We start from the raw sequence: 67661 nt of genomic DNA, 5'->3' as shown, positions 1-67661 counted from the left end.
GTATGTGCATATAAGAAGCCAGTCTGGAGACATATCAATCATCAGGTGGTCGATCGCCTATTATTGCAATTCAAACGGCCTTAACCCCTGAGTTGGAGAGAGTTTTCAAAGGTCAATGATGATGGAAGCCAGCTTCCGATTAGCCACATCGATTTTTTCAGGGCTTAAAATCAACCAGCCTGTTTTCTTTCTCATCTTGATCTTTTCTTTGTAATCATCACTGTTTTCTTCATGTTATAATACTAGAAGTTCTAATAGTTCTACGCAGTCAAAATTGTATCGTTTTATCGTCTTCGTCGACAACTGCTAGTAGTGAGGTCACATCCATACTCTTAATATTCCTTAATTAGGCGCATACAGCGCACAGACCACAACCCGGGGAGAACCATACCATCTAGGCCTTCTAGGGCAATTCGGTAATTTAGGCCCCAATTAGTGGTTGAACTAAAAACGCAGGCTAATTTATTTAACCGAGATCCCTGCCTGTGAATGCAGCTTTCCCCGGACTTTCTGATCCGAGAGACCTCAGAGATTGGAGATGGAGATTTTGTTGTCTGTCACATGCACATGCGCATGCACATGTATGCAACATGAGTGGCAGGCCATGTAATGTTGACGCCATGCGATGATGAAGCATGCTGCATGCCACGAGGGAGTGGCGGGACCTGAAATGAAGGTCACCTTTCGGAGGAGTAAGTAGCTAGGGAACTAGCTGCATTAAAAAAAAATGAGAGGGCTATGACGCTGCCTGAGCTCCATCACATGCAAACGCCTTCATACATGATCCTATCCGTGTACATATGTGCATAAATACATAGCGTAAAGTAGATATAGACATATTTGTTCTCTCCTTTCGCCGAAGAGCTCACTCATATAACCAGGGAGATAGACAGGCAAATCTAGATAAATATATCGCCCGGCTCCACCGGTAACCAGTTCACTGTATATCGGATCGATCCATCAGGCATTTCTAATGGGGTGAGGATGTCATCATCCGAGGAAGAAGTGGTGGAAGGGGTAGAGGTTGGAGTTGACGTGGAAGAACTCTTGCTACTACTCTCTCCATCGTAATCGAAGGTTATGGATGGTATCTGCCCGAGATCAGACGCTGCGAGGAGTCGGTATTCAATCCCGCTTTCTCTTGATGATGGGGTATCTGACGACGATGACGATGACGGGGAGAAGGACGACGAGGAGGAAGAGGGAGAAGAGAGAGGCGATGATAATCCGATGCTGAATCGTCGATGATCCTGTGGAGAGGGACAGGGAGAGGGAGAGGGAGAGGGATAGTCGAATTCGAGACTGGTATTGCTCTTACTAGGGCTTTGCGCTGGCTGTAGCGTGGTTGTCGTGCGGTGGATTGAATCGATATTTGCGGGAGGAAGGTTTTCTGACTGGCGAGAAGGACCCGATTTCAAACGCTTAGATGGTCTTATCTCGCAGACATCAATATCATTGTAGGAGAGTTGTTCGTCGGTTGTCGGATCGGTACAGATGTCGTCTTGATTAATGGACATGGACATGGACTCCATCGCGTGGATTGACCGACTGCTGCGTCGAGATCGTTTTGGAACCTGCTTCAGACTGGTAGATTGTCGAGGACGAGAAGAACGGGATCTTTCTGACGAACGATTCTGTGAATCGAGCGGACTTTCTCACTGTTAGTCTTGTCTGTCCTCAGTAATGCGACCACGTTAGTAAATACAGACCTTGTCAGAATCCCATAGTCCAATTCTGAATCCTGTAGTCCCAGACCATACTCTGAGATCGACCCCGTTTCTGCAGTCGGCGACCAGACACCTCCCAACTCGAAAGGATTCCATAATGCGTTGGAATCAACCTCTCTGCTTGCATCGTTTGTCAATTGCCAGCTGTAACCATCGCTGGAAGGCAGACCCGGTGAAAGGAGGAACGACTGATCCCAGTCCAGCAGTCCCTTGTCGCTGCTGACGCCGAATTCGTAGCCCGTCAAGCTGTCTGGCCAGTCCAGTGGCAATGGGTAGCTGTCCCAGTCAGATTGGCGAGTCGACAGGGCCATGACCAGCAGAATCAAACAACACAAAAAGTTGCGTCGGTTGGTTGACAATTGGCCCGTTCCAAGTCTCCGTCGAGCAGCTCGAGCTTCCCTGAGAAGAGTGAAAAGAAGTCGTTGCAATGTCGCTATGCTCCGTCGACGAGACTGAAGTAGTCAATGCTGCAATTTGCAATGAAGACAGCTGCAGTAAACAGACAGCTGTACGAAAGATGCGGCGAGCTGCCTCGAGAAGCTCCCAGCTACACGCGTAGGGATGATATTGAGATGACGCGACCAAAAAAATCCTGGGGAAGCCCAATATATAAAAATAAAAACCCCACATTATCAGCTACTAAATTGTCCAGTAGGATGGATGCATGGGGAATAAATTCAGTAAATATTACTCCGTACCTAGGTACCTAGCTAATAGCAGTTATGTCATAGCTCCTTTTTATTTAAACGAGACAGAGAGCTTGGGCGTCGTTGAAACATGACTGGTCGGTCGGGCATACTATTAGATCCATGTGGATGGACGTTATAATTCTAAAGAATGCCAAGCAAGAATCGGTAAATTTCCCCGTCTACGAATGAAGACCAGAGCTATTATGAACAGTACGGAGTATGGCTCAATGCGAATTAGAAAATAAGGCGTGATTAGTACTTGAGCAGTCAGTCATGACTCGGGAACGGCTAAGTTCAGTCCCGACAGCGACCCGATGTAACTAAGTATAACCAACGTATTAATTAATTAACCGAACTGAAGCTGTTCGGTGGTCGACCGGTCGCGTCGGTTCATACTGCTGCCAATTTCTCCCTTTTTTTTTCCCCCCAGAAGCATCTCAAGCGAAGAAACGAAGGAAATACTCTTCTTCTTCAAAGACTGTAACCACTAAACAAAATAAAATCGACCAAAAATGATAATAACGACAATAAGTTGCCAACGTATGTACTGTGCCGATCGGTAAGGGGGAAAATCACCGTGGAAATACTCTTAATTAACCGAACGATCCGGACCGATCGAGATGGATCGCTTGGTTCCCCGCAACGGGACCAAAAACGTATGGCGCGTGACCTGCCTAGGTTAGGAACCACAACAAACTTCGTTAGTTATTACTTGGTATTATTTAGGCAGTTATATTGACGAGCATCAGAGTCAGCTTTTTTTTTTCTCTTTCTCTCTTGTTGGTTCTTTCTAGGTGATGTGCTCTATCTGTAACTGTGACTACATGGGTATGCAGTTATCTACATTACCTAAGTGTACTTGTACGGAGTAATTGCACTGGTCATGCTTGACCGATTCGATAATCGCCTAGAAAAAGAAGTCTTATTGCCACGATACTCATGTTGACTGTTGCATTAAGTGCATGGTATTTATAAGCTGCGAAAAGGGAGGGTCGTCATTAGACACTGATTACTGGAGAAAATGAAATAAATAATTCCACTGTCTCTTTATTAATCAAGGTGATTCGAGATCAGTTCTCCTAAACTTGGTTGTCATTCCACTTAAAGTTGGGTATAATATTCTCGAGATCATCATACTATATGTGCGTATCAGAGGTACATACAAGTCATCAGATATACAGGCATCGGATGCGATATATAGGTAACTTGACTTCTCGGCTAGAGAATCCACAATCAGTGCCAGTCATGAATAGGTCATCTAGGATATAGATATACATAGCTGAGTCGAAGTTCATTACAAAGCCAACCCCGTCCCGTTCCTCGTCCACCGATACAACGCCAGTACCGCCTTCCTGCGATGCCGGATCTCGCTGTGATTGACAGGACGCCCTCTCGCCTGGGCCACCGCACTGCGCATAACCTGTCGGAAATTGCGTTGATATTCGGTATTCAGCGTCACCACGCAACTTTCAGTCGCCCTGATGACCACCTCGCAGGCCTTTAATATCCCCTCGCCCGCCTCCTTTTGCAGCCGCTCTACGATCAGCAGCAGCAGGAAGCTGCCCTGCAGCAACTGGATGCCGAAGAAGTACGGCATGAAGCTGACGTCCGGGTCGTAGTGCAGGATCTGCTCGAGTGCGTTCGCCGCCTCGAGCGCGTGTGAGATGGTCGACGCGAACGTCGGCGACGACGTCCAGAAGTCCTTGTCCTCGAGCAACGATATCGGGTCCCATTTGCCCATCAGCAGGATGTGCAACACGTGCACCACGTACGACGCGTATGCGACCACCGTCTGCGTGTGCCAGGAGTGATAGGAGGCAAAATTGGGGTCAACAGATGGCTGCTCCGGGACCATCCCGACCGGAAGAGACGGAGGTGGTTGCGGTTGGATGGACTCAGGAGCGCTCGCCGCGGCGAATGTCCGCAGACTCGACTTGTACACCTCGAGTTGGCGGAGGACCTCGCTGACTTGGACGTCCCACGCTTCTTTGCCCTGAAGCCGGATGCCCAGCATCGGATGGTTCTTCGCCTGGTTGAGGTTGATCAACTCTCCCGTGATGGTCATCAGAGGCAAGAAAAACCCAAAGATGGAGTGGTCGTTGCAGGCGAAATTCGGGAATACGCGGCGTTTGGACTTCTCGCCAGAGATCAGACACTGCGGTCCGTCCGGCTTGGGAGAATTACTATGGACATCGCCAGCTTGCCACGGCCCCTCTTCCAGGGGCAGCAGCAGATCCTCACATTCGGCGTCCAGCAACGCTAGCGGCCGGTTATAGCACAGCGCCAGATGCCGGTCCATGATGTACAGTAGCCACCAGGTGCGCCGCCGCTCCTCGCGATGCTCTTCCGTCATCATGTTCGGACGATGGCGAGTCCGATCACACACGCAGTTCAGACTCGGCCGAGTAGGATGAGAGTACTCGCCGCGATCGTCGAATCCGGCACTATCGAATGGACGGCCAGTACTTTCCATATGGCTGTCGAAATTCGGAGTGACCTCGACTTCCTGGTTCAGTCGCAGTTCTCGCGCCAGCGTGAACGCGGCATGCCACCTTTCATTCAGTCAGATTCATTCAGTCAGAATTGAACCCCAGTTACGAATTTCTTCTAACTCACCATCTCATGCTGGCCGCTTTTTGTTCGCTGGCGGACACAATCGAAGCCACATGGATGTAGGTAATGATGTCGTCCAGGGAACCTGCCGGACCGACTAACCCTCGGTCATCGCCGCCTTCTTCGAACGAATGCGTCCTGGGAGCTGCACCGTCATGAGCGGCGTTGGGAGAGGTGTACTCGTTTTCACCCGCCGTGACGTCTTCCCCTTTAAACGAAACGTGGATCAAGGGCCTCAGCAGACGGACAGTCAGTGCACACAGAAACTGACAGATCTTCCTCCGCTTCATTGGCGAGATCGACAATGCAAACGCACGATCATCCAGAGCCGCGACCCAGAGCATGCTTGCGAGGAGCGCCGGACTGCTGGATCGCGGGTTGTCTCGGCTGAGAAAGGAAGCCTTCCGTACGACATAGCAGTGGATATGATGACAGACAGGATGCATGAGGGTGGAGAAGGCGCTGGTGAAGTAGAGTTCGAGCAAATCGTAGGCAAGATTTCGAGACAGATATGGCTCCAGAAAAGGCATTAAGGGCTGCAACACGGGGTATTTCAGCGGTGGCTCTGCGGTGCCTGATCCCAGGGCAGGATTGATTCTCTGTCGAGATACTGATCGGGGAAGCTGATACCCGCCGATTTCGGCCGTCCCCATCATCTCTAACGGGACGCTGAACGGTCCGTCCGACAAGCCCATATTTCCAAATAGATCGTAAGAGTACGGTGCCTGGAACCCATTCGAGGCCGACATCCAGTCGTCAGAGATATTTCCTCCAACCACCGTCTCTTTCGGTGACGGCTGTAGATCTGCGACCGACCGCTGTTCTCCAATGCTCGGTGCCGAGGGGCGAAGGACGGCATCGGTCGTGCCAGGAGAGCGATGGAAATGCGACGTCGGAGAATCATTCTGCAAGGGCGAAGTGACTGTGATGACTGCATCTGGGGGGTTGTCGGGCGCCGTCTTGTTTCGACCAGGATTGGAGGGAGGGTCTCCAGTCGACGCTCCTGCCGCGCGGGAGGAATCTTTGCGAGGAATTCGCCCACGCTTCCTGCGCTCTCGCGTGAGTTCACATCGTATGCGACTTCCAACACAACGGGTGCAGGGGAATGCGCGATCGCATCTCACCCGCCGGGCATGGCAGGCGTCACAGGCGACGCGGTTGCGACGCCATCGCTTTTTGATGCCATTGGCACTCTCCTCCTGCTCCGGCGAAGCTGGCGACTGTTCATTCTCTGGCCGGGCAGTCGCCATTTCCAAGCCTCATCGAGAGGCAAGAACCCAGTCAGGAAACACGAGTGTGAGATCCAGACGAAAGCTGCGACAATCGCGATCGTGGTTGAGGAGCGATCTCTCATGTGGCTCTCACTGCATCGGGACGTGATCAAGGGTAAGACTCGGCTGAGTCAGGTGTCCGCCAGCAACATGGTCGAGTGCCACACAATCGCCATGAACAGGGTGTCTCGAACGGAGGTGAAGTGTGCGAGAGGAATGATTGAGACCAGAGAGGATTGAGAGGGTTCTGGATGGTGCGATGGAATGAAACAAGCCGAATGGATGCGGTGCGGAGTTCCTCCGGGCCAGGCCCGGCCTGGGCACGTGGCCAGCGCTTTGCGGGGTTTGCCCCAGAATTGTCGTGGCCAATCATAAGCACTCGTGCATCTCAAGAACCATGGCTTACTCCGGAGTAGACCTTTGTCGAAATTGAAATGTTTAATCGGAGTTGTAAAAATGTCCCATGTCAAACATCTCAATCCGATGGACTGCCAGTGTCTCCAGGAACAGGTCGCCAACCACGGGCATTATGCTTCCCTGAGATAACCGTCGAGGGCGGCCTGTTGTCAGGTGACGACCTCCCTAGGGCTTAGGGCTCGGGGCAAGGGTTCCCCCAGCTGACCTGCGTTTACCCGGCCATGTCGCCTATACAATACCCAATTGGTCAATACGAGGGATCCGACGGATAGAGACGAAGATTCTTATGTCCGGAAGAGCCCCTACACGAGAGATTCTGATTGATTGGATTAATAAAGTAAGTCAGTTACGATCCGATGTGCCCTACCTTGTTGGATGATCGTAATCTCCTCNCACGCTGAAGTATTGTTCGATGAAGGGCCCGGTTAAGTCTCTTTAGTTCGATGCTCTAGAGATCCAGGTCGACCTGGCTTAACAGCCATTCTTGGGGGATCTTGGCAGGCACGCTTGCTCTCTTGGTTGCGGCCTTGGCCTGCCAGGGCACGTTCTTGACGAACATGCGTATTATCCTATACGAAGACGGAGTCTTGCTCCTGGACGGCGTCAAGAAGGAGAGACAAGCAAGGTCAAAACGTGACTGCTCGTAAGTGACGATGAAGATCCTCCATTTGATGGATAGTTGAACCTCTGCCGTTAGTCCATTTGTTGCCTGAAGGTTCCAATCACTGCATGGGAAAGTGTCTTAGGGGACTCGAGATTGAGTCTTGAACCCGGTCAAAAGGAGACTTGTGTACCACTGACTAATATTATTAATGCCTCGGGTAAGAAATGCTAACTCAACTTCAAGCACAGATAGATTCAACGGGGAATATTAAATATAAATATAAATATAAATATAACAAATATCGGAAGAGTTGGTGGAAACGTCCTCTACTTGTAGCCAGATATCTATAGGGAACATTCAGGGAACAAAAGAAAAGAACCTTGGTACTTAGATACGTTAGGATGAAATTGCTCAATAATATTCCATTCAGTATATAGTCTATGCCTATCAACCCATTCCCTCTCCCCTTTACTCCGAGACACGGGATAAGTGAAAAAGCCAAAAAGAAAACAAGAGACTTCTAGGCAATCCATCCACCCGTTCATTCCATTTGAGATCTTTTCAAAAGCTCATCCTGTGAACAATATTCCGTCCCGTTCCGCACTGGGTAGCTTAGAAGCAGCCGCCGCAGACATCCTGTTTGTGATATCAATTATTAGCGTATATCCCAGACAGCCCTTGGTTGCTATTTTTTGACTGAGGACATTCACTTACGCCAGCAATGTTGCTTCCGACAGAGGCAAAGCAGCCGAGGTCTGCAGGGGGTCTGCAGAATTAGATTAGTCGAGCTGATTGACTTTATTTACTGGGAGTTTTGAATTTCTTACCGGCACCAAGCTGAGCAGCTGCGGCGCCACAGGCAGCGGTGGAACCAGCCAGCGCAGCAATGCACTCTGTATTAATCAGTCAGCAGGAAAAGAAGCAATAGGCTATTTAATAAGTTGGTGATCAACTTACTCAGCTCGTTGCAGCCAGCGGCCTGGAGCTGCTTCAGGGCAGCGGCTGCGCTGTCCTGGACGCTCTGGATCGCCGTGGCGGCGGTGGTTGCTGGAGCCGCGGAGACGGCAGCAGCAGAGATGAGGAGGGCAGAGACGACGGTGGAGAACTGCATTTTGATTGACTGACTTGAAGGTTGGTTATTGTGGAAGTGGGAGAGAGGGTTTGGGCTTTGGGAGAGTTGGTTTTTGAAGGCTGTTTTGTTGTTGGAATGTGTTGTCGATGCTGATGATGAATGATCGATCTGATCGAGGGAAATGTCCACGCCTTTATACATTTTCCCCAGGGCAAAGCCACTATGTCGTGACGTTACAGCTCATACACATCTGAAGGAGGAGAAAGTGAAAAACAGTATACGATTTCCTAATCCAGAAGCAGCCCTGACGATCAGTGAGTTATATCGGTGCCTGCAGACGGTCGAACCTAATTACTCTAGATCTTAAGAACACATGGCCCAATCCTTATCTCGGGGCCGACTATTAGGAGTCATGTTTAGCCGTTATTCACCACAGAAGCTGCTATACTTTGTCTTAACCCCCATTTTGATCTCTGAATACGGATAGGGGGGTTGCATCAGTTTCAGGATTTGGGGGAACTTTCTTGATTAATGAAACTCACTGGATACGAGAGGAACGCTCTATAGAGGAAATCAATAGCACATGCTTGATGCCCTTCGAATAGCTCATATACTCTACATTTACATAGGAACATACATTACCCTCTGCATTCAACCCTCTGCATTCAATTTTGTCTGTATCTCAACCAGCCACGGCATGATCTGTACAGAACTCATGTCTCGAAGAGGCCGTTACGATCCATCATTGCTACCTAACCTATGGCTAAATCTAGCAAAAGTCTATTTTTGCTTATTAAAGTTCATGCAGCAAGGCTTGGCCGCCGTACAGAGTACGGAGTACGGAGTACACCGTGCCGACCCCTGTACAGGATCCATTGCGCAAAGCTGGTTGGTTGGGTTGGACCTCCACAGATATATCATACTCGTAACAAGGTTGGCGTGCATGATAACCCTGTTTGAAGTTCTACCGGCTGTCTCCATACAGAAGTGATCGACGCTCAGATCTAAGTATGGCGGATTTCTGAAACGAGCCAGGATTCTGCCGATGCTTGAGTCCAGGCCTAACGGATTAACGATTCTTGCGAGGTAATCTTAGGATAAGGAGGGTGCTTCATGCATACTGCAGATTACGATACTACCTTATTATGACTATAGAGTGCGAGCAACCAGTGGATCTGTTCTGATTTTAGACACACATCATCTGTATAGTAGACAAAAACGCGTCTTATAGAACACTCATTCAAGATTAAACTGTTACCTTAGGACCTTTCATAAGAGTAATGTGCACTATTAATGTCAGTGACCAAGTCTGAAGTCTATCAATCGAAACTGGGCGAAGAGTGGGGACTAGTAACAGGGTTAGGTACTCCGATCCTACCTAGCTAGTCCAGTCCTAGTCCAGCAAATTTCGAGAAACCTGAAGAAAATTGGAGTGCGACCTCGATTTTAGCTTAGCCTAGGATAGGTAAAGTTCAGCCAGAGGAGAGCCCCGGGGTTGGTGGTAACTATTACAGAGTAATTTCATACCTACCATCCTGAACCTAGGTACCTATTATTAGTAATTTTTAATATTTCAGCCTCAAGGTACGGAGTACTCTGTACTTGATTCAAAGTGGGAAAACCTGTTGCCTAATTAGATCCTACCTAGGTAAAGCTATAGTGAAAATACTCTTCCAAATAGCAAGGCTGTTGCAAAGTTACACTCCAACCCTCTGCGAGAAATTCCAACAAAGACAAGGCCTGTTATTAATTGTCAGGAATGAAATTCAGCTAATTACCACACCCTCTACCCCGTACTCCGCTGATGAAACATGAAAGAAATACTCTGTCCTCCGTACTCCGCACAGTACGAGGGTTACCCCAAATTTAACTGACAACCGCCAAGAAACGCGGGGGCGCGACCCGTTCAGCCACCACCTGGCAGCCATGGATGTTGATCACTTTTCCCCGTTTAGGAAATTCATATAGGTTGTCCGGAGTCCTGCGCTGTTGGTTGAGTACCTTGGGGATCTGAGGTGAGCCTAGGGTGGGTACCCTAGAACGGAATGAATGGATCCTTCGAAGAATATTCAATCGCAGCGAGATACATATGGAGTACGGATACAATGATCTAATGATGAGCCAGACGGTAAACCGGGGCAAGGCAGCCCCCGCAGTGATGCACAGGACAGGAGTCTCAAAAGGGGAATATTATTCGTAGGTATTCTCTTTACATGACAATCTGCTCATCGCAATTGATGTCCTTCTCTGAAGTAATGGTCGCAAACTCAGAAATATTCCACTCAGCTAAAAAAGAAGTGCCATGACAACTGCTTCTTAGCTGTTGGATTTTTTCTGGTGACAGCAATTAGGTAGACAATCAATCATTCCATTATTAAAAAAAACCAAAAAAAAAACAAGGGTATAAAAAGAATACTCATCAACATGCTCCATCTGCTTCCGCTGCCTCTGATTCATCCCACAGTCGCCGACCCGCCGCATCACACGCACAATCAAGCCACAACACGCGCTGCAGAATCCCCTTCAGATCATACCAGCTCGACAGTCCCCGCCTCAACGCAACCCTGCCCAGCTCCGTCGCGAACCACCGCCTCTCAGACTGACGACCCATCGTCGCCGCGATCCCGCCCAGCGTGAGGATCCACATGAACATCTCGACGCACCCGACAGACGTGACGTCCCAGTCGCAATCGCAGATCCGCTGGGCAGCGAGTTCGAGCCGCAACTGCCGGGCCAGTGACGCCAGGGGCGCCACATGCGCGGGCAAGGGGAAAATCACCCCGATGCCATAGATCAACGCCGCGAGCCGGCAGGCTTCGTAGCCTGGGTGACACTCCTGGAAGATAGACCCCCGTTCCGACCTCGCTGGCAAGGCGAGGATGTGATACTGTAAAAGATTGCGCAGGCCGCTGATCAGAGCCATATCTGGGTCGAGGATGGATCCTTCTTCGTATGCCCTGATGAGGGCTGTGTATTCTTTCATCGCGTGGAAGACTTCGGCCATTTCGATGGTGAAGCCAAAGCCGCCGTACCGGCCAAGGCTGCGTTCGAGGTCTGGAAGGCCGAACCCGAAAGCGCCTGGCAGAGTTGGATTCGATATGCCTGTTAAGGAAATGAATGGGAAGTGAGGTCGGGTCAGCCTCCGGCTGGACATGATGATGTCGGCGCTGTGGTCGTGTTTAATCGTCAGCCTGCTGTCCAGGTACAATGACTTATGTGTTCATCTTACTAGGAAATGATAGCCGCAAGTCCTTCCAGTTGCAGATTCTGCAATCCTCCTCGCATCGCTACGAGTCGGACAAGGCCTTCTTGATGGACGGGATTCGCACAGATGCCTCCGTAGACATCCAGAGACTGCAGACTCCGCAAGGGGGCGTTGAAAGGGGAAGTACGAGCATGCAGCACAGCCGACTCATCGGCGGTATTGTTCGCCATGCACACGACGCTCAGGATGACGGCGTCGCTGGTAGCCTTGGCAGGATCTTGCAGGGCATGGTTAATCATCTGGATAGACTGCAATTCTGACAATTGCACCATGCGCCGGTCCTGCGCGCTGACCGTGCCGCCGTTGAGGAGCGACATCACATGGCGGTGCGACGAAGCGCCGAACAGGAAGGCAGCTAACAAGGTGGGATCGTGGAAGGAGAGTGACAGCCGGCTGGATGAGATGAGATTGCTGGGCTGGTGAGGCGATTGGGGAGCCAACGCAGGCCATAGAACAGACAACGCAGGACGAGCTCAATAAAATGCATCTAGCAGGGACATTCCACAGGAGCAGTGAATGAATGAAATACGCATTACACCGATTGACAAAATCACTCGGAAAAGGAGTCGTCGCATACGTTTCGAACGGATCGACATAGCTCGATCCAAAAACTTCCGGGGAAGGCGGAGGTTGTGAAAGATCTGTACGGATGCTTCTCTCCTCGTCAGAGTCCTTCTCGTCCTTTTCATCACTGACCTCCGACGGCGCCCCTTTGATCTGCCGCCAGGTCCATTTCCCGATATGCGATCGGACGAGATGGCGCGTCTGCGACCGCTCACGCTCGGACGAGGGATGGGCGTTGACGAAGTGGAAGGTCGTCTGGCGGCGCGTGGTCTGGTTCTGTCGGCGCGATGCCATCGGATATGCCGGTCATGTCGGACGTCGTATAGAAAGGGCGCTTTTCATCCTGCAAGCTGTAGAGTAGACTGGTCAACGCATGAGAAGTTTAAAGAGAAATACTCGAGAGAGCAGAATTGAAACATACCTACGCCGTCGTTACTCGAGCAGAACCCATCTTTGATTGATATATAATGATAAGATTGCCGCAGGTTGCCGCAGATAGAGATCGGATTGCAGGGTGTCAATGCAGTTAGCGTGCTGTATCCCTGCCCATGCTTACTAGGTAGATATCCACCTGTGCAAACTTGATCATTTCTCTAATTCTCTTGCTCGAGAACTATATACAGATAGAGATAGATACAGATATACTGATTCCAAGTCTTACAAAGAATGATTGTCTCTATTACTCTATAGTCTATATCACTGATATGAACCCTGAAGATATATAGATGGAAACTGGAACTCGTCCTGTGACAGGGATATTATATTATATTATATTATTAATATTAATAACTACCCCAGAAACGCTGACTAAGATGACTAAGGTACTGTACGTACAAATGCGGGGGAGTACTCTCATCAAAAGCTATCCTTACCTAGATAACGCATAAAGAAAATACGCTTGAGGAGTTCAATGGCTCAAAATAAAGATGAAAAGCTCATGGGGGAATATCGACCTATTCCGTTTCCAGGATATGCAAGCAATGGGTTATGGCCCAGTGTCTGAAACTGCAGACAGGTCAGACCAGTCAGGAGACATGATCGCTTGCTGTCATTGATAGTGGGCCACATCAGCAGTTACAAGACTACATCGCCAAACCCTTTCTGAGACCCCACTGTGCTGACTATTACAATCATATGGCACTATATTCACCCGAGCAGCCAAAACCCTAACTTGCATCTGCACCTACAAGCTGAACGGGTTGCGACGACCTCCGACTTTGACATTTTAAATTCCAGGAAAAGTGGCTCTTCTCGCGTGCTAGATTACATAAGCACATACCTACCTAGGTAGGTATTTCAAGTCTTGCAGCCTCTTTCCCTGTAAGTGCTGTAATAATCATGTGCCAGTTCCCGTTCAAGAACTTCGACGCTCGCAAGCATATCTGTCGTGGATTGTCCCGAGGAAACATCGCATCAGTTCAAGTTTGCAGGTCAAGAACTTAGCGCCAGCCTCATCGCCTCTCTCGTTGCTCTTCTCGACCAGGAGAACATCCCCTTCTTCCTCTGGGGCAATTATCTCCTTACCGTTTTTGGCGTGCCGACAATCGTCGATGTAAGCACGCAGCCTCCATACCTGGGTACTGACTACTTGCTGAAGTCTGCCAGGGCATCGATTTCGTCGTCCAAGATGATTATCTCCAGCAGGCACTCTCTATCCTTCGATCCGCCGGATTTCCACCATGTCCGTCCCCTAAGGCGTGCTACGCGAACAGAGAACAGCACTACGCTCCCATCCCGAACGAACAGCTCCATATCGACAGCGACTGCTACATAATGCTGTACAAGCAGTCGGAGGTGCTGTGGAACCTCTCCGATCTCCGAAACGTATCTCCCCCAACTGCAACAGTGCCAGACATCATCCTCGCATCGGATCAGACTCGACTCCCTGGTCCCGACGCCCTGGGAAACGGAGGCAGATTCCCTCCAGATCTGCATCCGGTACGGATACCGTCGTCATATCGTCTGATGGAGGCGCTGATGCTGCTGATGAAGCGTGACCGTGCGACCATTCGGGGGGCTCTTGCCGTATCAGGCATGTCAAGATTAGTGTCTTCCGACCCCGCCCAAGTGATCCCCGGAAGCACCTAGGAAAGAACCGCGGAGTCAACATGAGCAGCACCATATTCAATTCAAAGCCAAGCCTTACCTGCCACCCGGAATACAACTGGAAATCTATCGCCAGGCTCTGTGTCCACCAACAGGTCTAACCATTCGGGATGACTACGATTCCTCGGAGAACATGTGGCGGCTCAAAGCAGGGTCTGGCCCATCCTCGGATCTATGCCGAGGGAACTAGCGTCTATGAATCTACTAACGTGAGGGGTTACTTGGTGGACTTGGTGCTGCCGGAAGAACCACACCGCCAACTCCGAGAGCAGATGCAGGAATACTATGCCAATACTGAAGGCACTGCAACCTTTGGCGATACACCTGATGCAGTTCACAGCCTTGCTCACAGGATGTGGAGTCAGCACGGTGTGACAATCCAACGGGAAAAGCCAGGTCCAGGAGAAACAGGCACAGTCCTGGTTCTCCGCTAGACATCTCCACTATCCAAGAGGCAGAATGGATAGAAAGCCGTGGCAAGTCGGCAGAGACAACCAAAACCAAGCGGGTATAACCTGCCAAGCAGTGAAGTCCAGAAAGGGATACTTTATTTCTTCGTCCAACCTCCCTGTCACCTTCCTGAAACTAATGCAGTCCCACTGAATTTATCCCACGGCTGCTGTTGTCATTGAACAGCTTGTCAACAGGGATCTGATTGGTCCCCGGCTGAAGGTCCAAGCGGGGTCGCTTTGGTCATAAATTTAGAGCAACAACAGCACGTTCTTCTCTGGAAACATCGCAATCACCAAAACCTGTTTGCCTTTCTCTGTTGGAAAGGCCATCTTCTTTCCTCGATTTGTGCATCACCAAAGCTCAATAATGGCAGAATCCACAGCAGAGAATAATCCCAGGGCACAGAACGAACAGAGCGAGCCCACGGCACAAAATGCGCCTGCAGGGCAGAGCGAGCCCACGGCACAAAATGCGCCTGCAGGGCAGAATGAGCCTACGGCACAAAATGCGCCTGCAGGGCAGAATGAGCCTACGGCACAAAATGCGCCTGACGGGCAGAATGAGCCTACGGCACAAAATGCGCCTGAAGGGCAGAATGAGCCCGCGGCACAAGATGATCATCACGCCCATCCTGCCATCGAAGTGGATGCTCAGGTTCGCAAAAGTCCAATGTCTTCCCCTAATTGTAACTATAATTGTTACTAATAACACCTTAGGCTACTGATAACGATTCTACTTATGGCCAAGAGCTCTCGACCTACACTACCTCTTTAACCTCTTCAGTATTGGCTTACCGCCATGAGAATGGCAGGCGCTACCATGGTTACCGTGATGGCAGTAAGAGTCATTCTGTATAATCTCAGAGTCTATAGTCTCACTAATTGGCAAAAAAAAGGCTACCTTCTCCCCAATGATGAGGAAGAGGCCGACCGCCTAGATCTGTCCCATGAGATGACACTAACAATCATGGGGAGGAAACTGTTTTTGGCACCTATTGGGGATTCACCACAGCGAGTCCTTGATATTGCTACAGGGACTGGGATATGGGCAATTCAGTTTGGTAAAGTGAACCCATTTAAAGAGCTTTGTATATTTCTTAGAGACTAATGAGGAGTACTATAGCTGATGAGTATCCTTCTGCTGAGGTCATTGGCAATGATCTGAGTCCAATTCAACCGTCAATGTTAGTAAGCAAACCCCTCCACTATCAGGCAACTACTAAGGCATACGTCTATAGGGTTCCTCCGAATTTGAGATTTATCGTCGACGATATCGAGGATGAATGGGTCGATGAGAACAATCCATTCGACTTCATCCATGCCCGTTATCTATGTTATTCTATCAAGGATTTCAGGAAGTTGTTGAAGCAATGTTACAGGTGTACGAAGCCTGGAGGCTGGGTGGAATTTCAGGACTGGGATGCACTCGCGAGGTCTGAGGATGGATCCATTAAAGGCACAGCACTTGAGAAGTACTATGACGCATGCATTCCTGCTTTTGAGAAAGCAGGGTATCCTACAAGACCAGGTCCATACCTTGAGGGATGGTTCCGTGAAGCCGGGTTTGTGGATATCCATGTCCAGAAGTACCGGGTACCAATGGGACCCTGGCCGAAGGATCCATATTATGTATGTGGTACCAGTCTTTTATATATAATGATAGCTAACTTTCAGCTGCTGCAGAAACATGTTGGGACGTGGATGTTACTCAATCTTGAGTCTGCCTATAGGGCAGCTGCTATGGCTGTCCTGACCAGATTTGAGTCCTGGAAGCCCGAGGAAGTTGAGGTTCTTGCCGCTGGGGCCGTGAGGGATATCAAAAATCCTAAGATCCATGCACTGGCTGACTTGTGAGTTGATTCCTTCATGATGGTTACTTATACTTTACTACTTTGAGATCTAACTGCCGGTCAGTTACGTTGTGTATGGTCGGAAGCCCGAGTGAACTGCACCGCAAGCAAGCGCATCAAGCTCTCTTTCTCGAACTGATCAGTCAGTTATATTGCTGAGAGTCGATCATTTTTTCCTCACTAATACGAAAAAAAAAAAACTCCTAGATGACAAAACTGAAGAAGTTCCCTATTAGAACAGGCTTGGGCCTGAGTCGCTTCTCTATGATATTGCACGCTTCCTCGCGTAATATTTGATCTTCTTTTCGTCTCTTCCTCAACTTCAAATCATAGTTAGATTGCAAGCAAATGAATTCGATTTCGCCTAATTGCTCGCATGCACCCCCCTCCACTTTAACTAAATAGTTAACCAAACTTCTTCCCCCAATAACACTTACCTCGGTTCCTCAGGCCGATAGGCGGCGGTCGGAACTTTCAGTTTCGGGTCACCAGGTCAGGTGACTACCTTAATAAGCACAGCTAACCTGAAGTGGTTAGCCCGGAACGGAAGAGCCTGGGTCTCCGAGGTAAGGCCCCCTTTTAAGGTGCTTTTATCCCAAAAGATATACTCTTCACTATGCCTCCCTATAAGCTATACTTAAAGCCATGTCTTCTTTAAAACCATTATAAGGAGAATTATGTGACGGCTCAGTCAAATACGAAATAAATTCATATTTTGTAGCCTAATTTACAAGAATTCGAAGCTGAAGAAGGAAGAAAATTGGAATCAGGACTGTGGGCGAGGGATGTGATATATCGAAGCGAGAGCGACCCGGCCCTTTCCTAATTCGGAAGTATCACGTGACCAAAGAGTCACCTGACCAGACTTCTGAGCCGCGCCGTCACATAAACCAGCTTATTAAGGGCTATCAATTAGTCATGTATAGTGCTATCATTCTTATAAAGGAAAATCATGATCTATGGGCTGCAAATAAGAAGCAGAAGCAGAAGCATAAATAATTGACCAATCAAATATCCCATAAAGGAGGTCTTATAGTCCAAGAAGCTCAGGATCTTATACAGAGTCAAATTCTGGATCAAAATCAGATGGCAGAGGGTGTAGCTGCTCTGGCTGCAGAGGTGGCTTTGGCACCTCATATGCACATACTGCCAAAGTATACTAACTGTAGAACTATTGGGCATATACGGACTCAATGCCCTAATCGCTCTAATTCATAATTTTTGTAAATAATTGCTGNTAGATAATAAAGCTTCAAATTCTGTATAGAATTCGTGGGTGCGGGTGGGTGTCCGGAGCGGCCGGGAATTACGTTATGGCTCTCTAGTTGATTTCCACTATAAGGCTTGCTTCCTTTACTCTTCCTTATGCATTATGGGTCCCTGAAGTCAGAGATGTTCTAAGTATATATATTATAACTAAAAATGCAAACACCATCTCTTTCGTAAGTAGGAGTAGGATAAACAATATGAAGATAAAAGTAGAGCTACTTCTGCTTTAGTAGCTGCTGATTATTATTTGACTATCCTCTATAATAAGGCAGATCATCTCTAAAAACATTTATCAATGATTCAACAGGAAATAATATAGTCTTTAGCAGAGTATATAGAATTGCAGAAATATTAATAATTTCTTAAGGAACATGGTCAACTCATACTAGGTCACAATTCTGAGGTAATAGAAAGATTAGACAAGAAAGATTCTACAGGCACTTCCTCATTGCCTTCTCCTCTTAAGGAGCCTTGAATCCTAGCTGCTTCATTAGATCCCTTTATTGGTCTCTAGGTCTGTCTGACCTTGCTACTATTAGTAAAACTCTCAAATCTTCTGTCAGCAATTTATCAAATTTATAATAGATTCCTATGTGTTCTCTGAGGTATTATATCCTTTCTATTTTATAAGGTAGTAAATCTTGCTATGCTGACTTTTAATATTCAGAATTCTTTTGAGTTTATATTCTTCCTTAGTTGTTTCTTTGAGTTCAATTTTGTTAGGTATCTTAGCATTAGTTGGTGCTAGTTCTAGTAATAAAATATAAAATACTGGGTGAATTTTCATGCTTTTTGGTAGTTTAAGTTGGTAGTTTACTAGTCCAACTTTTTCTTTAATGATAAATGGTCCCAATTGAATATGGTCAAGTTTTATACTTAGTCTTTTAGTTTTGATATTTTATCATAAAAGGTAAACTTTCTCCCCCTTCTGAAAGTCAGGTCCTATCTGATACTTCTTATTGTAATAGATGGCTATTTAATGATTCATAAATTCAATATCTTGCTTCATCTGACAAATATAAATTTTTGAGATTTTGAGCTCTCTCCTTTATAAGTAGTACTTCTGGTTGTCTATTAAGTAGAATTTCGATTTGCTGAGTCGCGGCTGGAAACGGCCGCCGCCCCGGCAAGAGGACAGGCCAGTACGAAGTCCGATTCGATTACCTGCCGCTCAAGGGGGATGAAAATGATCCCACGAACCTGGATGGGAGACTTCAGGGGATCTCGGCCGCGGATCTGGCGATTGCCATTGCGGATGAAGCAGAGCAGCAGACCCAGTCGGTCGTCACTGGAGCGCCTACGCCGATCTGTCGGACGACACTCCGTATCCAAGCTACATTACCTTGGAAAGGTCCAAGCTATGAAATGATGGAAAGAAATACTAGCTATTGAAAATCCTATTTTTTTTTCCGTCATGATCTTCTGATCTCAAAAGTTCTTTGATATATGCTATACTTGAAAAATACGCTCGTAAAAATTCCGCGCCCAAAATTTATAGGGCTTCACCGTGCCGAAGGTTCGTCCGTAGAGCTGCTCGAAACTGGTCATCCAAAAGCGACAGCAAGGTCTGATTAGCCTCTTCCAGCATCCAGGATGTATCGTGAGCCAGTGCAATGTGTACTCCCAGATCTTTCTCTATGGTTCGGATCCGAGCGACGGTATCTCTTGCAGCCGGGATATCGGCTTGAAGGTACGATTGGCTTCCATCCGGTAGCTCAAAGATTGCAAAGTCCCTGAGCCCGTCCAGCAACGCCCTGTCCAATGTGAGAAATTCGGTCCTCTCTTCCTCTGGCGACATCCGCTTCTTCCATGCTTACCTCGAGTGAGTATCCTCGATCCGGGCAAAGGCGCACAGATTCCCCGGCATATGGCCCGGCGCTTGAATGACCCAAAAGCTACCGTCTCCGAAGAAATCCATGGTTTTCTCGAAGGAGCCAAACTTCACCCACGGGCCCTGGAGCGTTTCCCAGCGTTCCGTGGCATTGGTCGGGTCGAAGAATCGCCCATCCCACTGGAACGACTGGTCGACCAGGTGGCCAGGCGAACAGCATTCGATCGTGCCAGGGCCAAAAAAAGCCCGTCGCGTTTGGGAACGTGTCTCGAATGGGCCGACAGTGGTCAAAATGCGTGTGGCTGTCGGACTCAGAAAGGGTTCCAGCGTCCAGCGCGTTGGAAGTGACGATCCATGTACCTACCTGAACACGACCGAGTCCACCTGGTCAGCGGTGATATTCACCCTCCGCCGTAACTGTTCTGGGATCGATTCCCTCGGACCGGTGGGATTGACCTCATCCCATACTACATTCACTATAAAGGTGTACTCTTCATTATTCTGAACGTCGGCAATTATTAGCCTCAGTATGTACATACATTCAAGGAAGCAAGAAAAAAAAGAATTATGTACATGTACATACTGACCCCATTCCCAGATTCCAGAGGATACGACGGTCTTTCGCTTCATTGTAGATATAGAACGTCCAGTCATACATGCGAAACGGTTCCGGCTTTGTGCTCTCATGGACTTTGTGGGCCGAAGCCGTCATGCTTCCTCCGTCCAGAAGCAATAGCTTCACATGCGCATCTGTCGTCGGCAGAGCCGCCGTCGACAAGATTGCAGACAGACAGACAGCGGTCGTGATGGCAAGCGCAAAACAGAAAATCTACTTTCTCTACGCATCCTCTCCAGTATTAGTCTTGGCTGCGAGACGAAACAGTCCCCACATTCGGTTCGTATATATTAACTCGCAAAAAGTGTGGAGATAATGTATTACTACATAGGTCAAAAGTCTCAATCCACCCCCCATTTTCCCGCAAAACCTGTATATTCAGCGATTTCATTTCTCCACAAAAATGACAGTGCGTACAAACAGATTTAATGTTTTTATAATATTAGAATGAGGCAGAGCTGTAGAATGATACAAGGGAATCGTGATTCTTGCACAACTCGCTACCTATCTAGCCATTGTATTTCTTTCGTTGTTATGCTGTCAGCTTCTCGGAAGAGAGGGATCGGGTGGTCTTTTAGTTTGCCTTGCCGGACGGATGGACTGGCAAACGTCCTCCGCCCAGGTAAGAGATTCAACAGAATTATAATATTAGTGGAAGCAAAGACGGATCAACAAAGCAGTAAGAAAACGAGGCTTTCTTATTGCAAATACATATCATATCAAACCAACAACTGTTGACCCATCCCGACATGACAGCCACCTACGGGAGCATGGCTGAATACCACCATCGTCAAGGCGAGAATAATCATGGAGACAATGATGATATCGAACGACATGACAAAGAAGAGAGTCTCTTGAATCATCATTAATAATCATAAGAGGGACCATCAGCCGGGACGTGACGGGGCCGCTTCGGTCTTTGCAACATTTGGTATCACCTGGACCATCATCTGTGTCTAGGCCTTCGTCCGTTGGGTCGCGTCCGATGAATTCCGCCCGGCACCGGTCTTTGGTCCGGACCAGTTCGCGACCTGGCGCCTGGTCCGTTTGCGGATCTTCGAGGCCCTCAGCGTGGGCGCCTTGTTGGCTCATTTGTGGTTCTGCGTCTTGGTGCCCCTGAAGCAAGAGCGAGACCAGCTCTCTCTGGACGGACGCCATGTCATCGGCGGCCTGCTCACCGTCTTCGCGGACGGCTTCCAGTACATCTTCATGTGGAACGCGCACGCAAGGATAATCTGTCGAGACGATTCGACGACCATTTGCGTCGACGAGGAGATTTGCTCCGGAGTCCGGTGGGGAAGAAAGAATGAATACAGTCAAACCTCGCTACAGCGATACCCGATATAGCGATAACCTCCTTATAGAACCAATCAAAAGCCTAAAAATGCCACGGCAAGGGATCTCAGATGCTCAACGAAAAGCTCTACGAGACTAGTTTCAACGTCAGTATCCCCGTCCCCGTCAAAAAGACTGTATTGCCTGGTTTTTGCAGCAATATAATCAAAGGATTAGCCAATCTACGGTATCTGAATGCCTCATTATCCTCCAAGAAGCCTTCCTTCCGCCAACGAGCACCTCACTGGCCGATCCTCGAAGATATCCTATTTAATTGGCAACAAATTATTGAGAGACAAGGAGGATTAATAACTGGTTAATCCTGTCAACAAAATCTATCCTTGACAGAATCGTGCCATGGGATGAATTCCCTGACCTCTAAGAAAGAATCTGGAATCACAGCGCCTTTTTGCATCACCGCATCAGCTGGAACTCGTCCATAGAGACATTGAAACAATAAGCTCAGAAATAGGGCTTTGATTCTTCGAATGTGACATTTCAAATACTCGTACTGTCTCCAGCAAGAGTGATGCGACTATCGACATTGTACCGTCCGAGGAGAAGCTTACCGCGGTGAATGACCTTGGAATGGTAACAATACATGATCTTATGCAACCAATAGACACCTGGAGACTGCATTGCCGGCCGGCCGAAATGAATGATCCCAAAGAGAGCCTTTTTTTTTCTTTTGTTTTTTTTTTCTCAGGAAAATCAGAATGGACAATACTCTAACTCAATCTGTCAATGCTAATCTTTGCGAGAATGATTTATCAGCGGTTAATTATCTGCAAGGCATGGTTGAAGAATTTACGAAATGTTTTCCCAGGAAGGTGACACGATTAATATGCAGAGATGAGATGGCTCGGCGGTAACAAGATGAACTTTGGAGGCCAATTATTAACGCCATTCCTCCTAAACCCCCGTGTATAGCAATGCTACAGTGCAAGTGTAAAGCTTATATATTGATGTGACCTATTTTTTTTTCTTCTAGCAAGGCTTGAGGGCTACTTCTCAACAACTATGCTTTACTCCGTAGTAAGTCGAAGTCTTCCTTACCAAGTACGGAATAGTAGAAAAAAGGAGACGAACCACATCTGACTTAGGTAGTAAAAGTCACTGGTCAGGCACATGATCCCTGGATTCCGATCAGGGGTATCCCAGAATAGTGAAACGCTGACAAACGCCCTATTGCGGGGACGGAAGCTTAATTACGACCAATCATATTTCATCCATTGCTGTACGTACGGAGCACATGCACACAGCTACTATAAACTCTGGACTGGAGACAGTAAGGAGTAAGGAGTAATTGAACCATTCTTCCGATCGCTTATGGATCTACATATTAAATGCTGCAATAGTCATGTCCGGTTGTAATTGGCCCGTTGATAATGATAATCATCCTCAGGGTATAGGGTACTATTCAAGAGGAAAAAGGAGAGTGTGCCTTAACGGACAGGAATCAAAAATACTGAGTAGTATCAACCAGTTAAGCTATGAATCTTGTAAGATAACTAGCTTACAGAGAACTGCCTGTGTCACATTGTTCATGGTTAGTTCGTATAATTAGATAAATGTTACCCTTACTTCTACTTGATGATCTTGTGGAATTGTAGCAGGGCTATCCTAGGACATCTGATATGGGAAGTATGTGATCTGGCAATTGTTTCATGGGATGAAACGGCCTTCTTTTTTTTTTTCAAAAAAATACTGTACTCCGCACAGTGGAGTCGATACTAGATACACTCGACGTGGTGAACAGTCATTCGCTGTGGGGTTTTTCCTGACGCTCTTTTTTTTTTTAGAAAAAAAAAAGCAGAGCTCGATAATAACGTGGCACCGTATCTCTTTTTCCTGCTAATTTCGTCATAGGTCATCAGAAGAATGCAGGGCAACGTGGCGAACATTCTAGGGCGACTGTTTATTTCCCTGTTACTTTAAATGGTACCTGTGAAATATCCGAGCCGACCCTTCCGGTCCCATGGAACTCGCTCCTGGTTCCCCGGTGAGATGAGCAGCTCCACCCAGGGGCAGCGTCCAGTTGACTGCGAACGGCGGCTGGCACGTAGGGGCAAGCCATACGGCGCGATAACGCGCCACAATTTGACCAAAGGGCTGGAATCTCCGAGCGGAAATGAGGCCAAGCTTGTGGCTCCGAAGTAGCGCGCGCTGCGGCGCGCACCGTTGGACGGAATCAGAATGGAAAGTTCTCCGGAGCAGGAATAAGATTCTCATGTAGCTGTAAGCAGCATTCAGGTGTTCGTGTTGGATGGCTGCAATCAGAGTGGCTGTAGCAGTATCATAGTTAGCAACATCATGGCAGTACTCTATATAGATTGAGGAGGCGATCATCGTTATTTCCGTTGCAGCAGATTCTTCGTGGACAAGCGTATCTGAATTTTTCCACACGGGAAAGAGATCGGCGGGTTGGGCCGTTGGCGGGCCGTCCAGGCACCAACTGGCTGTGATAGGCAGGAATCAGGCCGCAATCAGGCACCTTACATAATCACGGCCCGACCGCCGGATCCGGTTTAGTGCCCCCTGCCCCATCTGAGAATGCCGGTCCATGGATGCCACGATCCAGACCGTCCTCCAGGGCGGCACGCACCACCGCCCTCCACCCTTCCGTCCATCACTGTCGGTCTTCTTTTCCATCTGTCGTCTCTCGTTCTCCTGTGTGTCCTCTGTCTCTATCTCTATCTCTATCTCTATGTCTGCCTAGATAGATATCAATAAGTCACTCATTCACGTCCTCCATGTCCTTCGTCCGCTAGACGCTGTCTCCTTCCCCTTACTCTCATTATCTACCCTGTTGCGGCTCGACCACAACACTCCCTGTCATTCTTTTGTGCCGTAAATCAACTTCAACAACAATATTCTTGAAATCTATTGAGGACAGACAATTGGCTAAGACTTCACAGTCCTCTCACTGGGAGTTGTGGTGCTGGCTGATCGACCTGAAGGACCCGCTGGTGTGCGTCCAGTTTCTCTAATCTATCACTACGAAAAAAAAAAACAAAGCCTCGTTCTCGCCTGGAAGATATGTCTACGGCCACTTACGCCGCTCCAAACTCTCCGCCCGAACTGTCTGGGTCGAAGTCCTCCAAGTCATCCTCCTTCCATTCCTCCCACCATGCCGGCCACGATGTGGACTTTGCCGATGTTTCCAACTTCGAAGAGATCGGTCTTGCAGATGACCCCGAACTACCCTATCCCGATGCCTACAACAACCCTCGAGCGGGCCTGCGATCCGCTACTAGGACGCGGATCACTGCCCCAATTCACACGGTGCCGATGACAAAGTCCTCGAGAGATTTGACCTCGAGTCAGAAGATGCGCGCGGATCCTCCACCATTGAAGAATCAGGTCGCGGGGGCAGCGTCCCAGAAGACATTGGAGCCCAAGACGAAAAACGGCCGGAGAGCCTTTAGCAGCAATGCGTCGACTCCGTCCTTACCCATTCGACCGTCTGAACGCCAACGATCGCGTTCGTCTTCTCCCGGCCAGCCTCGGTCTGCGATTTCGCCATCACCCTCCGGCAGCAATATGAGCCTGTCGCCGCTGGCGGCGCGGGGGCTCACTCGCAAGGGGTCCCTCCAGTCTATTCGCAAGTCGGTTCAGGAACTGGAGGATGAGTATCATGATTCCGATGACGAACTTCCCGATGATGCTAGCCTGTGGAATGTTCCCATCTCTCCCAGACCGGCTCAGGACCGGCCGGCTTCCCGGACTAGCAGTCCGGAGCGGAAGAGTCCGAGACCACTCCCTCTGGAGCATCCGGTCCCCGAACCCTTGTCTCCACAACCATCCTCCCGGAGATCTCCCAGGATGTCTCCACATGCGAGCACGTCAAGGCAAAGGCCTGTGCGATCCGCGTCCGCTGGCCCGGAGAGGGGCCAGATTACGCCGCGCAACCCAAGGACCTATTCCTATAATCTTGCGATGGCCGAGTTGTCGGAAGAAGTCAAGATCTTGACAGAAGCGCTGGAATTACATGCCGTCGATGAGGAGCGAAAACGAGAAGAGAAGATCCAGAGCGGCAAATCCTCGCGCCGCTCGAGCATGGACTCGAAACGTGGATCGGGCAGCCTTCCCGAACTTCCTCCATTGCAGAAGTCCAATATTATGATCGACCCGTTGCCCGTGAGCAAGGAGAAGGAAAAGGTTCTGAGCCGCACGCGCCCCAGCTGGCTGCCTCCCAAGGACCCAAAAGAGGAAAAGAAACACCTAAAAGAGTATAAAATGATGATGATGCATGCACGGGAAGCGGGTTCGTCTATTTTATCGTCCTGTTGAATAGGTTGCTGACCGATTTCCAGAAAAACGCAAGGCCGCCAAGGCCGCTTCGGCGCAGTGCGAGAAAGATAACACTCGCGAAACGCTTCAGCGGATCTGGGAGGAGCACGTGCTGCCTGATTGGGACCGCGCCGTGTCGGAACCTCGCATTCGCGAGCTGTGGTGGCGCGGCGTCACTCCTCGCTGCCGAGGAGCGGTATGGCAGCGCGCCATTGGCAATGAACTCGGTCTAACGGAGGAGTCGTATCAGAAGGCTCTCCAGAGGGCCAAGGATGTCCGGTCCCTGGGCGATAAGGAGGCCGGAGAGAGTAACAAGCGGATGCGAGAGTGGTTTGCTTGCATCAGGCGCGACGTGTCTTCGGCGTTTCCTGACCTTCATCTCTTCCAAGAAGGGGGCCCCTTGCGGGAGACGTTGATCGATGTTTTGGAGGCTTATTCCATGTACCGCAGTGACGTGGGCTATCTCTATGGTCTTCATGTAGGTTGACTCGTTCGTTGACCCTTGAGCAGCAGCGCTGACTGTTTTTTTTTTTTTAGACAATTGCTGCTCTTCTTGTTCTCCAGCTTCCTTCGCCATCTGCCGCATTCATCGTGATGGCTAACGCTCTCAATCGGCCGCTTCCACTGGCCTTCTTGACGGCTGACCGGGGTGCCACCGGTCGTACCTACGGTCTGGCGTCGGCCACTCTCCGCTATAAATTCCCGCGACTATTCACTCATCTGTATGACACACTCCACCTGTCGGACGAGGATATCTGGGAGCCCATGTTCCGCTCCCTGTTCACGAACGGGCTGGATTTGGAGCGCCTGTGCCGTGTGTGGGATTGCTGGGCGTTCGAAGGCGATCGGATCATCATTCGAGCGGGTGTCGCCATTCTCGGCTGTCTCCAGACGCAATTGCTAGGGTTCGGGGCGGACGAGAAAGCCCGGGAGGAACTCAAGCATGTCGTGGGCTGGGGTCCACATGATTTAGGGACCGTTTTGAAGGACAAGACCCGTCACAGCTCTCCAACGCCGATCGTTGGGTTTGGTGGCGGCCAATTTGCCAACGCCGGCGTTGGCAACTACTGGATCTTTCCCTCGGCCGGAGACGAGGACAGTTTTATGAATGAAGTCCGGGAGGCGGGCAAAGTTCAGTCGTGAGATGCCCCAAAAGGGGGATACCCCGACGACCATGGCATTTTATACTTAGACCAGGCGGGTCCGTGAAGATATGCCAGTTTTTACTTATTTTAGTTCCTTAATTTGTCTCCTGTCTTTGTCCCCAGTGGAAGTTTTGGCGTTGATTAACCCGACTCACGTTCTGAACGGGTCATCTCATCGAGGCCAGATTTGGCCATTGTCTGTCTGTCTGTACTATAGCCTGTTTTCTTTTTCGTTCTCTTAGCGTTCTTCGTTCTGCATGCTGCATACTCTTTCCTTACTAATCTCTACGGGTCTCGATCCTCTACCTGCTGACTTGACCTACTCTCTCTCCTTGCTTGTCGTAAACATGCACTGTACCTACCTAATTTCTTTTGTCTTGTTTTTCGTTGTCTCTTTCTGGTTATTATATCCACATGCGTTTTTGTTTCCACGTGCTAGCGGACTGACTGACCGACTGACTGCTGCTGCTCTCGAGAGATCGATTTGATTTGATTTCTTGTTCTATAGAGGCTAGGATAGGGTAGGCTAGGCTAGGCTATAGGAGTAGGGCAGGGAGTCGAGAATAGAATCAATAAAGAAATAGATAAATATAATGTCACCAACGGTAATGATTTCATTCGACAAGTCAGTGACGGTTTTGAATTCGAAAACTTCCAATAGGTATTCTAGGTATCTATATATATCTATCTCACTATGTAATGTACAGTACTGTACTAGTAGTACCTTTAATAAATGAACTGTAGCACACATGGGTAATTAATAACAACTTACCTACCTAGGTACCTACATAGGTATACTGTATCTAACCTATGCTGTTTGGTTTAATGCTCACGTGAGATCGTAAGATCGACGTGGTCTCACAGATCAGATGATTCAGATTCAGATCAGACCATCCAGCCAAATTGCCAGAACCCGCTATCTATGCCTACCTAAAGAGAATAATTAATGATACCGAGAACTAGCTCATGCATCAAGGCCTGCCTGCTTACATAGTGGCCTTTGTCGACAACAGACAACGTGCGGTCTCCCCACACGACCTGCCAGTCTGACGTAATTCACTTGGTTGCTATGCGCATGGCTGCCTATCCTCAACATTCAATGAAGCAAACACAGTTCATACATTTTCCTCAGCCTAGAGCCCTCGAGAAAACTCGTTCATACCCTTTCTTTTTGCAAAAGCTGCTCCATTTCTGGTATTATTCTGAAACCACGAAATCCATTCTATCACACCTGCCAAAGTGTAAGTACTACATGTACCTTGAAAAGTAACATGTACATCCTTTTCTCTAGTTCATCCATAGAACATAGCAAAATGAGCGAAAACATCCGCCCCTCCCTTATGGTCCGCAATTTTATCAAAGCACAAGCACAAGGCCAGAAGTCCGTGGATACTGGCTCTGGCATTGACTGGGAGACTTCCCATGAGGAGTTCTACTTTTTCTATGGCACCCTGATGGACCACACGACACTTGCCAATGTCTTGAAGCATCCTGGTCGCGCCAGAGCTTTACCCTGCCAAGATCGTGGGATACAACATCAAGCTTCTCTGGGGTGATTATCCAGCACTCCTAGACGGACCTCCCGGCAACGTTGTTCATGGCATGGCGTATAAAGTCCAGTCGCAGGCAGAGGTGGATCGGTTGATTGCATATCAGACCGATATGTACAGGAGTGAAGGTTGTCTAATCAAATTTGAGGATGGCTCTGATGAAATTCTTGGGAATACATTCGATTGGAATGCGGATAAGGCACTCCTCAAGGACAGGAACGTTTGACTTGAAGAATTGGTTGATGAAGCAAGAGGAGCTTCAGTCTTGCTCCGCTGTTCTCTCATCGAGTACTGGCAACAACGTCCGATGAGCTGACACCCTTATCTAAGTCACCTATTATTAAATTACAAAAATAATGTCGACTTCAATCCATTGACAAGAATTCACACATAGGTGGATCCTATAAATAAATTTCCCTTCTACAAAATTTAATATAGTAACAATTGACTAAGACACAATGTCCTGAAGATTTCTCTAAGGCTAATTGAGGGAAAGGGTGGGGAAGATCAGACATGATAGTGCCTTTTTGTTATGTTATATAGAGAGTAGCAGCCACTGTACATGATAAAGCCCAGCGAATCGTCCTCTTATTCAATCCTGAATGGAGATATGGTATAGTCAGACTTTGTTCACACGACCACCAGCGCTTTGTTTATACAGTATGTGCGTACATAGTCTCTGTTCCTTCAAGTCCATTAGAAAATGCAGTAATGCATTCTTCGCTCCAACCTTTCGCTTATCTTCTGCATTTCCAGGGACATGGGAGTTGCAGCCAGTGTAAAGCTGTATCTAACCCGGTGATGCAAACACAGTGAAGCGTCCTGGATTACATCCATGGATCGCGATCAAACTTCTCTTCATAGTTAGAGTCGCCTTCGACACTGCTATCCGCGGACAAGCGACTGAATCGTTCTAGATAGAGCATGCAGGCGGTGTTTCCACCGATGCGATTCAACGTTCTGTCCAGCGAGTCCTTGACATATGTTATATGGAAACTGGCAATCGAAGTTACTGTATATTAACAAGGGATATTCTTCGGTGAGCGTGACAAATGTTAGTAAGGGATATGGCAAGGAATATAGGTAGGAAGCCCGCCTGGAAAGCAAATGATAAATACTACCTAATATAGGAATATCAGTAATAGAGAGGAAATACTAAAAACTACCTAGGTACAGTAAAAAGTCCCTGGTATATATATATATATATATGGAACAGCAATTTGCTATTTTAACCAGTCAGCGAAGCGAGACATGCAAGGCTTATTAAATAATGTTGAGTTAGCTACCTAGTCACTGAACCTGTGCTGTTTGGCAAAATTTAATGTGCACATAAGGTCGACATGATCTGAGCGAGAAATCATCTAGGCAGGTTATAAGGAAGGAAATTCAATTGTCTGTAGGCGCACTTGTATAATTAGTAATACACGCTCGTTTCAATCCACAATTATAGTTCTTCAGTCTATAAGCTACTCTTATATATCCTCGAATCAAGTCGAATAAAAAAAAGATTCTCACCAATTCCATTGGTCTCTGTGATTACCTGCATTATTGGCTATAAAGGCATCTTTCTTGGTGTGGTAGAATGTAACCTCATCACTCCTCCTTCAAGGGCTTATATGGTAGCCAGAAATCTATATGAAATCCCGGAATTCCGTCCAGATACATGCAATACCAGTTCGACCGAGTGTCGCTGTATTTCGCGGCGAGCATCACGCTACGCTATATTGCAACCGGGGACGAAAACATATCGAGTTCCAAGGCCGAGAGCCAGGGATCACATCTACGGATCGCGCGTGTCTTCTTCTCTTCATAGTCCGCGTAGCCACCGACACAGTTCTCCGCGAACCAGCGACTGAATCGCTCCAGACGGAGCATGTCGGCCGTGTTGCCGCCAAGGCGGTTTAGTTTCCAATCCAGCAGGCGCGTTACATATCTGCATCGGAACTCATCAACATCGCGCTGGTTTGCATCTCGGTCCTCATCAGTGGTGGTGGAGGAGTATCTCGGATAGTAATCTGATTTCCTCCAGATCTGTGCTGCAATGCTGACAAGAGAGTCATGAAATGTCAGGAAAGAGCCGGCCGGCATCTCTTCAAACTCATCCGACGCATAGATCTCTATTTCCTTGATGTTGTCCAAGCAATGAAATGGCAACAGCACGACTTCAAAGTCAGTGTTTGGATAGTATGGCTTATCTACCCATAGGCGTCGATCATGTGGCTCATGGATGCTCACTGTCGGCTTGCCCTTGTCGCGATCAAGCCACGCCGTGGTCTCGGTATCCTCCAGCCTGATGGTCAGGCATCCGATGGAATCCATCTCCTGGAGAAACCGGATCAGCTCATTGACCTTCTGCCAGAGACAAGTGAGCTGGCCGGGGTCCTTGGGGTCGGGAGCTAGGAGCAGAATATGGATCTCGATCTTCATCTCCGCATACGGCAAGCCGAGGAATCCTCTCGCTTTGGCATCGTCACCATCATGGAATGTCCAGCGGCTTCGGTGCCATGAATCGTAGAAATCAATCCACCAGCCGCGTCTGTACACGGGCGACACTTCGAATTCCACGTAGTCCAGGTGGGCAAAGAGGTGCGTCGAGATTTCCTCATACAGCTGACGGCTGGCGCGGAGGATGGAGAGGTCAGTCTTGTTTCGTTTCCGTGCGGAGGGAGTGTCGTGACCGCTTGGATAGAAATAGTCCCAGATGAGGAGGCGGATTTCGGGAGGTAAAGCTGCAAAGGCGCCCAGGCTTGGATTGGCCATTGTCACATTTGGTATATTAGTTGATATATTGAAGAATGCAAGAGTGAGGATAGAATGAACAGATCAGTTAATGCTATGGGATCTGTAGGATCAACCAGGCAGGCAGATTGATGCCTGGTGACATTTTCTGGAATAAGTCTAGTAGTTGGAGGTAGAAAGGTTATGCCATTACATGAGTCATACACCTTCTTTCCTTCCTTAATTCACTCCCAGCGGCTTCAGTTTGATACTGCCTTCCATAACAGAATTGAATTATGTCGGTTAAATGTTGCATTACTATAGCTCTAATATGAAATGTTATGGCTTCTCCTAATGGTAAATGCACAGTTCTCACCATTTCTAAACAACAGAGAAACCATTTCAGATACGAAATTGAACTTTCTTAGTGAAACCTTCATAAAAGGTTGTGGAAACTTGAATGTGCCAGATGGTTTCTCAATGTAGTGTGTTTATAAGAGGTAGCACAGCTTAAAGGCCATGCTATACTACTGAATCTTATAATTATAAGAACTTAAAGAAATTCAGTTCTGCTGATTTTTTTGAATTACAAAAAACGTATCTCCCTAATACCCTTACTAGATAATTTTTTCTGATAAATGTTGTACAGGAGTACGAAAATAAGGTTTCCCAAGTAACCTTGACGGGAGTTTGAGCTTAATTCCAGGGTGGAAGTTTTCCCGATACTACCTCCTATCTTTCTCCCTGTGATATGTTTTCTATCTCGCTGCATTATACAACTATATGATATGTTATAAAATGATGAAAGATTTTTATTTGAGACCATTATAAAAGTAATAAAAATAAAACTGAGTAGCTTTAATGTATTGTTTCATTCAAATAGTTTATTCTAGAACTTATGCTTGTGTTTCCGTGATACAACGCTTAATTGACACCATAAATCCCTGCATGGTTACCACAAAGAAAAGCCATTATGTCTGCAGCTGTTGCCATTAATCTGGGGATTAAACGACAGCTGTGCTTTGAACCAGCATCGGCAAATAAGCCGTACGAGTGGACCTCGATACAAAAGGAGCTGCCAGATCAGGAAACGCTTCAGTCCTCCCCGAAGTGCCAATGCAACCATCGATCAACCACCCCGCATTGCGACGCTCTTCCCCATAAATTTCGCTCCAATTGTTTGCCAGCGTCCCTGGATTAGCGCATCAACAAGCTCTGGATCAATAACCGGGAGGAGTAGGCACGACGTGATGCTTCAATACGTCAATACCCGAGCGCAGGTTCCAGATATATTTTAGGTACCCAGACGTGCACGACAATGCATATGTTGCGGATGATCCTTCAATCGCTGGCGTGTGCTTGAATCCTCCACCATAAAATGAGGCCCTCCTCTCTCCTCTGTACAGCAGCTACTGCTGCGGCGGCTGCCATCTCGCACAATATCCGCGATTCATCCCCAATTGCGGTAAGCGAGTCTGTGCCGGCCAGTGCTGGTGATCCTGTCCTGCCTCCTTTTGTTTCGTTCTCGATCGAGTTCGCCTTTTTCCCCGATTATGCAGGTACGTGGTGCTGCCCAGCTTGAGTTTCTATTACGACTGACAAACGCAGGAAACAAATCTCATCCCAACCTTTTCTCTAATCAATTGCTGGACAACATCGCTGAAATTCAAGGCGTCAAGCCGTACATCCGCGTTGGTGGAAACACACAGTATGTCTCTGCACATTGTAAATTGCGATTGCCCTCAGCTGAATCGCGACTAGGGACTACGCGCTGTACAATGCAAGCCTGAAGACGGCCACCAACGGCACCATTATCCCCAGCAAGTCCACCGACTACCCGTATATCCTCTACATCGGGCCGTCGTTCTTCGAGTCCTACTCCACCTGGCCCGACACCAAGTTCATTCACGGCTACAACCTAGCCAAGAACGGTAGTGAAGCCTTGGAAAGCCTCCTGGCGACGGTGCCTCTGGCGTGCAAGGCCCTCCAGGGGGGCAAGCTCGCCTACTGGGAGCTGGGCAACGAGCCCGACTTGTACAAGACTTCTGCGCAGGGCATCGTCCGGCCGGCGAACTGGACCGAACAGGACTATGTCAATGAATGGCTGAACAAGTCGAGGGCCATCCGCGAGGTGATGGCGGAGGCGTGTCCAGAGATGGCCACTGACGCGGAATACAAGTATATTGCGCCGTCGTTTGCAGGTATCAACAACAGTCTGAAACCTATCACCACGTGGCAGGATGGACTCGACACGGATCACGATATTGCACTGAACTCGGAGCACAAGTAAGAATTCCACAAACATTCTCTATTGATCATGTCCAAAGCTGATCTGTTTTCAGCTACATCGGCGGTGCTACCCAGCCCGGCGTCACTCTGCAGGGCACCCTGATGAACCACACGTCCACGGTCAACAGCGTGAATAAGCTGGCCAATCTGTCGCGGGTTCTCACTGAGGAGAACCTCACACCTGGCATCCCCTTCATCCTAGGCGAGACCAACTCCCTCTACAACGAGGGAGCGCCGGGCCTGTCCAACGCCTTCGGCGCCGCTCTCTGGGGCATCGACTTCAACTTGTACTGTGCCTCGCAGAGCATCCACCGCACCCACATGCACCAGGGCACAGATTACCGGTACGCGTCGTGGCAGCCTGTGCAGACAAACAAGACGACCATCGGTACCAAGCCTCCGTACTATGGCAACATCTTCGTCGCTTCTATGCTGCAGGGAGGGTCTGACGTCCAGGTAGTCAACCTGCCCCTGCCGAAGGAAGAAGAAGCTGCGTACGCGGCATACGTGAATGGGAAGCTGGCTCGCATCGCCGTCGTCAACATGGTCGAGTTCAACTACACGGACGCGAATGCCACCGCGCCACGGCCGTCAGCCACCTACACGTTCCAGGTTCCGTCGTCGTCAGGACAGTCCCTGTCGGTGCAGAGACTGTTGGCAAACGGCAGCAACGCGATCACGGGCATTACGTGGGATGGCTGGTCGTATAACTATGAGCTGGAGGGCGGTAAGCCTGTGCGACTGCACAATGTCACGGTGGGCGAGAAGGTCCCTGTCAACGAGCAGGGAGTGGTGGCAATCGATGTGCCGTATTCCAGTGCCGTCATCTTGAATGTCGACTGATATCTTGCAAAAAGTGATAGTATTACATGCTAGCTAGCATAATAAATTTCTTCCTTGCTTCCACTCTTTGACCTTTGGTCACCTTCCAGTAATAGCGATGCTTAAGGTTCTTTCTCAGTTTCCCTCCTCACTCGAACTCGAACTTGAACGATCACTGAAGTGGTAAGGCTTGCGTCTTCAACCTTCCTAAAAAAATATGAAAAGAATTTACTGTCAACCATTAAAAAACAGAACCTCTCGTATATGGTAGTAATCATGGAAACTGGCTTTCTTCTATGGAAGGGTATCTACCATCGGGCAGCTTTCTTGCTGCAATATAGGAGCAGTAATTATTTTAATATGCAGACAGTACTACCGTACATACAACGAATCTTGCACGGGATATAAGATGATTTTCCATGTAATCTCGAAGCATAACTCCACACTGTATTGAGGTCAAAAAGATCTGGATACGATTTCCCCCCTCCCTTATGAACAAAATTCAACTGGCACCAGAGGATATTTCATTCATTGAGCAGCAGTTGCTGAAAATCCAGACTCTCGTCCAGAGTGTCAATGATGATGTAGACTCGCAACTGGAGGCTGCAGATTTAATTGCGACCAACAACTTTGCCAGACAAGAAGGAGGTGCAACTTGGCACTTGAAGAAGAACACCGATAATACCAGTCACGCATCTGCTGATATAAAAACGCTGAGGAGCATGAATCTTCTGCAAGATCTAATGAATGCTTATCTTCGCGAGTCCGCGCAGCTGAAGCGGAATCTCTTTGAAGAATGGTGGAAGTATGTGGTGGATAGAGACCGTGGATCGGACGAAGAGAAGAACAAAAGGCGACAGACAGCCACTTTAAACGTGGCCGCGATACTTCAACGACTCCAAAAGCTCGGTGCAGTTGGGAAAACAGGAAGTCTGATAGACCAAGAACACAACGCGATCAAAACACTCGGTGACTCGATTCTATGTGAAGCTGGTGTCAGACCATCATTCTTTTCCCAGAGGGATCCTACCTTATTGTTTGCCGGCATCCCATCCGGTCGTGACAACAAATTGACTGGCAAACCTTTACCGGTCCGGATGAGCGGACAGGAAGCCATCGGTCAAGAGGATCCTACGAAATACCCCGACCTAACTTCCTGGTTCCAGGACATAGAAAGTATCGGGAAGGATCTGCATGGCAAGATTCCTCCAGCGCTGGAGAAGCCGGTGGTATCACTCCTTGGGGAATCACCTTGGCTCTCTAAACGCAAGCACGGTTCTGTGCCTCCATATGGGTTTTTGAATGATGGTGTCTGGGATGGCAATCAAGGGTGGTTCCCACTCTTCTTTGAATGGACGGTGGAATACTATCACATCCCAAAAGACCTGTGGGACTTTATTCCCCAGGGACCCGAGGCCAAGCTACAATACGGGATCAAAGCTGGCGTTCATCTCTCCACACTCCCAGGTATCCAAGAGGACTTCAGGATTTTGTCCGGTCGCTCTCCAGTCCTCCCTCAAGTGTCATCGTCATTACAGACGTCTCTTAAGCAACTCTTTGCCAAAATGAACCCTGATGAACTCGACAGTATTCTGAGCCAGGAACAGCGTGACACGTTGCTGGAGAGTGTTACATCGTTGCAATACTTCTCTGCCAACATGGATGGATTCACGGATCAACTGCTTACAAGAGTGCGTGGAACACACGTTCAACCCAACAGCCTTTCAGAGGGAGGAACGCTGCAACCCTTGGCCAAGGCACTGGAGTTGGGGTCAGAGATCGGCTTGGACCATGATTCCATGTCGCTCATGGACTTTGGGTCACCTTACACTCCATTTGCAAGTCTTATTGATGTTCCTGCTGACCCAGCAAAGTTCAGTCCTTTCAAACCATGTACACACGGACAGTTTCGTTTGACCAAACTCGTGGTGGTTGATAAATTTGGACAAGTCATTACCCCAGTCAACCTACTGAATGAGGCCGAACCAACCCCGATATTCCCTTGCTTAGGGCAGACATACAGCCTGGAACCCCTGCCAGATGGCACAGCCAATGCCATCTTGCACCGGACCGACCAGATGTCACAATTTGTACAGCTACCATCAAGCATCAACCAGCCCGCTCGTGTGAACGCAGATTTTGTCTCATTCAGTACCCAGCAAGGATGGCGACCTGTGGACGAATGGGAGAATCCCGTACGTGGTTGGATCGTCATGAACTTCCCCGATTTCAGCATTCAAGTATTCGACCAGGAAGGACACTTCATCCGGGAATTTCAGGTCATGGGGTCATCATCCACTACCCATCCATTCAAGGCAGTGGACCTTCAACCGGATGCCAATCCCCTCCTCAGTGGTGTGATGAAAAGACTGCAAGATCCTGGTTTCCTCCAAGGTCTCTTCACGACGCTCTCAGAAGCCGTTGAGACCGTGACGCACCTACCTACCGCTTATGCCGAATCTATTGTGAGCATCTTGGGCAAACCGCTTGCTCTTGTTGAGATGGGCTTCAGCCTGGAGTTTGCCGATGCTCCGTTGGTCAACCAGTCCACCATTTCCCCAAACCAAGGAATCCCTTCGGAATCTATCACGGACTACGAATTTTCGATGAAATTGGGTGACATGGATAATGTCTTTGACGGCCTCTCCGGATACTTTGAACTCCAGCCTCAAGATAAATCAAATGCATCACCACCGACATTCAATTTGAACTCATTCTTCTCCTACTTCACTTCTACGCCCGTACCCCCTGGAGATCCAAGTAAACCAATTCCCGGGCCCCTTCACATGAGGCCATACTATATTCCGCCCAAGGACTACGACGACAATCCAATGGCATATGCAGCTGCTCACAACTCCAAACGACATGTTATCGCAGCATTGATTGATCCTTTTGTTCCCGTCCATGCCTACACCCAACTCCTCCCATTGAAGACACTTTCTCTGCCACCGTGGGTCATCACATCGGGCATTGCTCGAGTGTCCGCATTCTTTCGTATGGGTCCACTGCTTATACCGGGTGATGTGCCACCCTTCTGCTCCAGCAAGAAAGTCGATCACGACTATAGGCTGGATGAGAAGAATAAGCCCACGACAACGGGGAAAATTGCGGTCCCCACATTCTCAATGAGTGACTGGGTCTGGTTGCAGCCCTTCTTGCAAGATGGAATGACCGACACGGAGTCTAATTTTGTGGACCTGGAGTCGTTGCCACCGGCACCAAGATGGGAGCCGATGCCGTACACTGCTGTGGAGGGTTTCTTGCAAATGAAAAAGCAATTTGCAGTGGGGAAGGACGATGTACCAGTTGTTGATCATTGAAATGATGCCAAAACCCAAGTTTAAAAGGGAACGTGTCTGCCCTGTATTTTCACCCTACCTTTTCTGAGACAGTGATGTTGTCGTGGCTTGATAGTGTTTATGCCCATAATAATGTGTTAAGGAGGGTAGAACCTAAGGTGTTGGTTTAGTAGTCTGTAATAGCACCAAGTATGATCTATTCTCTAGCTAATAGACTAGGTTCCTGCGTCCTAACGTAATCTATAAGCGAGCTGGTAACCTACCCCAACACGCGACGCGTTCAACCAATTTTAAATCAAAATGTCTACACCACAAAGCAATCAAAATGCCTCTAAAGAAGGCAGAATTCTTCTTGCTATTAGAGCCTTTCAAAATGGCCAATTCTCTAGTATTAGAGCTGCTGCTCGCGCATATGATGTTCCAAGATCAACTTTAACTACGCGTCTTCAAGGTCGAACTGTGTAACGGGCAACGCCCCGTTGACTGTATATTGCGGCTGTTGGCCGCAATTAGCTAACAACGTGTAGCAAACAACAGGCAGCAAACGCATTTCTTGGTGCCAAGATGCTGATCATTTCTAACTGTGGTTACATTTGAGTGGGGTTATTAGGTAGCCCAACTCAATCTTTGAAGATAATTACTTATTTAGTGTTACGCACTCCTTCGACTTCGAGTCGCAACGGCTTGGTGTAGGTAGGGAGGCTTGGGCTTCCGTAGGTCAATCGAGAGGGTTCGCACAAGTATACACGATACGGCTCCGTTGAAGTAGAGCGCCTACCAAGTATGTATACTCAGTAGTAGGTTAGCCTGTTGACCTGCCAGTGTATAACCAAGTAACAATATGTTATTGAGCACGGAGAGCTAAGCTATCTACATGGTAATGAGCGTCCTTATATAACCTAGTCTTCTGTATACCATCCCATATACCTTGTTGTGGTATACCACATGGTATGCTGTATACCCGCCTGTATACCATCTTGTGGTATACCTCATGGTATGCCGGTGGAACGTTCTTCCTTCCTTATCACGTGATCAGAGATAGCCTTATCTCCTGCCTTGCGGGGTATCGTCTCGTCATGCGAGGCTGTGTTGGACAGGTTAGGGTTAGAAACTCAAAAATATTTCAAAATCCACCGCGATTTCGCATACAGCCTGAAAAGTTCCTACGAGCTTGGCGTTCCACCGTTCCTCCTGTGCACTATCTGTTGCTTAAATGATTGTCTGGATCATAAGGACCACAACGGTTGCACACCACTTTCATACGCAGCAGCATATGGGAATGCAGCAATGGCGCGACTGTTACTAGATACCGAAAATGTTGAACCAGGCTCGAGAAATAACCTGGGCCAGACCCCGCTATTATTAGCAGCAGAGAGTGGATCAGAGGAAGTAGCTAGGCTATTGATAGATACATACCTTGTTAATCCAGACCATATGGATAATCGCGGTCGGACGCCACTACTAGTTGCAGCGAGCAAAGGAGACAAAGCAATAGTCAGACTGCTGCTTGCCCTTGGCAACGTCAACCCTGACCATGAGGATCATTTCGGTCGGACACCGCTATCATATGCAGCGGAAGGCATATTTTTTTTCCCAGGAGAATTTGTTGACACATGCAACGACAACCGGAAAGAACATGAAGCTGTAGTCACTATGTTGCTTGCCGTCGACAGCGTCGACCCTTATTACAAGGACAGAAGTGGCCGAACACCGCTATCATATGCGGCAGAGAATGGAAATGGGGTACTGGTCAAGCTGTTGCTTGATACCGGACGTGTTGATCCACACTGTGAGGATGTCTTTGGAAAAAACGCCGCTGTTATACGCGACAAACAATTCACACCATGAAGTGGTGAAGCAGCTTCAGGCTGTCTAGCAATAGCTGCCACAATGTCATGACATTGACGCCTGTCTGTTAGATTACGGCCGTTAAATTCTGATTTATCTCAATCGGATTCTCACCATCCCTTATTTTGATATATACCCTAGCTATTATAACTCAAATATCATGTCTGGCGAGGAACATGAGTGGGGAGCCCGCCTGATGTATTGATAATAAACTATATGGAAATATGGAGAAGAATACGGCAAGGAATATGGGCAGGAGGCCACCTGGAAAGTAGATAATAAAACCTTACGAGAAGTAAGGCGAAGACTAGGGCAAGGAATGTGGGTAGGGAGCCTTGCTAGGAGCCAGATGAGAAAACCATGTCTATTGTACGTAGGCCTGAGGGACAAGAGTCCTGGAATAAACCAGGTATTTTCACTTGACGCCGGTCGAGCGAAGCGAGACCTGTAATTTTTGTATCAATTGATGGAATTTTTTTTGGCCGAAAGAAAGGAGCTTACCAACAATTGATCAGATCATTTTTGGGAGATTCAAAGAGGTCTTAACTATTTCATGAGTTGCTTAGGTATGCGCTGGGACTAGCCTCAAGTATTTATTCATTGTAATTAGTTAAGAGAGGATAAGGTATACATTTCGAGCTCTTTACATTCTCAGATCTATTGTTTATACACTATATGAAAAAGAGATTATTTGTGTACGGAGTGCCTAAGAATCATTCTCCCACCATGGAAAACCTGACATTCACATTGAATGGTGTAGTCCCAGCATGAAGGCATTATTGCCCTTTGTCAACCCTAATATGAAGATATAATTTAGTGTTTTAGAGAGTTGTGACTTGGATTCCGTCTTCCTGCCCCCAGCCCTATTCCATAAAGATTGTTTAACATGTTATGGATTATTCTAGCCCTAAGCCCTAGGTCTAGGCGGTGACTCCGACTAGTACAGTACCCTAGTGGATTTTCTTAATGAAGGTGCTAACGTAGCCTCTAGATCGCCGCAATAATTGCCAATAATAGGCCTCCGAACCATCATGGACTATTATGGGGACTAACTAGATCCCTGTAGTTGGTAACTACGCCCCATGCTGGCTCAATCAATTCATTTCCCAGTGCATATTATTCTCGACAGGTAGACACTTTATGTATTTGTCGTCGCTAAGTCTCTCCAATAGGAATAGATTTCGCCAGCCCTAATGTAATCATCATTCCAAGTCGGGGGTTAAACTGCGATGATCCTGGATCCGCCACAAGTTGACGCTGGCTCCACTTACCCGAAAACCAGGACGGTGTCCCAGTCTTTGCCAATCTGGTCGTGGTGCAGAGGGGACTTCAGACTGGTACGAACGAACAAAAGGACGCTGTCAGTTTAGCAGATTTGTGGTCAATGCAAGTTCAGTTAGATCAATTGCTAGGAACTAACTAAACTAAACAGGGGGGTGTGATGTGGCCTTGACTCCGACTCGATAAATAAAGCGTTAATTTATTTCCCCCGCCCCTCCACACTTCCGACACTTCGGTCCGTACCTATGTCGGGTGACAACATTCTTATCTTTTTGGGAATGTCCTGTATCACATCAAGTACGCAAGCCTCAGTCAATCAATTATTCACAGCTTAACCTGCTTCAACTGCCCTTGATAATTACAGATACATATTGAATCATGCCAGAGACGAATACGAATACCCGGTCACCGGGAATTTCCCCGACGCAGCCCGCAACCGAGACAGAGACATACGCGAACGCCAGTGCAGAGATCGTCGCAGATGTACAATTACCTTCCTTCCCTCTCATTTATTGTCTCCAGCGAAATCCTGCTGATTAAGAATTTTATTCAGGACGACTCCAGCGTGTACGCAGAGACCGAATGGTCATCGTCAGACTCAGCGTCCATCGCGTCCAGCGTGATGCATTATCGATACGAGAATGGTCGACGCTATGATTCGTACGGTCAAGTAAACCATCCTCGCCCCAACCCTCGTAGAGATCCCTTTTTTTTTGTTGGTAATTTGCTAACCAATTGAACTCAAAGGGGAGATATATGTACGTTACAGACTATCCTATCTATCTATCGACATGCGATGTTAGGTTTGAGATCTGAATCAACTAACTCATTTGCAAACTCGCAAAATTGCAATAAGGATGCCCAACGATGAATGGGAGCAGGACCGTCTTGACCTCGTACGTCCGTCTGGACTGACTCGTCTCGTTTCCAGGTAAATTCAGTTTAATTGGGAGGTACTAATAGTAGGTATATATCCGCATTATATACGTCTAGGTGCACCACATGTGAGCGGCCCGACCCTATATGAGTTCTCCGAAAGAAGTAATGTTGATTCGGTCTGTCGATGCATTCCTCCAGATTCCTGCTCTTATTTAAAGGGGAACTATTTATCGCGCCTATTGAGTCGCCGCAGGCCATACTAGACCTGGGGACGGGAACAGGCATTTGGGCTATGGATGTGGCTGAGTTAGTTGATCTTCCTTCTTTCTTTCCAAAAAAAAAAAGCAAAAAAAAAATAAAGATAAACCGGACGCATGCTGACAACACGGCTAGCAACTTCCCCTCCGCCCGTGTCATCGGAAATGACTTGAGTCCAATACAACCTCATTATTTCCCGCCAAACCTGGAGTTTCATATCGGTGATTTTGAGGAGGATTGGGATCACCCTGCAGACTACTTTGATTTCATCCATGCGAGGACCATTTCGGGGTATGTTGAAAATAAAATAGCCACGATGTTATACTAATGTGATATGTCATCTGACATGACCAGTTGTGTTTACGACTGGCCCCGCCTTCTACAGCGGATACTGCACCACCTCAAACCAGGCGGCTATTTCGAGATCGTCGAGGCCGCCTTCTGGTCGTGGAGTGATGACGGCACTCTCAAGGACGACTCCCCCTATATGCAATATATCAGGGACCTGAACGAAGCAGGCGAGAAGTTGGGCCGGGAGATGAACGTCGCGCACAAGTTGAAGGGCTGGCTGATCAACGCCGGATTCGAAGCCGTCACCGAGAAGGTCTATCTCCTCCCGCTGGGCCCCTGGCCGAAGGATCCCCGACTCAAAGAGGTGGGGAAGTGGGAATCGATTGCCGCGCCGGAGTCGGTCGAGGCGTATGGTCTGCGTCTGTATACGCAGATCTTGGGGTGGAGTGTTGAGGAGGCTCGAAACCATCAGGAACGGGTGAAGAAGCAGCTCCGGGAGAGGTCGCTGCATGCTTACTGCAAGGTGTATGTAGTATATACCTTTCCCCTGTTGATATCTTTTAGTCAGCTGACTGTCACCAGGTATGCGGTTTACGGGAGAAAGCCTAGCCCGACACCAGGTTAGAATGTGAATTTCGTTCCGGTACATGCGAGAGCGGTGCAGTAGAAGTCTCTTGGACGCGATTAGCCAAGTGGTCCTACCATTCTTATCGATTTACTTTTTTCTCCCCCTCATCTGGAAATTGGCCAGCGATCACTCCACTCGAGAGCTCACGGATATGACTTCACTTCAATTCTTGTGTCCGGGGCAGTCACTTCTTCTCGGTTCCGTTGGCGTAGACCTGCGCTGCTCATCTGTATCTACTGTATCCAGATCATCTTTGCGATGTATGACGTGAAGCTGGTGATCAAGGGAATGCTATATATAGATAGATATACAATTGGTGACGGAAGAGGCAGGCTTAGGAATAATGAAACGGAAGTTTCAACTTGTTGGACATACAACTAATGGATCTATTTTTTTTTTCACTTGACGGTCCATTGAGCCATTACAAGCATGGTCATGATATAGCTCCTTGACTATCATAAGTCACTTTCTGTTGGATTTCTATTACATACGACCGTAGGATGTGGAAAACAGGGCTTCCCGTCTGCTCAGCCGTACTTAAGCCACACTAATAAGCGCGGTCAATTGTCAGTACTGCCCTGAATTCATTACTGCTTCAAGTATAGCAGTCGCGCAAGTAATGGGTGAATATAGGTGAGCATGGGTGAGTAAGGTGATGCCTTAGAAACATGAGGGTAAGCAAGGTGATTTAGGGGCAGGGCTGCAGGCACTGACTGAGAACATGGGGCCTCAAATAAGATAAAAGGGCATGTACCTGCTTAAGTGTTCTTTTCCTTGATCCTTTTCTCCTATTCAGAACCTCTTTACTCTGTTTTATTAAGCAGGAGTCAACTAGGCCTAATTAGGCAGACTAGTGACCCTACTTATTAAGCTAAAAATATTAGTTAATACTTCTTTATATTGTTCATATTAAAGAATCCACATAAGTTGCAACCAAATAGTAGTTCGTATCGTCTTATTGGTAACTATCTCGCCTTTAGCTGGCAGGGTTAATATAGTCATATCTCCAATCAGAAATCTATATCTAAGAAAGTCTGCTGCATCTTCCCAAAAGAGGTCACATTGCATCTGAATTAGTTAATATATGTCTGAGGGACTGGAGATTGTGTCTTGGTCCTCAGATTGCTGTAGCTCTAATTTTTCTGTATCTTACATTTGTGTTGTAGGGTATGCATTGCATAGCTCATTTTGAATAAACTAGTTAAGGTTTGGAGTTTCTGCTGTATGATCTGCAATATCCTAAGCACCTGTTATTTCTTTTTACAATTGGTGCTAGGTCTTCCTATTGCCGGTAGAACTTTTCTTTTTGATGAAGTATCTGCAACAAGAGGAAAATGAGGGATTTTGATTGTTATACAAAGGAACTGAATTGCTTTAAAATTCAGAGAATTGCATTCTGGTCTAGATGTGAGCCAATTTTGACTGCAAGTCGATTCTGATTGCAAGCTGCTTTGGAGGCAACTGCTTTGCCGTTAAGGATGGATCTTGGCTTAGGCGCTTGATTACTTCAATGGAGCTGTGGTGATCAAAGCTTAATGATGCTTAGGATCGAACCTTAGTCAGGTAAGTCATTTCGGGGCTATCCATAGTAGGGACGAACGACAATAGCCATTCCTTTATCAAGCACAGAATTAAATGCTGTTCGACACCATGCGGGACAGGAACGACAGCCATATTCTATGGGATGGTATATGGAGCAAGAAAAACACAGCAATTGCAGTAAAAGCCAACTTGCAGCAGGCCCTTTCTATGAAAATTGCACAGAGGAATTGCCAAAGCCTAGATAAAAACTTGCAAATAAAGAAACTCAATCAGGAGCCTAGCTTTATCAATTCTTTCTACTAGAACCAAGTTACATGAGATTTAAAGCCTTACAAAAAAAATAAAAATCCACTACTGACATTACACTAGTATATTCAATTTCAGCCTAGTACTCAGAGAATCAGAAGTAGGATGTACACTTGTGGCTGTTTGAATAATTACTTGGATGTTTTATTCAATGGAAAATCAAAAATTAAAGTCATAAAGATAAAAGCAGGAAAAGGCTATAGTTGTCACTCATATTTATTATGAAGACATCCCAGAATAGTATTCTGTCCTTCCCTAGATTCATCAGCATCATCAACTTCCAGTTCTGATTTTGGCTTAGCATATACCATTAGACATGCAGATGTATTGGACTTAAACTGGTAGAGCATTATACATAATATGCTAAGTGGTTTTAAGTACTAGGTACCTAGACTTACCCAGAGAAAAGGATGCTATAGTCTGATGAGGTTAGTGCTACTCATGCCCTCACTATTATATGACTTAGAGAAGATCTTTGGCTGTTACATTTGACAGTACCTTATTGAAATCCTCTACAAGAAGGCTCACCATCCCTTTTCTAGTTGTTACATCTTTAGTATCCAGCAAATCAAAGGCAATCCTGCAGATAGCTTGGATGTCCTAAGAAAGACCTGGCTGGTCCTTCTGTTCATAGATCATACTATTTCTAATATTTACTGACTTCTTTAGTAGTAACATGGTAGAGTAAAATGACAGCACCCACTAATCTGGACCTGTCCTTCCTCCATCATAAGGACATTATTGCAAGTCAATTTGCAATAACTAATACCTAGTTCATCATGAATATATACCAGGCCATGGAGGATCTGTAGTCTCCATTAGATAGTTCTCTTTCCCTCTAACAAACAGTATCAGAATAGCAGAGAGTCAGGACCTCTTTGCAAATAGTGGCGACCTCTACTTCACCAATTTTGAGGGGGGACTTTTGAATTTCTTTTAAGGAAATACCTGCTTTTTCATAGATGAAGAATGCTGAATCACAGTAGAGGAATACATCTTCCAAGTTAACGAGATTCTTATGGGAGATTCTTTGCAATACTTTCAGTATGTACCGGGTGCCACAAAATGGAAGGCGAAGATAGGCTCCTTGACGAACTATCATGACATAAAACGTATATATGAAAAAATTCATCTATGAGAAGCTTTTAGTGCGTTAATACCATATACTGGTATATGGGAATCATTTACATTCCGATAACTGCAATATGTCATCGATTCATACTGCAAGGAGGTCAGCATCCTGAAGCTCTTGCAACATTGATATATATATAACTCATATAGAGGGCAGGAGATGACCCACTATCTGCAAGAAATTTACCAAAAGTGGTTGGTTCTTTTTCCTGGCAATGTGGCTGCTAAGGTTAATGCTGTTTCTGTCAAACTTATAGAGGGAATGATGCCAAGCTATTCTATGGACAACCAGGACTACATTACTATGCTCATGAATGATGGCTATCTATTTCCTAAATTGATGCAGGAAGACAACTGAGAATGCCTGTAGCAGGCCTTGCTAGCTGTTCCAGGGAGGATTTTGCCTTTACACCTCTTCTTCTAGGATGTGAACTACTCTGCTGCCCTGCTCATGTCTTAAGGGACCTTCAGCCTACTATATTCAAAATATCTATTAGGAGTATCTTGCTGAATTATTGGGATGACAGGGTTTTTGATGCTAGATAGCACATCTAGGAGTCCAAACATTAGTTTAAAGATGTTCCTATAATATATGAAGCTTTAAATAAAGAAGTAGAGGAACTAGCCACCTAGATGAGTTTTTTTCAGCTCTGGCTGGTCTCCATTTAACATTTATATACCCTTGGAGTGGGAGGAAGAAAAATCAAGAGGGAATATAGCCTCTTTTTAATTTATAAGGAAAACCAGAGCTATATAATGCTGCTGAAAAGCTGGGCTTCTAGTTAGATGTGCCCCATCAAAAGATAGTCAAAGATCCGAATGTTCTGGCATTTTAATATGTGTTTAAAATACTCTCTAACAATACTGCTAAGGTCAATCTCCCTAAGAAAACTGCTTATCTAGCAAAAAGGTTCTGGGAGCTCTGCCCATAGTCCTAAAGCAGCTATGAAACAATAATGACTCCTGCTTTTACCTTAGACTCTGATAGCAATAATGCAAGCTGTTAAGCTGGTTAGACATAGAGAGAAAAGTACCAGAGGGACCAGGGATTTTTCTTTCTTAAATATATTTATGGTCCCTACCAGCAGGCTAAATGATACCGGACTTCCTTTGCTGTAACACAAGAAATATTCCTTACTTTCTTTGGGAGGCAACCACTCCTTGATATCTTAACTTAATATGATCCTCCTTCTGATGAGGATTTCATCAGATCTCTGGTTAAGCTTCAGCCTCATCCCCCTGGAACCCTAGACTATACAGAACTAGAGCCTGACTCTGTTGCGGGCTAAGCCCATATTGCTGACTCAGCTTTGCTCTCGTCTTCTGATTGGTCCATTTGTTTTAATCACATGACTCCTGTTGATACAGCTCGCGTGCCTTTCTCTCTCTTCCTTCATTTCTTCCTTCCCAGCGAATCCTTTTTATGAGCTCCTAGTTTCTAGACAGCAAGGCTTTGGCCCTTCACAGACTCCTCTGCAGACTGTATAGAGCTGGAGTCTGTCATTCCTTCAGATCAGGCAATGGATGGTGTTGAAATATCGGCTCCCTTAACTGCTGGATTTGAGGATGACTGGTATATAGCCCTGCTTGCAAAAAGGTCTGAAATATCTATCTATTACAGTGCTGTAGAAATCCTATATTATGGTACCAAAATGGCAACCCTTAGTTGATTATTTTCTTTATATTTGATTCCTGAGTATACTACAAGTTCCTATGTAATGCAGCATTCGAAATTAGGTCTGCACTAAATGACCTTGCCAGACGTCACCTCTTGAAATTAAAGAAAATCAGGTGCAAGCTCTAGCCATGAGGATCTGTTTGAGGAGGCACAAAAGGCACAGCTTTTATTAGTAGGTCTGAGAGCCTTATTGACTAAGGCATTGAACTGAATGGTCTAGATTGGCCAATGCTTACTAGCGACTTCTCTTATAGCCAATCAGTTCCTGTCAACAGAACTCGGGTGCCTCCCAAGGTGACTGATGTGAAACTCAGCTGATTTCTTGAGTAGGTTTACAGGACTGATCTAAGCCCTACACAGCCATAACTGTTAGTTCCCCACTCTCTATGTTTTTTTTTTTTATCTGTGTTTTTGGAAGGTTACTAAAAGAAAATGCCATACATACATAGTGTTCCCCCGAATCTGAAATTCATTATTAATGACTTCGAGGGCAAGTGGGTGTATGAAGATAGAAGGCGCTTGACTTCATCCACACCTGTTACCTGGCAGGCTCTGTCAAGGACTTTGGCAGGCTGCTGAAGCAAGCATACAAGTTAAGATCCTTTCCCTTTCTAATAGAGCCTCTATTAACTGGACTAGGTGGACTACTCCTGGTGGATTGGTTGAATTCCAGGCCTGGGATGTCCATATGTACTCTGTGGATGGTTCGAGTAAAGGCACCTCGATCAAATAATACTATAAAGTGATCATTGATGGCTTCACGAAGGCTGGATATGTTATCGGTCTGGGACTGCGTCTGGAGCAATGGTTCTGCGAAGCTGGTTTTGAAGATATTCAATACCGAATCCCTATGGGAGCCTGGCTTAAGGATAAGTATTATGTATGAGGAACAGCTTTCGCAGGATTTCTGAGTATTGCTAATTTGATCTTTATTAGCATAGAAAACCCCTAGGACTTAGAATATGCTGTAAACTGAGTCTGGTTTTGAGTCGAGTGCAATAGCAGTGCTGACAAGACATAAGGGGTGGACTAAGGAGGAGGTGACCATCCTGGTAGCTAAGACCAGGAGTAATATACAGAATCCCAGTATCCATGTGTTTTTTTTTGACTTATAAGTTCTCTTTGTCCAAGCATATTTCCTGGCTCTAACATACCTTTCTCAGTTATGTTGTCTATGGTCAGAAGCCTGAGAGTAATAATACTGAAGCATAAAATGAAACTAAGATGGTTATGAGAGGTAGTCAAAAGCTCTCCATTTGTATCTAATGAATGTGCTTGAGCATTACTAGCAACTGAAGTCATTTATACATAGCCTTACAGTAGTAATATCTGGTCCTACTGTTCTTCCAGGCAGCACACAGTGCGCTGCAGTTATTATAAATCTAACTAATACCAGAGATGAACACTGGCTATTCTATAGTAAGTAAACGCTGTCTAGGTAACTTATTGATCATTATTGTTCCCTAAGTGATAGCCTCAGTAGATGTCTCTAACATGTTCTTACAGCTAACATAGGCCTAGTTTATCAGATATAGGGATAATCAGATATTGGATAAAGTGTCCTGCAGAAGGTAAGGCACCATATCCTTATTGGAAGAGGTAAATGTTGTCCAATCTTCTTACGATTTGACACTAAACTCTGGCGACCTCTTATTTTAACCAATGTAACCCCGTGGAAGTCTCTAGTTGGTCTTATTGAGCATGACATTGTTACCCGTTTATCCTAAATACCCAATATTTTGGGCCCCTAATTGAGAACTGGTAATGCATATATGCAGGGTCAAGAACATGTACATGTACTTGCTGCGCCGCAAGGTTACATCTATGCAATTACCCTGCTTATCAGACTGACCATAAGAATTGTTGTTTTTTCTCTTCTCTGTTCTTCCTATTTTTCTCCTTCTTATTCCTTTTTTTCCCTCTTAGAGTACTATTCCTGGAGACATTCTCCTGAGAGCTCATAAGACATGCCTCGAGTGCATTACAAGGTGGAAAACGATTAATAGCAGGCAGCCTTAACACCTTATCTTTTGTTCTAGGCCCATTCTCCACTTTAGCATGCATCGCGCTAATACTAGGTATATGACAGGTCCCACTTTCCAAAGTTTAGCCTTGCATTGGCGATCCTATGTGCCGCAATTGTCTTGCGGCGTAGGTATACTGCTGTGTTACGACGCGGAAGAGTCGGTTCTCCACCTTGCTGGAGTGGTCTATTGATCCGGTATAAACGAGGAGTTGAATGACGCCCTCGTCATCGACGAGCAGTCTCGCGAAATATCTTTGAGTGCAGCGTCAGGCTGGGCACCCGTAGCGAGCCCACCAACGTGGACCTAGACAGGATCTCGGCCAAACTGGCGGACAGCATCCTGGTGGTGCGTCTGTCTAAGGTCCCCGTGGACCCTGAATGGCTCAAAAGGAGACTGTCTGTGGAGGCATTAGACGAGAAGAACAACAAGTAGGCAACTGTAGACGACGAACTGGACGAGTCAGACACCATGCACGTGGATAGTGAGACAGAAAAGGGCGATTTCACCGAGGATCTCGACACCACTGTAGTGGGTGAAGCCACTCCCACACAGGCATCAGAAGATGGAGATTATGACGAGGAGGGCAAGGAATACGTCAAAGTGGACGTCGTGTAATCGACCTGTTCAAAATCTCGTTGCCTTCAGTAAAAGGATTTACTAGAAAGTAGTTAGGGGTCATCATGCCTAAGGGATTTATTGAATTTAGTTTGGTGTCTTTTCAATTATGTTATAATAATATTGATAATTGGGGGAATCTCTTCTTGTCTCCTTTTTCTTCTTTTCACCGTTCATTTCGGTAAGCGAATTCCATAGGGAGTAGTTAGTTAATAGCTGGACAATTCTTCCAGACTTCCTGAATCAGTAAGAACGTGATCGCCACTGATGGCATAACCCATCATGTGTCTTTTTTACGTCTTCTGCGTATGTCTCTTCTCCTGAGTAAATTAGGTATTATTTCTGCAGGAGGATTACCCGTTAGTCGCATTTCCACCTGGCATGGGTCTCCCGCGAAGAAAAGTCATTGATCCAGTCACATGAATACGGATTCGCTTCAGAATCCCCGATTACAATGTTGATGCAAATCTTGAGGGATCATAATCATTCGTAGCGAGAGGCCTTATCTCCTAAAATAATACACCCTCGTAGGCATTAATAATGAGAGAGACCGGGTTTGTAGATACAGTGTGATCAATACTTAAATGTCTATTTTTATTTCCTGGCCAAGTAATCATACTTGAATTGAGATAAATGTACTGATGAAACTACTGATGAATTATTGTTGATATCTGAAAACGGACTCCAGGGGATTACCTAAGTACATTAGTACCTACCTTGCAGTCAGGCAGCAATACCTGGAACTGGGGCCCTTGCGCATTTCTACATCAATCCATCTATTTAGGGGATCTGGTTGTAGTTGCTGTCGATCAGGTGCCGACGAATTTCCTTTGTGGGCGTCTCTGGGGCTTTTTTTTTTTCATTTATTTAACTATATTAATAGCGCTGACTCATTTGGGTATCTCGTTCCTAGCAGAGAATGGGTTGGAACTCTCTGCATAGCGACATGTATACTAATAGTCTGCTAGATTTGGTAGGAATACCAACTAACTAACAACTCAGTTCAATCTCTTTGGGTGGAAGGAATCGCAATTTGTAAATTGGATGAAAGATGAACGAATGCTAACTAAGAATGAGAGGTGTTAGTCCAAGTAATATCTTGATGCACTCTCTTGCAGTGCGGTTCACTCGGTCGACTCGGTTGACTCAGGCTTCCGACCATACACAACATAACTGTCCAGCAGTTAGTTAGATCTCATGTTAAATATAGGGAGATTCTGATCAGAGGAAGCAACTTACAAGTCAAACAGTCCATGGATCTTAGAATTTTTGACATCATTGAGAGCTCCTGCTGCAAGAACCTCGACTTCCTCAGGTTTCCATGACTCAAATCTTGTCAACACAGCCATAGCAGCTGCCCTAAAGCCTGATGTGGCCTGCAGTAGCATCCAAGTTCCAACTTTCTTCTGCAACTTAAGTCAGCAATAGTTATATCTAGGAAACTGGCTTCACATACATAATATGGATCTTTGGGCCAGGCCCCCAATGGCACATAATACTTCTTCACATGGACATCCACAAACCCTGCTTCACGGAACCATTCTTTGAGGTATGGACCCGGTCTTGTAGGATACCCTGCTTTTTCAAAAGCACTGAGAACTTCATCATAATACCTCTCAAGTGCTGTGCCCTTAAGAGATCCATCCTCAGATTTCACCTGTGCATCCCAATCCTGAAATTCGACCCAGCCACCAGGCTTAGTACAGCTGATAAGCAGGTCAGTATAGCTTCAGCAGAAGCAGAAGCTAGATAGATAGGCAGCCTTACTTGAAACATTGCTTCAACAACTTCCTAAAATCCTTAATAGAGCAACATAGATAACGAGCATGGATAAAGTCAAATGGATTATTCTCATATGTCCATTCAGATTCAATGTCATCAACAAGGAATCTCAAGTTTGGCGGAACCCTATAATCTATTAATATCCATTATGCAGAGAGAGGTGCTTACTAACATGGATGGTTGAATAGGACTCAAATCGTTACCAATAACCTCAGCAGCGGGGTACTCATCAGCTGCAACATATGAGTTTCCGAAAATATATGCATTTCATTAAATAACTTACCAAAATCAATTGCCCAAATCCCGGTCCCAGTAGCAATGTCAAGGACTCGCTGTAGCGATGGTCCAATAGGTGCAAAAAATAGTTTCCTCTCCATTATTGTAAGTGTCATCTCATGAACCATATCTAAGCGATCAGCCTCATCCTCATCATTGGGGAGGAGATAACCTTATAGATGTTAGTCAGACAGTATTCTTTTAGTCCTTTAAGAATAGAACACTCACTGCCATCGCGGTAAGCATGGTAGCGCCTGCCATTCTCATGGCGGTAATTCATAACTGAAGAGGTTAAAGAGGCGCTGTAGCTTGAGCTAGTATATCTAATTAGTTGCATGACTGCAATAAGGGCAAAGTCTATTGCTTACAGCTCGTTTCCATAAGTAGAATCATTATCAGTAGCCTAAGATCCCATTAGAAACCACCATTGTTATGGAACACATTAGACTTTTATAAACCTGAAGATCCACTTCGACAGCAGCCTGAACATGATGATTGTCTTGTCCAGTGGGCTCGTTCTGTTCATTCTGCGCTGCAGGCTCGTCCTGTGCCGTGGATTCTGCCATTGTCAAGTGTTGGTAATATGCAATATGCAGTAAGAAGAAAAGCTTTCTGACAGAGCAGAGTCAGTAGGGAAATGAAATTCAATTAGACAAATGCACGAGATGCAATTGTGGGATTTTAAGAAAGAGCGCCTGGTAGTTGCAGTACTCCTCTTTATAAGCAAAGTGCCTGCCTTCAAGCCTTAGGTGGGCACCAATCAGCTTTCTGTGGATGAGCTGTTCAATAGCAGCAACGGCCGTTGTAATAAATGCAGTTCAACTGCATTAGTGTCATGAAAGGGTCAGGGGTATTGACATGCACAGAACTGAAAATGGAAACAACCGAAAATGGAAACAAGCTTAAAAACGGACGTACTTCCGACTGGTCAAGGAACATCTAACGTTGCAAAGACGAATTTTTAAAATTATGCCATTAAGGCACAACTGAGTCAGGGTATGAACTGTTTTGGTGGCTTCTCCGATGTCAGCAGGAAAAGAGTACTCTGTACAGAGTACTAAGCTAAGAATTGTTGTCATGGCACCTTTTTAGTTGAGTGGAGAATTCTCTGATATCCGATAGGTACGTACTGTAGGTCGTGGCTGCTCTGGTGGGTATGGAAAATAGCCGGATAATGACAGGCCCCCAAGATAGGGGACCAGGGTGGTAGGAAACATGACATCCGCGGACTGTTGAGCGTCAGTGGTCAGGTTCTCCAAGTGTGACTTGTCAACGTCGTGGATGCAGGTTCTGGTGTCTAGATGCTGACATGGACTCGTCAGTCACAATGACTCCCGAGTGACAGTAAATGAATGGCATTCAGTGTCACGGCTCAGTCAAAATGAACGAATCAGAAGAAGAAAATTTACGAAGACTGTGGGAGGTGTTCGATGTAATATTGAAGCGACGCAGCCCTTTCATAATTAGGAATACCACATGTGATAGTCACCTGACCATGTCTTTGATGCATACAATATAGCAATGTGTAGATAGCCAGCTAGATATGTGTAACTTCCAATTCCTCTCTCCAAGCTCTTCCTTCCTCTAGAGTTTGTTTTGTGTCGATAAGACAGACGGAGTCAAAGTCAGGGAAGTCAAACCCATGTTTGCCTAGTGCCGGCAAATAAGCATCCTCTGGACAAGTAAATTGGCGTTGCAGATATGAGTTACCTTGTTTTCATAGCTCTGAGACCGTTATGGTGCTAATTTTGCAGGGGCATTTGCGGTCTAGATCTCACCACCAGTCTAACTCCATATGTTGTTCTTCCATCAAAAACTACCCCATTTGGGGGTGTGAGTTGGGCCAGTATGTATATCAGTTTCGAATATGAAGAATCGACTACCTGATATAGTACCTCCCCCAAATTGAATGGTCGAGTGCCTAACTCAGTCCATAAGCTTAGGGCATCCAGCTACTGAGGTAGCCTGTAGCCTGTAAGGGCTCACTGAAAATAAACTTCATATGCACTAAGAAATCCATTTATTATCCACTTCTTGGTGTCTGTTGTCTGTTGCAGCCACGCAACTAAACAAATCAGGATGTTAGCTTAAAAGCCATTGATTTAGCCATGGAATGTCCAACGAACCAGATGCGAGCAATCCAAGTAGACCAGGCTACTTGGGACAAATATGACAAGGACTGGGTCTACTGAGTGCTCTCGGATCCTGAAGAGTATGGAGTACAGCAAGTAAGTCAAGGCTAACTGTATAGCGATTTGACAATCGTTTGCGGCACTGAGACATTTGCAGTTCGCCGATATTCGTTGCATCAATTCTTTCCGCCAAGCACCAGGGAGCATTTTGCTTTCTGATCCAACTGATGGAATTGATATGCTGTCTGGCGTTTTATGGTGGCCTCTTGATTTGCGGCCAATAGATATACAATATAAGTTTCATTAAAAGGTTCCTCAGAGCAACCCAGAATTCCGGTAATAAAAGCTTGCCGTACCTGACAGATCTGGACATAGACATCAGCGCCTCTGTTCATAACTCCAATTGGTTGTACTCCCCAATCCAATGTTTCGACAAGTCAGATTTAGTTTGGAATTGGTTAGCTCTACTGTATTCTTCTTGATGCGAACGTAGCTGGACGGGACTGCCTTCGGCGGTTCGCAAGTCTATTCTTTGATTCCTTCAATCCTGCCGGAGACACAGCAAGCAGAGTCTCTCCTAACATTGTCCGTGAAACGCGTCTTGTAGTCATCAGCCTTTCGCATACTTCCTGCTGAGGCCCAAGAACTAGTTACTGGGCCTGAGCATACCACGATCATCATCTGACAAGGTAATAGCATCTTTTCCCTCCTTGAAAGTCCAATCAATTTCATTTGAGGATCCTGGTTCTTGCTACCAGTAGAATTGTCCAATTGATCTAGTTGGCATTGTAATCGAAAAAAGCATACGTTTATCACAAAAGAGACAATGCGCTTCTCAACAAACCAGTAAGGGAACATGTGCAGTCTACTACGAGAACAGGGACTCAACACATATAGAAGTTTTTTCTGCAAAACAATTGGGACTTTCACTTTCCATTTTAGGCCCAGGACGGTGCTGCTTTTTGCTCACTGGGCAGATCTATAAAGCACAGGCTGAGCTCATATTCTTTGTGGTCAGCTAGAATATATAGTTTGAAGATGAAAATTCTATAACAGTACAGTTATTAATAAGGTAGAACAGTGAACCGGTAGATAATATTATAGCAGAAAATATAAAGTCAGTAAATATAACAATAACTGAGTCAAACAGAAGAACCATTGAGTTTCCAGGCAGTTGATTGAGTGGAACAAAAATGCCCGATTTCCCAGGTACTTCTTGATAAGCTGTAGATGGACTTAAAATGCTACAACTTCTGTATTTTCATTTTTATTACATAGACGCCTATAGAAATTGTTTCAACAATAACAATAACAAAAAAGAAACAACGATCTCCCTTAGAGTTTTTGCAGTTAATAACTGACATGTGTTGACAGAATATCAGTGCCAACTAAGAATATCAATTATAATCTCCAAATATTTTAAACGCCACTGATCTTTTTTTTTTTCATTGGTCATTCAACCTTTAGACATAGGGCAAAAGTTAGAATAAGAGAAATAAGAAACGTTAATAAAATTTTCCTTTTTTTACCCTCTCCCTCCTTTTTGGGCGACCAGAACTTATTCTTCATATCTCTTCTGCCATTTTTCCGCTCGTTGAGCCCGCGCTGTTTGAGGAGATTCTTGATGGTCTCGTTGTTTTCGCTTTTGGTCTTCCTTTTGCTTTCTTCTCACCTCTGCCTCCTCCAGAGCCTTGCGTTTTTCGCACGCCTGAATTATGGCTCTGTCTTTTCGATAATTTTTAAGAGAATCTCTCAGTTGACGCTCTAGCGCTTCCAGAGGCAGCTTGTCTTCAAGCTCCCCAAATTTCAGACGGAAGTTTTTGCTAGGGGACCAAGTGCCCTGGAAGGGTTTGATAAACTTGCCTTCTTGAAGAGGTTTGCTAAGGGAAAACACATAAGTCCATAAAGAGGGAGGAAGTTGTGTTGAGTCTGGATGGCATGTTTCTCTAGTGCAGAACCACGTTTTAGCTGTAAAGGTTCCCACGAGCGAATGGTTTCCATGATCCTGATCCCACCTGACGATATGGGCAGCGAGGGCATTATCAGTTGTGAAACGTTGAAGAATCTCTGGGTCTGATAAGCCCCAACACGAGTCTTCTTCTTTGTTGTTATTTTCACCACCTTGCTCCTTGATGTCAATCGCAATGACCAGCTCAGTGATGTTGTCGGTTCCATATAACCAGGCCTTTGCATCTTCGAGCAGGTCTTTCCTGGTGGTTGAGAAAGCAACTTCAAGAACTATCAAGGGAAGAAAGGATTCATCGTCCTCGATAGAACTGTCGGGCGCCTTAAGACTTCCTCGATATTTACCGCTGCTAAGACAGAAAGCCAGTTGAACATGTTAGTAACTATGTTGGATTAATCATGTTATCCTGGCATCTGCTACTCACTTTTGTCCTGATAGGTCTTCAGATTCATGCTATCTTCTTTGTGAACCTTGCCTATCATCTTTCTAAACCAATTACGAATGGCATCAATTGTCTCTCCATGCACAGGGCCTTGTCGCGCCTTAATGATGATGCTTTCAAGGTAGGCATCGTATTCAATGCCGCATAGGTCGTGCTTATTACTCCAGATTGTAAATTCCTCATGTTTCACCTTAGGCATCTATTCAGTCTGAAATCTTCCCTTGATCTGAGATAATTCATTACGTACCTTGAATTTGTTAATTGCCATCTTTCCAACAATCGTATTCCGCAGAGCCTCCACGGTATCCCTTGTTAGGTTCTGAATTGATTCAACCCCTTCAAGGATGGGATCGATGGTATCCTGTTGAGGATCCATGCTGCATACCTGCAAAAGATCTTTGGTCTTGGGCCTTGCTTGTTTGCACTGGTCATGATTGAGGAGAGCGGCCTGTGAGTCTTTATCAGTTCGTCTAAGGGTTCAGACGTGGGATTGGTCTTTGTGCCAGAGCGAGGGGCCTGAGGAATTGGTTTCCTGATAGACTTGAAAGACCTGAAAGTGTTTTGGGGCTTGACAGGGGTGGGTGGCAGAGACCCCGATGCATAACTCGACTGCTGGCCATTCTCACGAGTCGACAGGAATGCAGGAGGTAAAAAGGAGCAAGTTTTTGTGTCACCAATGACCTCTGCCATTGTCCCTTAGCTGTTACTGTAAGGGATCTAGGACCTTGGCCAAAGATACCAATATGATGAATTTAAGTCCGGGAATTTGTTCCGCAACTGATGGAAAAGAAGAATCTATACCATTGGCCTTCCATTGCAGATCTTACGATGGCAAGTAATAGATGGGTGAGGTTATATATCTCATAATCATACAGCTCTTGTCTTTCTCTCCTTTTATTTATCTTACTGGTCTGTGTATACCGATAGAAAGCCTCCAAGCCTGGGAAGAGCTGCATATGAAACAGAGAGCCTGCTTGAAGGGCTTTTTTTTGTTTTCAAAGAGTAAGAAACAACTCTAGAATTACAAAAATAAAGACAGTGTTCATGGAATAAAGAATGGCTTGAACCAACTTTCTCACCACACCGGTCAACATGTGCCGTCCATGTATCCACATTGAATAAAGAAAAGGTCCTCTTTATTCAAAAGCCCTGTAACCTATAGGTATGATTCCCAACATCCCTTTCAAAAAAAGAAAGAAATCTGGTCTGGACCAGTCCTGGAACTGAATCAAGACATTGGGTGTGTAATCAACCCAGGCGCTATTTTTTCCTTCTCCAGCATCTGACAGAGCCTACCAAGAGGATACTTACAATGATTGCAAAGGAAGGACGAGAGATGGACCATTCATCAAGAAAAAAAGGAACATTTTGTCACCTAATTCTATGTTGCTCACACGTTGCTCACACCAGTCTAGGAAGCCCATATTGACATGACTAGAGTGCCCATCAGGAATAAGAAGGTGGTAATCGCGTGCATTCCGAGCTTTTGCTTTGGTATGGCTGTCAAATACCCTTATCAACCACTCTTTACATAAGCTGTCATTTGTCCAGCCGGTCGGCGAGGTCGCAAAGAAGGCAGATTGATGGTCTGGATCGAAATCTTCAACCCTGGAGTCCAGGATGTCGCCTTTTCCTCCTTGATAGATCAGGAAAGGAGGTAAGATACTGAGATCCTGGCATATGAAAGCGAAGACTGTAACCCACTGGCTATTGGCATTTTGACCTGCTCCGAGGAGCTTTCCACGCTGATACTGGTCCGAATTGAAGACTCTTTTTGTCTTATTAATTTGACCAATGTAGAATCCCTTTTCATCCATGTTATAGATTTTGTGCGGCTGGATCCCGAATTGCTGGATCTTTGACCAAAGCTTCTCATATTTAGCTAGGAATATAGTGAAAATGGGACAATTTACAAGCTCGAAATAAGCAGTATAGCGTTAAATATTATCTGCCCTTTTTCGGTTTAAATGCTCTCCTTTTAGGTGCTTTATTCCAAGCTCACCAGGGTAGCGCTTGATGAACTCAAAGACCCAGTTCTTTCCTGGCCACTTTTTGTCTATGTCAAAGGCAAAATTTCGGGCTGATAAGCAGATTATCCAGAAGATGGAAACATTGCTAAAAGCTCTGAGGTGTTCCCTAGTCAGTCCACTGAAAATCAGGCTGAGGCATCCCAGGTCTCAGATCCTCTTTTCTTCCACATACTGATGTATGACCTTGCCAACTGTCTTTTTTATTAATGGGCTGAAGATCCTTGAAAAGAGGTACTTTTATGAGATACTTCTGCAACGGCTGGACTGCAAGTCTTTCTACTTCGCAGCTAAAGAAGTATATCATTTAATACCACAGTATTACAAGGGGACTGCGGGAAGTAGTGATTTGAAAATGCTGAGAAACTCAGGGACCCTCTCAGATGATCTCTTGGAGCAGGTACCTAACTTTACATGTGACCTTTGCATCAGAATAATGGATAAAAGACTTTTGCAACTATGGGGGTCCCTGGTTTTGAAACTCTCAATCAACCTTCCAGTTTAGCATTGTGCATTCTCACATCTTTTTCAGCACGTTTTAGCCTGATGTAACATAGTCCCAGCCAAGGGAGTACCAGCTTGGGATGGTTGGTCCTTGTTTACCCTTATTTCAAATAGTAGGAGTTCCTAAGTCTTGGGGGAAGAAAAGCAAGAATGAGGTGCATAATAAGAGAGACCGGCATCCGATGGAGACAGCCCAGCTGACCGAAAGGAGCAGGGATGTTGAATATAAAATCTCACAACCACCCATCTTCGTCTTCTTCCTCTCCCTCTTTTTTTTTCTCTTTTGTTCCAACAATATTGGTGTCAGAATGGCTATTACATGCCGCAAGCATCGTGAGACCTTCCTCTGAAATTCGAGAGCCCTTCAATCTAGGACTGTCTTCTCTTTGACAGACTCTGTACCTCAGTCTGCTCCCTACAGAAAACGTGTCTGTCAATCTCTTCCGTCTCTGTTAACTCCAAGTAAACAGTCTCGGCTTCGAGAACTCAGGCGATGTCGAGGATCATCCACGTTGTATCCCTTCAGCAATGTCACTAGACTCCAGCGCCGTTTCTGGTCATGATGATGGTGCGGCTCCCTCTCAGGACCACAACGCTCGCATCAGTGAGCCCAGTCGCTCCATCGGAGCATCCCCTTCCTCTTTCCTCAGTCGAGCACGTGTCTGATGTGCAATGGGAGAGACAATGACGTCGGGCCCCGCATCCCTGTCATCGGGCTTATCTTTCAAGACTTGCAACTGGTAATATTTGACGAGGGAAAAACTGCCCAGGTTAGGGGCGGCCTTCTCACCATCCCGTTTGAGGTCAGAACTATGACAGTAGTTTTCCTAGGACTCATAATTTCCCAACTCCTTTCTTGCTTTTGCTAGAGCAGCAACGAGACCAAAGCGTGCGGCAATGAACATATTTCGACTCTGCATTACCGGTAACACTCGGAGTAGAAGGTATTGATTGTACTTGATATTGGATATTGGAGATGAATAAGAGGTGGAGGTGGTTAAGTCATTAAGGTCATGCCCACATGCATGAGTGCGGTAGTAGTGGGCAAATATAGAGGGCCTCACATGAACAGGGCAGAAAAGGTAATTCGTCCCAATGCAGAAGAGAGCGTCGATGAATGCGTCTGTAGAGCATGTCATAACAGACAGAATCTTGCAACATCGCTCCAGCTGGTTAATCTCATGTCTGGCCGTGCTCGGTGCCCCCGCCATCCCGGTGGCGTTATTCTGGATGGGCTGGACGGCCCGCCCTTCGACATCGTTCTGGTCGCCGCTGGTGTCGACGTCGCTGTTCGCCTACGGCGTGATCTGCGTCACCATCTCGATCTTCCAGTATGTGACCGACAGCTTTGAGTCCCACACGGCCAGCGCGCAGGCGGCCGTCATTATGCTCCGATACGTTTCTGCTGGAGCCATGGCTGAAGTGGCAGTTCCATTATACGCCAGACCTGGGTGGGCTGGACGCTGACCTTTTTCGGGATTCTGAGTTCATAATAATGCCGATTCCGTTGATCCTGTATAAACACAGTCATAGGGCCCGGAGATGCAGCATATATAGCCTTTCTCCTGCAGGCGCCAGCAGTTGATTTTCTAGTTCCNCTCCATCCCTCTTCTCTATGCCTAGTGTATGGTGGGGTTCATTAAGGTTTTGGAGGTTTTTCCTTAAGGGTTGCTTCCTAGGGTACTGGCTCTAGGGTCAGGCTATGGGGTTAGCATAGAATTATTATCTCACCAGGCCTTCTTACATAAGGATGGAACATGCATATAGTTAAAGGCTGTTAGAGAGCATGCACAGTCTCTGGCTGAAAAACGCTCTATACAATGGATAAGTAATAATAATAATAAGGGCTAAATGCTCCCTAACCTTTTCTTCCTATAACACAGAATCAGATATGTGTCATTTTCTCATAATAATACCAAACCACAGATCGATGGCTGATAGAATCCTATGGAAGGTGGTCATGATTTGTGGGGTTGTTCAATAAAGGTATTTAGCATTATCTATCCTGTTAAAACAGCATCCTGTAGAGGTACTCTTTGACCAATAGAATGAAGGATTGAAAATTTTTGAGCTGGCACCAGACCAACCACCCTGATGGCGCCAGCTCAGGGCAGTCGAGAGGGTGTAGATGTTTTTGCTCAGTAGGTTAGGTAGATGCATCTACCTGTTATGCGGAGTTTGCGGACCATTTTACTATGGCAAACATCCGTGTTGTCATGACACGGTTACCTAACCTTCACTTATTAGGCCTTTTTTTTTTGAGAAACATTTTCTATGAGAAGCTTCCACTTGTACTGTACATACAAACCTTATAGATCTTGCTTCGCTCGACAGGACTGGAAGAGAGAAATACCTGTTCTCTGCCAAGGACCTTTGGCCCCCATGCCTACTTCTTATGCAGTTTTATCTGCTTTTCAGGTTGGCTCCCTCCCTATATTTATTCCTCGTGCCATGTTTTTTTGCCGTATTTCTCATATAGGTAGTTTTCATTAACTATTTCCCAGGCAGGCTGACGTCCAATATATATCCTCTGCATCATATTACCCAAAATTCTTAGACACAAGGTGCAGATCGACTGATTTCGTGGGCATTATGCTTCTTCTCCCTGTCGGTCCTCGTCCGACTTTTTTGATTCTTCCTTGCGCTTGGTGGAACTGTCCGGATTTGATAATGTCACTATTTGCAACCTCGATATTGGTCTCATAAGGCTCTAGGCCCTTGAATGATAATGCATCTTTGCAGTAGTGTCTTGTGGCTCCAGAGTCCATCAACCAGACATCATGAAGCTTTGGATCTTCTTGCTCGACCACCTTCAAGGATATCCTCACCCGAAGGGCCATATTGGCAGCAGCACGAGCTTCTTCTTTAGGCTTTGTATTAGTCAAGCTGGCCAGGCTTGCTAACTGCCTTTCTGTAGTCCTCTTAGGACATTTCTCTGGATATTTTATCCAGCAACTGTCATCATTATGACCAGTCTTCTTGCAGGTATGACAATAAGGTCGACTCCTCTTTCGAGTAGAGCCTCTCCTTCCTGTATCCTGCTTCTGAATAACAGCATTCACAGATACTGATGGTCTTACCTCTGGTTTCTTAAAGGCATTGATCTATTGACTGACTGTAGTGGTGTTCCAGTCGTCTGTAGAAATGACCTTTAGTCTCTCTTTTAGATGATAAAAGTCCTCACTAAGGCCTTCTACCATAAAATGTGCCACTTCTTGGTCAGGCATTGGCCAGCCGAGATTCTCTAGCTCTTTCGCATAGGAAAGAATTTTGTCAACATAAGCTGACGTTGATTTGAAATCCATCACCCGCGCATTAACGATCTTTGAGATAATCTCCCTAGGAGGTGCATTCGTAGAATCCTTATACATCTCCTGGAGTCTGTTCCACATTTGTTTGCTTTCTTCAAGGTTGTTGATGGTTGAGTAGAGGGAGTCATCGATATATTACTTCAGAATCAGAGAGGCTTTGGCATTTTGCTCAGCCCATTTGGTATAGGCTTTATCAATGAGTTTGTAGGTCTTCTAGTCATAGAGATTGTCCTCCTCTGTTGCTAGAAATTCAATCTTCTCGAGTCCTGGTTCTGGCTCAGGTTCTTTGGGCTTCACTTTCTTGCCTGAGACGTATTTCCAAACTCCAAAGTTCTTGAGAAGACCTTTCATATCTGTCTGCCATGATTGGTAGTTGTCAGAGTCCGTGAGCTTTTTGATATTCGGATAGGGATGCTTCTCGTCGGTCATCGTGGTAGGGAAGGAGGAGTAGTAGTGACAGTAGTGTTATAGAGCTTCGTAGCTGACCCGGGCTTATAACCTGTTGAGGTTATGGCTATAAGCATGTAGGGGAGAAGCTTCTACAAGCACCACTATAGAGAACGATATGATGATATGAAGGAGACTTGATTCTTGATTCTAATCAGATGTGGGAGACCTGGCGTATAAACCTTATTGTGAGAAGCGGGGTATTTGGCTTCCAATATGATGTATCACATCGGCTTATATGACTACCGAATCCAGTTAGACCGGTATGTCATGAATTCCAACAAGTTCCAAGGGAATAATGGATTTCGATGCGCGTGCCCCTCCGGAGAGTGCACTGTCTCCTCAAGTGACTCCTGGAGCTCCATCCCCTGCGAGAACTGTGGGCATCCGATGGAGGTCCACCATGATTATGGTAAGCCTACCACTGCTAATGCAGCTGTTCTGCATCAAGTCACTGACGGACATCCTGAAGACCGAAGCCATACTTCCAAGGGCGCCCCTCGATCTCTAATCACAGATCCTTACAGTAAGTAATTCATCATTGAAGCACAAAGGAATGTCGTTATTGATTGTATCTGCAGAGATCCCGACAATAGTGTCTCCTCGAGTACAGCTGGTAAATGGCATCATCGATCGAGCTGAGAAGTATCGCCTGATCCTCATAAGAGGGACACCTGCCTGTGGAAAGACAACTATAATGAACCTCATTGCAAATGAGTTGCTAGCACGCCATTCGGGAGAGACTCCCATACATGTCATCACTGGCTGGGATGAGAAACAAGTGGAGAAGGCAGGGGGTTGGAATGACTATCTGATGCAGGAGACAGGGATTAAAGGACGTGCTTGGCACACTTCCCCGGCCTATCTTTTGCTCGATGAAGCTCAGGAGTCTTATTGGGACACTACTTTATGGTCTGCTTTTTTCAAAGCAATAATCCCATTTAATGTTGCTGAGAGTCCCTGCATTATGTTGTTTGCATCATATGGCTCCCCTGGCCGAGGCAACGCAGAGTTTTACGAACAGAAATACTTTAAGATGCCCATGGATTTTGGGCCTAGCCAGCTGATCTCTATGCGTGCTGAGGAATCCTTCGATGAAGAAGCAATGGACTGCGACAATCAGAATGGCCTAGGCCTCCTGCTCGATGCCGAGGAGGCAACTGATGTTATGAATAAGTATATCGATGCGATGGGCCATCCTTCCCTGTCGAAGGACTTAATGGATGAGCTGTTTCTCATCAGCAATGGGCATGTCGGATGCCTCACTGCACTCATGGGAGTTCTAGGACGAGCAGCAGTAAGTATTTTATGTAGTCTATGTCCAGCAGTAACATATGCCTTAAAACTGACATCAATCCATCCCATATAGGAACTGGAACATCAGAGACGTCACGATCCCCAGTTTGAGCTCGATGCTGTTCGCGAAAACCTGTTTAACTACCCAAGTAAATTATTTCGCTACCTGAAGGATACCCCCTTTACGAGAGGCATGCCAAAGGCCGACATTCTCCAGCATCAGGGCGTAGCAACAGTCTTTAAGCGAGCCGTAGCCTGTGATGAAGTTGGCGTGGATGACTTTGAGAAGACTACGGAAGTTCAGATGCTAGAGATGATATGGAGAAATGGCTGGCTAAATGCCAAGAAGACAAATTACAGAGTTCGCTACACATTTCCCAGCAGCATCCATCGTTGGTGAGTATATGTTCCAGTTCGCTTTGCATTTATTACTGAGAAAACTTGGTTCTAGGTTCTGTTCCTATATGCTGCATCAGACGTCGCCAACAGGCGTAATTCACTATACAACGGCATTAGAACTCGCTATAGGTGCTATTCGAGGCTTCCTCCCTCGCCACCTTTCCGACCCTCCACGGTAATCAGCAGGCAGGACTCTTCCGTTAGAGGATCAATATCAAAAGGAGTTTTACCGCTCCTTTTATACTCTGCTAGATGGCCAAGTCCTCATCTCTCCCGAGTATGTCGCGAAGAAAGGGAAGGGAGGTGGCACGATCGACTTTCTTGTCTCAGCCAAGAAGTGGGGGTTTGAGTTATTGAGAAATCGCGATAAGCTGGTAGAACACATGGAAAGGTTCGAACCTGGTGGTGCATATTACGGTATGATCAAATCAAACATCATGCAGCACTACATTGTGCTAGATTTTTCAACGTTGAAACCAAGAAAATTACGTCCAGGTACCCCCTGCCCTCTCTCTCACTCTCTCGCTCTCCCCCTCGGCTGAGTCTTATCTAACAGCATCTTTTCAGAATACCGTGATCACCTGTACCATGTTGTGTTTTCTAATGGCTATCGAGACGTTAGTGTTGTTGATGCATCAGATCTTCGGACAATTACTTCATTGACCTTGTCAGAGAACTCAAATCCACTGGCATGATTCTATCCTGTTCTTCAGTGCAAGAAAAGTGTTCATGTTTTAGACTCACGATTGAGGGACAAATTTTATTACCGGCTCCATATTCTCAATTGCTTGGACCGCTTCAGAGTTGGAGATGCGGTCGAGGCGATGTCAATTACTGTGACAATCTTCGCAAATGCAGCATGCACCTCCTAGACTGCCAAACTGGGCATCTGAAAACCGGGTATCTCCTTCCCGGTCAAAAGACTTGTGATAAAAATCGCTGGTCAAGGCCACAATTCCTTAGTACCTTGCAATATATTTGCATGATACAGGTTGGCAAAACAGATCGGAACGGGACGGTGACCGTCGCCGCAGGCGGGCGTTTCCAGCTCCCCGCTAACCGTCTCATTTTCTACTCTATTACCTATAGTCCTTTGAGTTCTAGCCTTTAGGCTTTTAAGGCCTAGATAATAATAAGTATCTCCTTGTTATGGATAGGGTAGTTATATTCTAATAAAGTTATGGTTTTAGAGAAATAAGCTACTAGGTGCCATAGCTAATTATTTTTACTTCATTAAGAAAGCACTACTGCCACTACTCTGTTAGAGGTATTAATCTCTAGTTAGGTAGGCTATAGGCTGACCGCTGGGATGGGATATTCCCTATGGGAAACGGGATGGGATCCCGTCCCATCAAAATCAGGACAAAAATTTAGAAAACTATAGGAATGGGATTTTCCCATTCCCTGCTAAGACTGGGATAGGATTTTCTTATCTTATACTAAGACTAGGAATGGATTAATAATAGGAAGCTAGGTCTAATAATAGGAATTTCCTTTCCTTATTCTTATTTTATAGGAATCCCATCCTATAGGAAATTAAGAGGGGAATAAGTTATATAATATGTAACAAACCCAAATCCCATTAGCTAGTAGGTTTATCTAGAAGCTATGAGGCGGTTCAGAACGAAGAGACTAAGCTGGGGGACAAAGAAGCTATCTACGAGGTCCAGCGAGATATCTCACGGATTCTGCCAGCAATATGCCTCACCGCCTAGTGCACCGCCTAGTTCGGACCGTCACATAATATAAGAATCAGATAATCCTTTCCTAATTCCTATTTTATGGGAATCCTATTATAAAAGTCTTAGCATAAGATAGGAAATTTATGGGATTTATTAAATAACTATTATATAAGTCTATTATTTATAAAATAATACTTATATAAAGGGCTTTTATAGAGGTTTTTATTAAAGGAGAAGAGAAATAGAAGAGTAATTAAACCATAGTATTATTTATTATTAGATTTATAATTTTTTAAGTAATCTAAAAGTAAGATTATATTATTAAACCATTATTAAGATCTATTACTTAATTTATCTTATTTTAACCTTAGTTTTCCTTATTATTATCCTTAGTCTCTGACTCCTTTTTATTCTTAGACTCTAACTCTTTTTTATTATCCTTTATACCTTCTATATTATATTGATTATTATTATCTTTTTCTTTAACAAGATGGTTGACTTTCTCTCCGCGATGCTCTTAGAGGGGCGCGAGAATGTGATTAGTCAGGAGGAAGTGGCATCACAGAGGCAGAACTTGATGTATGGATCTCCCCCCTTCCCCCTGTTCCACTTGCCCTTTAAGCACCAGTACTAATAGAAGATGGAATTTTAGCATTGCTGGCAGCAAAACCAACGCCACCATGCTGTCCTCTGTGACCTATTTCCTGATGAAGCATCCGGACGTCTATCAGAGCTTCAAGAAGGAGATCCGTGACAACATTGAATCATATGAGGACATCAGCTCCAGTACCGTCGGCACGCTGCCCTACTTCAATGCTGTGAGTCTCGGTGCATCCGTGGACGATCAGACGGGATCTTCGCTTCTTCAAGAACCCGACCACCTTTGACCCAGATCGCTGGCTGGAGCCGGAGCAGTATGGCGATAACACGGCCGCCTTCCAGCCTTAGTCCCCCGTGTTGGCCACGTAGCAAGAAAAACAGTCACCGGCGATGCCAACGGAGCTGGATGGCCGAGTCCGTCTCGAACTCGCATACTCGCATTTAGCATCGTTAACTCCGTTTCCCCCAGACACTGCGACTCACCCTCCAAATCAACCAAATCGTCCCCCCCACCCC

General features: G+C 46.3%; 21 protein-coding genes across 21 annotated transcripts; 12 read left to right on the top strand and 9 right to left on the bottom strand.

Moving 5' to 3' along the window:
- Positions 1–899: 899 nt before the first annotated feature.
- VTN77DRAFT_970 (uncharacterized protein) lies at positions 900–2038 on the bottom strand (the record flags this gene model as incomplete). Its single annotated transcript, XM_069426335.1, has 2 exons — positions 900–1650; positions 1710–2038. The coding sequence occupies 2 exons, from the start codon at positions 2036–2038 to the stop codon at positions 900–902; spliced, it is 1080 nt and encodes a 359-aa protein (XP_069273206.1).
- A 1672-nt stretch (positions 2039–3710) lies between these two features.
- VTN77DRAFT_969 (uncharacterized protein) lies at positions 3711–6279 on the bottom strand (the record flags this gene model as incomplete). Its single annotated transcript, XM_069426323.1, has 2 exons — positions 3711–4968; positions 5033–6279. 2 exons carry the CDS (start codon positions 6277–6279, stop codon positions 3711–3713), a joined length of 2505 nt encoding a protein of 834 aa, XP_069273205.1.
- A 102-nt stretch (positions 6280–6381) lies between these two features.
- Positions 6382–6716, top strand: VTN77DRAFT_968 (uncharacterized protein; the record flags this gene model as incomplete). The annotated part of the gene is made up of 2 exons (XM_069426312.1): positions 6382–6503; positions 6575–6716. 2 exons carry the CDS (start codon positions 6382–6384, stop codon positions 6714–6716), a joined length of 264 nt encoding a protein of 87 aa, XP_069273204.1.
- A 449-nt stretch (positions 6717–7165) lies between these two features.
- VTN77DRAFT_967 (uncharacterized protein) lies at positions 7166–8432 on the bottom strand (the record flags this gene model as incomplete). The annotated part of the gene is made up of 4 exons (XM_069426301.1): positions 7166–7310; positions 8036–8087; positions 8149–8214; positions 8279–8432. The coding sequence occupies 4 exons, from the start codon at positions 8430–8432 to the stop codon at positions 7166–7168; spliced, it is 417 nt and encodes a 138-aa protein (XP_069273203.1).
- A 2380-nt stretch (positions 8433–10812) lies between these two features.
- Positions 10813–12516, bottom strand: VTN77DRAFT_966 (uncharacterized protein; the record flags this gene model as incomplete). The annotated part of the gene is made up of 3 exons (XM_069426290.1): positions 10813–11560; positions 11623–12074; positions 12157–12516. The coding sequence occupies 3 exons, from the start codon at positions 12514–12516 to the stop codon at positions 10813–10815; spliced, it is 1560 nt and encodes a 519-aa protein (XP_069273202.1).
- Positions 12517–15147: 2631 nt separating this feature from the next.
- On the top strand, positions 15148–16725 carry VTN77DRAFT_965 (uncharacterized protein; the record flags this gene model as incomplete). Its single annotated transcript, XM_069426280.1, has 7 exons — positions 15148–15435; positions 15498–15618; positions 15677–15841; positions 15904–15964; positions 16019–16409; positions 16464–16630; positions 16695–16725. The coding sequence occupies 7 exons, from the start codon at positions 15148–15150 to the stop codon at positions 16723–16725; spliced, it is 1224 nt and encodes a 407-aa protein (XP_069273201.1).
- Positions 16726–19391: 2666 nt separating this feature from the next.
- On the bottom strand, positions 19392–21605 carry VTN77DRAFT_964 (uncharacterized protein; the record flags this gene model as incomplete). The annotated part of the gene is made up of 6 exons (XM_069426269.1): positions 19392–19653; positions 19717–20040; positions 20095–20231; positions 20314–20559; positions 21232–21462; positions 21525–21605. The coding sequence occupies 6 exons, from the start codon at positions 21603–21605 to the stop codon at positions 19392–19394; spliced, it is 1281 nt and encodes a 426-aa protein (XP_069273200.1).
- Positions 21606–23610: 2005 nt separating this feature from the next.
- Positions 23611–24333, bottom strand: VTN77DRAFT_963 (uncharacterized protein; the record flags this gene model as incomplete). Its single annotated transcript, XM_069426258.1, has 2 exons — positions 23611–23966; positions 24189–24333. The coding sequence occupies 2 exons, from the start codon at positions 24331–24333 to the stop codon at positions 23611–23613; spliced, it is 501 nt and encodes a 166-aa protein (XP_069273199.1).
- A 387-nt stretch (positions 24334–24720) lies between these two features.
- On the top strand, positions 24721–27117 carry VTN77DRAFT_962 (uncharacterized protein; the record flags this gene model as incomplete). Its single annotated transcript, XM_069426247.1, has 3 exons — positions 24721–25948; positions 25998–26452; positions 26512–27117. The coding sequence occupies 3 exons, from the start codon at positions 24721–24723 to the stop codon at positions 27115–27117; spliced, it is 2289 nt and encodes a 762-aa protein (XP_069273198.1).
- Positions 27118–28432: 1315 nt separating this feature from the next.
- Positions 28433–28895, top strand: VTN77DRAFT_961 (uncharacterized protein; the record flags this gene model as incomplete). Its single annotated transcript, XM_069426236.1, has 2 exons — positions 28433–28548; positions 28607–28895. The coding sequence occupies 2 exons, from the start codon at positions 28433–28435 to the stop codon at positions 28893–28895; spliced, it is 405 nt and encodes a 134-aa protein (XP_069273197.1).
- Positions 28896–30388: 1493 nt separating this feature from the next.
- VTN77DRAFT_960 (uncharacterized protein) lies at positions 30389–31429 on the bottom strand (the record flags this gene model as incomplete). The annotated part of the gene is made up of 1 exon (XM_069426225.1): positions 30389–31429. The coding sequence occupies one exon, from the start codon at positions 31427–31429 to the stop codon at positions 30389–30391; it is 1041 nt and encodes a 346-aa protein (XP_069273196.1).
- Positions 31430–32765: 1336 nt separating this feature from the next.
- VTN77DRAFT_959 (uncharacterized protein) lies at positions 32766–34519 on the top strand (the record flags this gene model as incomplete). Its single annotated transcript, XM_069426213.1, has 4 exons — positions 32766–32946; positions 32996–33095; positions 33149–33673; positions 33730–34519. 4 exons carry the CDS (start codon positions 32766–32768, stop codon positions 34517–34519), a joined length of 1596 nt encoding a protein of 531 aa, XP_069273195.1.
- Positions 34520–34989: 470 nt separating this feature from the next.
- On the top strand, positions 34990–37818 carry VTN77DRAFT_958 (uncharacterized protein; the record flags this gene model as incomplete). The annotated part of the gene is made up of 1 exon (XM_069426202.1): positions 34990–37818. The coding sequence occupies one exon, from the start codon at positions 34990–34992 to the stop codon at positions 37816–37818; it is 2829 nt and encodes a 942-aa protein (XP_069273194.1).
- Positions 37819–39084: 1266 nt separating this feature from the next.
- On the top strand, positions 39085–39645 carry VTN77DRAFT_957 (uncharacterized protein; the record flags this gene model as incomplete). Its single annotated transcript, XM_069426191.1, has 1 exon — positions 39085–39645. One exon carries the CDS (start codon positions 39085–39087, stop codon positions 39643–39645), a length of 561 nt encoding a protein of 186 aa, XP_069273193.1.
- Positions 39646–41304: 1659 nt separating this feature from the next.
- VTN77DRAFT_956 (uncharacterized protein) lies at positions 41305–42979 on the top strand (the record flags this gene model as incomplete). Its single annotated transcript, XM_069426180.1, has 9 exons — positions 41305–41409; positions 41480–41596; positions 41674–41684; positions 41783–41822; positions 41920–41930; positions 42004–42111; positions 42199–42354; positions 42418–42879; positions 42937–42979. The coding sequence occupies 9 exons, from the start codon at positions 41305–41307 to the stop codon at positions 42977–42979; spliced, it is 1053 nt and encodes a 350-aa protein (XP_069273192.1).
- Positions 42980–49697: 6718 nt separating this feature from the next.
- Positions 49698–50281, top strand: VTN77DRAFT_955 (uncharacterized protein; the record flags this gene model as incomplete). The annotated part of the gene is made up of 3 exons (XM_069426169.1): positions 49698–49717; positions 49930–50094; positions 50149–50281. The coding sequence occupies 3 exons, from the start codon at positions 49698–49700 to the stop codon at positions 50279–50281; spliced, it is 318 nt and encodes a 105-aa protein (XP_069273191.1).
- Positions 50282–51607: 1326 nt separating this feature from the next.
- Positions 51608–52905, bottom strand: VTN77DRAFT_954 (uncharacterized protein; the record flags this gene model as incomplete). The annotated part of the gene is made up of 9 exons (XM_069426158.1): positions 51608–51613; positions 51682–51687; positions 51738–51987; positions 52049–52189; positions 52236–52296; positions 52347–52511; positions 52568–52653; positions 52708–52742; positions 52798–52905. 9 exons carry the CDS (start codon positions 52903–52905, stop codon positions 51608–51610), a joined length of 858 nt encoding a protein of 285 aa, XP_069273190.1.
- A 3124-nt stretch (positions 52906–56029) lies between these two features.
- Positions 56030–57255, bottom strand: VTN77DRAFT_953 (uncharacterized protein; the record flags this gene model as incomplete). Its single annotated transcript, XM_069426148.1, has 4 exons — positions 56030–56786; positions 56862–56868; positions 56937–57069; positions 57127–57255. 4 exons carry the CDS (start codon positions 57253–57255, stop codon positions 56030–56032), a joined length of 1026 nt encoding a protein of 341 aa, XP_069273189.1.
- Positions 57256–63558: 6303 nt separating this feature from the next.
- VTN77DRAFT_952 (uncharacterized protein) lies at positions 63559–65042 on the top strand (the record flags this gene model as incomplete). Its single annotated transcript, XM_069426137.1, has 5 exons — positions 63559–63580; positions 63641–63694; positions 63750–64465; positions 64538–64860; positions 64916–65042. 5 exons carry the CDS (start codon positions 63559–63561, stop codon positions 65040–65042), a joined length of 1242 nt encoding a protein of 413 aa, XP_069273188.1.
- A 204-nt stretch (positions 65043–65246) lies between these two features.
- Positions 65247–65558, top strand: VTN77DRAFT_951 (uncharacterized protein; the record flags this gene model as incomplete). Its single annotated transcript, XM_069426126.1, has 2 exons — positions 65247–65358; positions 65431–65558. 2 exons carry the CDS (start codon positions 65247–65249, stop codon positions 65556–65558), a joined length of 240 nt encoding a protein of 79 aa, XP_069273187.1.
- Positions 65559–67035: 1477 nt separating this feature from the next.
- VTN77DRAFT_950 (uncharacterized protein) lies at positions 67036–67432 on the top strand (the record flags this gene model as incomplete). Its single annotated transcript, XM_069426115.1, has 2 exons — positions 67036–67124; positions 67198–67432. The coding sequence occupies 2 exons, from the start codon at positions 67036–67038 to the stop codon at positions 67430–67432; spliced, it is 324 nt and encodes a 107-aa protein (XP_069273186.1).
- Positions 67433–67661: the final 229 nt, after the last annotated feature.

This window comes from Rasamsonia byssochlamydoides (assembly GCF_041956645.1).
Source record: "Rasamsonia byssochlamydoides strain NRRL 3658 unplaced genomic scaffold VTN77scaffold_111, whole genome shotgun sequence".
Lineage (NCBI taxonomy): Eukaryota > Fungi > Ascomycota > Eurotiomycetes > Eurotiales > Trichocomaceae > Rasamsonia > Rasamsonia byssochlamydoides.
The sequence above is the reverse complement of the archived record's forward strand: the minus strand, read 5'-3'. Positions and strand labels throughout refer to the sequence as shown.